Below are 72,089 nucleotides of genomic sequence, written 5' to 3'. Positions count from 1 at the left end.
GGGAAGCAGCTTCCAGATCTGGTCAGTTCTGCAGCATGGTTCTCAGAGTGTTCCTCGATGCTCAGTCCTAAATGTGTTTCTCCAGCCCTCCCAAGTCTGGGAGTTAGCCAATATCTCTCAATATATTCATTTTCTGTTTAAACTAGCCAGAGTAGATGCTGTGGCTTGCAACTGAGAACGATAATATGTTCATGTCCATAGGGTAGATAGGAGCTTGGTGTGGGAGGCGGGGTATCAACTGCATGCAACTATAGGTGGTGCAAACACAACCTGTGGATCATCTCCTAAGGAACCATGAGAGATACACTGCTGCCTTTACCATACAGATGAGAGAAACTCAAGTCGAAAATGTTAGGTAGCCTGCCCCAAATCACCCAGAAATTTGCAGAGCCCAGATTCAAATTCAAGTCTGAATCCAAACCCTACATGCCTTCTTCTGTTCCAGATATTTCACATGTGCATTCAATAATTCACTTCATTAAGAAGCCAATTTTCATTGTGTTTAAAACTGTCTTAAGAATTTAGTCTGAGAGATCCAAGAAATGTCCATGGGATGCCCCACCTCCCCATGGCCTCTCTCAACCCGGTCTCTTGTGTGTCCCAGTGCCCTCAGGACAGTGGGTGGGGAAACTGATCTCTCAGGTCACCTTGACCCTCTGTGGTCTGACCTCTGCTACCTTTTCAGTCTTGTCCTATATCACTCTCCCCCTCATTTATATTGCTTCTTACACTGGACTTCTTTCATTTCCTAGAACATTCCAGGCTCTTTCCTGTCTACTGGCACAGTGTTAAATCTCCACGGCCAGCACTGAAACTGGCACTTAGTAAGTGCTCAATAAATATTTATTGAATGAATAAATAATGGGTGATTCTTCTGAGGGGGTTGCTGTGTTGAATCTTATAATACAGCAGAGGGATTCTGGGAGAACTCAAGTTTTACTTCCCAGAGCTCCATGGCTGAAGTGCTGTGAGGTACAGGACCCAGGCCATTTTTCCTTAATGTGGGGGGAAAAGATGAAGGGATGTAAAAAGAAAAGATCCTTCAGGACTTTTCCAAAGGATCTCAATACTCATGTCTATCGGATTAATTCCTTTCCACTCTCCAGTGACCTTGAGCTGGGAGGATGGTTGGAGAGGTGGGAGTTGATGGGGAAGGGGTCCCAGGACATCCTCACTGGGGAAGTTCATGGGAACACCATTCAATTCTAGCCAACAATTGTTTGTACGTATGTGTACGTATAAATATGCGTAGGTATACACTTTGAGTAGTTGATCCACAAATGTAATGGGTAGATGACAGCCCTTTAGGAAATAAGGAACAGAGATGAACAGGTAGAGAACTTGACAGCTGGAAAGATGAGTGAAAACTGCATAGCATTTCTCAAGGAGACTTCAACGGGATGGTGTCCTAGACCAGCAAAGCATTCGTGTCTGCTTCCAGTGACCTGGTCTGGGTATCCTAAGGGTGGCCTCTCTGGGTCCGTCCTCACTCCTTTTCACTCCCATACTTTCCAGTGTTGTGATGTGAAGTGAGCATCACAAAATTGTATAACCCATCTTGATTCTTTTGTGGTCATTTCATCTAAAATTCACAGATTCTTATGGAGGTGAAAGGATAATTCATCTGCTTTCTTAAGTAACAGAATAAATCAGTCTAAAGCTCACAAAACACCTTAGAGACTGCCTAATGTGACCTGTCCTTATGTTAAAGGATGGGGATACTGTATCCCAGAGAAGAGAAATAGTTTGCCCTGAGTCACATTCTGACAGAAGCAAGCATGGAACCCAGGCTTCCCAACGTCCAGGCTAGGTCTCTTGTCACAGAACCACATGTTCAGCCACCCAGGACCACAGGCTTGATTTACACCACAACCTGTGAGCTTTTACAGTCTCCAACCTGGGCTCCCCACCACAGGGGTCTGGATGTGCCCCTTACCTCACACGTTGACTTCAGCAACACCAGCCCATTTTGCTCTGCCATAGGGCCTAAGTCCCCCATTGTTAATCATCTTTTAAAACAGTTTAACATCTGCTGCAGGGAAATTTACTGGCCTCAAGTTACCGGCTATAATTTTGGTCATTTGGGGGAAATAATGATGCTATAGTCGTCACTTTCCAAATGTTGCAGGAACCTGACCCAAATCAAGAAACCTCTCAATAAATCAGCTCAGAAATGGCATCAGTTTCTAGCCTCACTGTTTAGAATGTTGCAGTTCTGAATCAGTGTCTGGGCTGGAGAAAGAATCCAACTCAAAGTCTCTAGATTTTAATAATAGCTGCCATTGTTCAAAGAGGGATTCATAACTCTCAAGGGACTCTGGCCAAAAATCTTGAGCCAGACTCTGTATTTATGTATGTTTGGATGTACTAAGCACCCTACAGTTTTCTTGAGTGGTTCTTTCAATGTGGAAGCTACCCAGATCTCCAGGCCATGATCCTGCTTGTGGACCTCACCCTGAACCAAGCCCTCCCTGCTGACAAGATTTTATAAGTCTTCTTTGGCCCTTGATTTATGGGCATGTGGCCAGGATTATTGTACTGCATGACATTCGTCATTAACAGTAAAAGCAGTAGGTAACTCTTATGGAGTGTTTGCTCTGGGCCAGGAGCCATTCCATTAACTCATGCAATCCTCACAACAACCATATGAGGCAGTTACTACTATCATCTTCATTTTACACATGAGGAAACTGAGGCACAGAGTGGGCAAGTGACTAGGCAAAGATCACACACATAGCAACAAAAAATGCTGGGGTTTGAACTCAAGCAGTCTGGCTCTAGAGAACCCTCTCTCTTTTTTGTAAACAGATTTATTGATATATAATTCAAATACCATATAATTAACCCCCTTAAAGTGTACAATTCTGTGGTTTTTTAAAGGATATTCACAGAGTTGTGCAATTCTCATCACTATCTAATCCAAGAATGTTTTCATTACTCCTCAAAAGAAACCCTATACACATTTGCAGACATGCCCAACTTCCTTGTTCTCCCAGCCCCTGGCAATCACTAATCTAATTTCTATCTCTATGAATTTGCCCATTCTGTACATTTCATGTAAATGGAAGCATGCAGTATGTGACTTTTTGTGTCTGGCTTTTTTCACTTAGAATGTTTTTCAGGTTCACCTATGTTGTAGCATGTATCAGTATTTCATTTATTTCTATTTATTATTATGGCCAGATAATATTCCATTGTACAGATATACTGTATTTTATTTATCCATTGATCAATTGATGGGCATTTGGGTTATTTCCACTTTGGGGCTGTTACAAATAATGCCACCCTGAACATTTCTGTACAGGTTTTTCTTTCTCTTGGTTATGCACCTTGGAGTGGAATTACTAAATCACACGGTAACTCTATGTTGAACTTTTTGAGGAGCTGTCACACTGTTTTTCAAAGTAGCTGCACCATGTTACATCCCCACCTCAATGCATAAGGGGTCTGATTTCTCCACATCCTTACCAACACTTATTATTTTCCATTGTTTTGATTATGGTGGATGTGAACCGGACGTAATCATAGCAGATGTGAAGTGGTATCTCACTGTGGTTTTCATTTGCATTTTCTTATTAACTAATGATGTTGAGCATCTTTTCATGTGCTTATTGGCCATTTGTATATATATTTCCTTTCTAGAAATGTCTATTCAAATCCTCTGCCCATTAAAAATGGTTATCTTTCTTGTTATTGTTAAGTTGTAAGGGGTTTTAATATTAATATATGTTTCTTATCATACAATTTGCAAATTTTCCCCCCATTCTGTTGATTGTCTTTTCAGTTTCTAGATGATGTCCTTTGAAGCACAAACATTTTACTTTTTGTGTAGTTAAGTTTATTTTTTTTCTCTTGTTGCTGTATGTTTGATGTCATATCTGAGAAGGCTTTGCCTAACTCAAGGCCACGAAGATTTGCTCCTATGTTTTACTCTAAGAATTTTAAGGTTTTAGATTTTATATTTAGGTCTATAATCCACTTTGAGTTAATTTTTTATATAGTGTGAGCTAGTGGTCCAACTTTATTCTTCTGCATGTGAATATCCAGTTGTCACAGCACCATTTGTTGAAAAGACTATTCCTTCCCCACTGAATGGTCTTGGCATCCCAAAGGCCTCTCTTGACTACTATACTCAACTGTCTATCTTGAAGCTTTTGGAGTATGAATACGTGTGTGTGTGTGTGTGTGTGTGTGTGTGTGTGTGTCACAAAAAGTAGCAGAAACTAACCAAAGCTGTGACCTAGAATGCTCATCTCACCTGAAGTTAAATCACCAGATGTCTAAAAGTCTAAAGAGTAAAGATGATGAAATAAGACCAAGTCCAGATTATCCATATGACCACTGAAGCCTGAAACACACCATTAGAAAGAAGATGGGGTCTTTGTAAAGATTTTTAAAAGGAAAGTCTCCCAAGGAAGAAGGAAGACAGCTCCATGAAGAGCACATGCTGTTAAACTAACAGATGTCCTACAGTCACTCACAGATGGGATCTAACATTCTCTGCTCAAGACACATATGAATGAACACATAAAGTCAGATGGAGTCAGCCAACGGTGAGATTGGAGTTTCAGATCTGGGATGATTTCTATCAGTCCTTACTCTGAGACCTTAGGGTTATCATTTTCTTTGTCACAACTGTTAATACAATAACTTTCTGCCCATCAAGCCAGACTCTGCCCCATCGGTGATTCAGGGACTCCTGAGCCACTTCTAGAGTGGATAGGCCATGATTTTACTGCCCTGCTCCTTCCACAATTTCTTCAGCCTCAAAAGCACCCCTGGCATTATTCAGTTAGTGATTTATTTCTTCTTCTCCAAAGTCTGTACCCCACACATGAGGAGTGCTCAGGTAATCAGAAAGCCATGACCTTCAGAAATGATTCATTGAGGTAATTAGAAGTGGTCAAGCCCCAATTACTGTGCCTTGGAGAAGCCTGGTAGAGTTTGCTTTTCTTTGCTCTACTTTCACCATGAGCCACTTTCTCACTCTTCAAAAGGCTTGTATAAGTGAGAATAAGTGACATCAGTTGCTATAACAAGCAATCCTTAAATTACAATGGTTTAACTCAATAAAAAATCATTTCTCTCTCTCACAAAGTCCAGTGCAACAGAGCAGGCTTCCATGTGGTCATTCAGTGACCCAGGGTCCTTCCATCTTGTGTCTCTGCCATACTCTTAGGACTCTAAGTCCTCTGCTAGATCCTTCCATGGAGCTAAAAGATGGGAAAGGAGGGACTGGGAATCCCTTTGTTGGTGTTCATGCACCAGACCTGAGTAATATAATTTAGCCACAATCCATTGGCCAGAACTAAGTCACATGGACACATCTAATTCAAAAGACGCTGGGGGACAAGGCCTCCTATGCCGAGGAGATAAGGGAAATGCATCTTGGTGAACACATATCAAATGCAGAATTCAGCTGCCATAATGACAAAATCTTTATGATACTTCCAAGCTATCCTAGTGTGTTCTTTCCTCTGAGCTCAGAAATGTCTCTCTGGTCACCTGCTTTCACCAAGTGTGACCAGATCCACTATGGAGAAGGCCTCAAGACAGGTCTCTGAGCCAGGCAATGAGATGAGTCTGGAAAGATCTTTCCTTTCCATAATAGTTCATGGCTGCCAAACAAGAATTCTACAAATACCAGCCAGGTGTGACGGCTCACACCTGTAATCCTAGCACTTTGGGAGGCATGGTGACACATGCCTGTAGTCCCAGCTACTTGGGAGGCTAAGGTGAAAGCATCACCCGAGCCCCGGAGGTTGATGCTGCCACCATGCCCGGCTAATTTTTGTACTTTTTGTAGAGATGAGTTTTCGCCATGTTGCCCAGGCTGGCCTTAAACTCCTGACCTCAAGCAATCTGCCCACCTTGGCCTCCTAAAGTGCTAGGATTACAGGTGTGATCATGCCACTACACTCCAGTCAGGGCAACAGAGACCCCGTCTCAAAATAAATTAATTAATTAATAAAAGAATTCTGCAAATACTGAATTACCTAATCTGGGTTAAAAATCAGAACAGGTTCTGAGAGCCTGGCCTGGAGGCAGGAGACTGGGGTTGGATGTGTATACTGAGAGGGTAGGGCCCAGGGATATCAGAAAAACAGAATCTATTTCTTTTCATGGCCAAATAATTTCCCATTATACAGATATATCATGTTTTGAATAATTCTTATTCCAGAGGGCTGAGCACAGAGGCAAAACCAGATGCAAGGCCATGGAGCAGAGCCTGGAGACATCAAAACAAAGCATGAATTAATAACAACAGCTACTGACAACACAAAGAGAAACAATTAGAAAATATGTGGCTCCTGATGGAAGAGCACCACTACCTATCATCTAGGAGAAAAACTCAAACCTGAATGTGATCAAGCCTCTAGGTCCAACTACTAACTTAGCAGAAATACACAGGGTAGAGGAACATGCTAACCAACACTACAAGGATGCAATCAGTGACATTTAGGCTGCGAGAAGCTCTGCAGGCTAAATGACCCTGGTTCTTCAACAAATCCATCATGTGAAATAAAAAGGGAATGGGGGCAACATGTTTAGATTAGAGAGGCTTAAAAATATATATGGAAGAAATGGACAAAACAGAACTGCAGAGCTTAGGGATCCATACTTGTGTGATAAACTATAAAGAAATGTTCACCACCAAAGTCAGCCACCTTGGCATAGGAGGATAGCCCTGGGGTCCCAGAGCTGTTGAGGAAGAGATATAAGCTCCGGAGTGTTGAGCTCAGTTCCTGGTCCTGTTCCTTGTTATCAAGATGAATTCAGGGCTGAGAACTGTACCTCATTTTCTTCAGCAGCAAAAATGAGGTCAATTATACCAATTCTGCTAAGCTCTTAAGATTGTCTTGAGAACCAAATGAGCCTATGCCACCCACCTTTGTCTTATTCCCCTGGTGAGCTGGTCATTCTTCAACTTCTGCATTCAACCTTACCTCCTCCAGGTTGCCTTTTGGGTAAAGGAGACAGTGTGATGGATGAAGAGAAAAAAAGAACTTAATCTGGGTAGCTGCTTTGCCTTGGTAGGGTAAGCAGATGGCAGCACCAGACAGTGTGGCAGGAGGAGGTGCTGAAAGGAGGGAAGTGGGAGTAGGGTCCTAAAGCCAAACCTATATACAATTTTAACTTTGCAAGGGCCTAGGTTCATCCGTGCTGACATAGTGAATGGTGAAAACACCCTACCACATGAAAACAGCTTGGGAAAGAGGCTTGGTGGTCTAGACAACAAGGTTCTGCTCCTGGCTCTTATTAGTGAGCTTGAACTGTCTGATGCTCCCTACCAAGCAGGTGGGCTTCAGTGGAAGGCTGTGCAGCCATGAGTGAAGATCACATGGAGTCGGGGACTAAAGGTGCCAAGTGGGCCAAACCAATCATCAGTATTTCTAGAAGCCTATCCTCAGGACCTGTGCTTCCCAGTGGGCTCTATGGGAAACCCCAATACAAGGGATATTAGAAGGTGATAAAAGAGTTTGAGTGTGGGAAATACTGGATGAAATAGAATGAAACAAATTTCTTCATTGCAGAACTTCTCAGAGCCTTTCATAGGTGCTGTGAATCTCCAAGAAGGCAGGCAGTGTTTCCCAAATTATTTGTATCTAGGAACCCTTTTTCATGAAGCATCTTATAGGCTTCGTGTGTCAGAGTGTGGTTTCAAGAAAGGCTGGCCTAGATAGATGTCAGAGTTGGGGGCTGAAACATTATTTAGCTTTAAATATGGGCTTGGAGGGACAGAGGGCATGCTGTTACATGACTAATAATTCACATGAGCTATCTGCTTTGATTGTGGGGGACCTGTGTCCATTTACTTTTGCCTCCCTGCCCAGTCCCTCGGATGGACTCTTTGGTTGGAGAAACTTCTGGGCTCTCAATTCTGATCTCACCTTCAGGTACCACAGGGCAGCTCTTTGACAAGACAACTTTTAGGACATCAATTATTTTTTCTTCCTAAGTAAGGAACAGGGATGTACCACAACGGCTGAGCCATCCCCAGACAGCCACGTAGTGTAAGAGGCCTGCCCGCTCTAGGGCCAGAGCCCAGGGATGTCTCAGACCAGGGTTGGTGCAAAGGCTCATTGTCCCACAAATGTGGGGGTGCTTCACAGGCCAGAGGTGGCGAGAACTGTCCTGGGGTAATTTATCAATATGGCAGCACCTCTTTCCGGAGGTCTGGGAGGCACATATAACAGAAGGAACATTTTGAATACATCTCCAAGCAGCAATCCCTCTAGCCTGCAATGCAGGCTGTCTATGGTGGGATCTACAAGATGATATCAAAATTTCCTGAGAATTCTGGGTAGCTAAGACTTAAAAATAACACCCCAGCCCTCTTTCTGTGACAAGCCTTGGAAAAACTGAACAGAGGCTGGGCTGGAGGAAGCTCCATGAGCCATGTCCCAAGGCTAGGTCTGTGAGGAAGTTAGAGAGAGAACAGCCAGTACTAGCTCTTCCTCCTCCTGCTGCCGCCGAGGCTCCTGTTTTCTCAGCCACCTCCAGCAGTTCCTCTTTTCAGCTGTGGCTCGGGTGAGAATTATGGAATTGCTAATATTACCCCAGCCCAGCAGCCAGGGCTTGATGGCTGCTGCCCGGCAGCTCCAGCCCCGAGGGAAGCCAACTGCAATGACAATAAAACAAAGTCCTTGGCAACTGATGGCCTCTCGTCTGCATGCTGGGGCTGACAAACGGGATGTGGAGCCAGCCCTGACTCCAGCTCCTTGGGAAGTCTTGGAGCTGGCCCATTGCCTCCCCAGCATCAGATTCCAAAGGCATTTTTCAGCCCAGCTGGGAAGGCTGTGACAATCTCAACAAGGCTCACTCTATTAACCCTGAGAAATAAGTCTCCAAGCCTCAGTCCAGGGCATCTTCTGGAAGAGAAGCAGATGAGCCTGCCCTGATTTGGCTGGCTTTGTCAATCAACCAACCAACCAAACAGCATTTAGAGAACACTGTTGCATGCAAAGGCATTGCTCAAGACTTACACATTCAATGCATCTTTCTGAAAGCCTACTGTGTGTCAGTCACTGTACTGGGTCCTGGGGATATGTCCATGAACAGAGGAGACAGCCCTGCCTTCTTGGGAGCTCATACTCTGTTGTCAGGAGGGAGATGAGAAACAGAATAAATCAGTAAGTGATACAGTGAATTAGAAAGTAATCAGGTACTCTGGAGGACATTTGAGCAGTTAGGGGATGGGGCATGTAGGAGGCAGGAGTGCATTTGAAATGGGTAGTCAGAGAAGAACTCACTGAGGTGACATTGGAATCAAGACTGGAAGCAGGTGAAGGGTCAAAATGTAAACCCCAAAATGACCTACTCTCTAGAGTTTAGCAGCTCTGTTCACAGCAAAAGGCATGCAAAGCATCAGACTGATAGGTGGGGCATCCCAAGAAGGAAATGACCACAACCCTCTGTGACCCGGGAAGGGGAGTAACCGCAGCCTGGGAACTGCTCCCTGAAAGCACTTCATTGTTTGAAACCTGGGTGAGATGCCTAAGACAGGTGGGAGTTAGTTGGGACCAACAATATGAGGAAAAGGTGTGACTGGGACACACGAGAGCAGAGTAGGGGACATCTGTAGGTGACAGCAGGACCAGGGGCCCACTCTAATGGGTGCAGTCCACGGAAGAGAAATACCTGGGGACGTTTAGCAGGCTGAGCCCATGAGAAGTCTCCCTTCTTCCCACTGAGAAACTTTCAGATCAGTTGATTGTTCTCCAAAGACCAAAAAACCCTGCAAACCAGAGGGTCTCAAACATGCCCGCCCATCAATATCACCTGGTTTTTATTCTGGACCCATCAATCAGAATCTGTGTTTCTAAAAGCCGTCCAGATGGCTCCAAACACCAGTTAGATTTGGGGGCCATTGTTCTGGCCCTACACTATCCTGCTTTTATTGCGTAAATCATTTCAGAGACAACTCAAGTGGTCAGAGAAGACCAGGGGCTTTCCCCACTGAGTAGGGTGGATCTGTTCATATGTCAGTCTCCACTAGGAGACTGTGAACCCCTTGAGGGCAGGAACTGTATCTTACTTTTCTGTATGAAAATGTAGGCCCTGAAATGTAAGAGGCATTGATACATATGTTCTGAACTGAACTGAGCTAAGCCTGGTTCTACCAGGTGCTAGCCATCTGCATGTGGTCCTGACACTTAACCTCCCTAGACCTCAGCCTGCATCTATAAAATGGGTACAGGCCAGGTGTGGTGGCAGGCGCCTGTAATCCCAGCTACTCGGGAGGCTGATGCAGGAGAATCCCTTGAACCCGGGAGGCAGAGGTTGCAGTGAGCTGAGATCAGGCCACTGCACTCCAGCCTGGGTGACAGAGTGAAACTCTGTCTCAAAATAAATAAAAATAAAAAATAAAATGGGTACAATGATTCCTGCCCTTCCTACCTCACAAGATTTCTGAGAGGCCCAAAGTGTGGCAACTTGTATACTTGCAGAAGCAGCTAAACAGTTTCTTTAGGAGTTTCCAGTGGAGAGGAAGCTTGGCACAGATGACCTAAAATAAACCATCTTAAGGCCTTGTTTGACTTTAGAATCTGCCCAATGAGTAGGTTTACCTTCCTGAATTTTTTCTTTTGCTCTAATTAAAACTCACTCATTCATACTGAGCAGAGTCAAATAACAATCTACTTTGTGTCAGACACCATATTTGACAATGGGAACCCACAAACAAGTAAGTTATAGTCCGGAAGGTCACTGAGCACAAATTCGAACTGGGAAGAACAAACACATGGACCAAGAGCGCCGACAGAAGCAAGCAGAGTGAGAATTATGGCCAAATGCTTCACTTCCAGGCCTGAGGTAATGAGCAGAAGAAAATCTCCAAGGTGGAAAGTGTACAGAAAACAGATAGCTCTTTCAGGATCGGCAAGTGAATGACCAGCATGAGGAGTTGGAGCAGAAGATACAGGAGAGAGGTGAGAGAGCATCTGCCTTGAAGATGGCACCCAGTGAGCCCTCTCTCCTGGTATTCATGCCTTTGCACAAGTGCCTTCCATGAGAGTAGACTGGACCTAGTACCTCACTTCTAACAAAGAGACTATGGCAAAAGTGATGAGGTTGCAAAAATGCTGTGGCTTCCTTCTTGGGTGTTCTCTCTTGCTCTCTCATTAGCTCACTCTGACGGGAGCCAGTACCAGGCTGCAAGCTGCTCTGTGGAAAGACCTATGTGTCAAGGAGCTGATATCTCTGGCCCACAGCTAGCGAGGACAAGAGGTGCTCAGTCCAACAGCCAGCAAGGAATGGAATCCTTCCAGCGATCCCGTGAGTGAGCTCAGGCTGGGTCCTCCCTGGACTGAGCCTTCAGATGAGCCCCAACCTAGCTGCCCCCTCAATTGCAGCCTTGTGTGACCCTGAGCTAGGGGACCCAGTTAAGATGTCCCCAGATTCATGATCCATAGAAAGTGTGAAATAATAAATGTTTGTGGTTTTTAGCTCTATTTAGCAATAACTAACCAATATAGGTGGCCATCAGAGTTCTCAAGCATGAGAGGGAAATAAAACCTATTCTTTGACAATGGGGTTGATTGGCAATAAATGCAGGAATCCCAGGAGGAGTGATGGGAACTTGAACAAGGCAGTGGTAGAAAGAACAGAGAGGAATGAACAGAGATATTACAAGGTAATTGGCAAGACTTGGGTTCCAGGAGGCCAGATTGTCCATTCATCTGGTTACTTAAGCCAAAAATCTCAGTTATCACTGATTGCTATTATACTCATATCTCCACATTCAACACACTAGCAAATTCCATCTTCAGCTTCTCCTCCCTCTCCCACAGTCCTGTTCTCCAAATGACAGCCAGATCGTGTCACCTTCCCACTCATAACCCACTGATGACTTTTAACTGCTCCTATAATAAAATCCAAAGTCCTTCCTATGTCCCACAGTCCCTATGCGATGTGGCTTCTGGCCACTTTCTAAGCCTGTGTCTTCCCATTCTTCCCACTCTCTCAGTCCCAGCCAAATAGACTCTTGCTAGCCCCTCTGTTTCGAATTCTCTTCCTGCAGATGCTGCGTTTGCACAGCTCACTCCTTCAGTCCTTTCAGAAATTGCTTCCTGACGGGGGGGCATTTAAACTGAGATCCTGAAGAAAAATCATAGAACTTGCCATCTTAGATGGCTTAGGGAAATTGGCTGCATTCATTCAGAGTCACATCTCCCACTGCAGGACTGGTCGTATTAGGCACAGCAAAAGCTTTCTTGGATGATGCCAGAACTTCAGGGCCTGGGGCCTGATGACCAGAGAGTAATGGGGACATTCTCCTCCTTGAAGGTCTTTGCAGATGTAGAGCATCTTAGGAAGTAGCCCATCACACCTGTCACTGACGTGTGTTTTGTTTTGTTTTGTTTTGTTTTGTTTTGTTTTGTTTTGAGATTGAATCTGGCTCTGTTGTCCAGGCTGGAGTGCAGTGGTGCCATCTCAGCTCACTGCAACCTCCACCTCCCGTGTTCAAGCAACTCTCCTGCCTCGCATCCCAAGTAGCTGGGATTACAGGCAACACCATGCCTGGCTAATTTTTGTATTTTTGGTAGAGATGGGGGTTTCACCATGTTGGCCAGGCTGGTCTCAAACTCCTGGCCTCTAGTGATCCACCCGCGTTGGCCTCCCAAAGTGCTGGGATTACAGGTGTGAGCCACCACACCTGGCCGTGTCACTGCCTCTTTAACTGCCCCAGACACTTCACATCCACCAGTGGGCTTGATCCTCCCTGCAAGGTTGCAGAGAAATATATTCAGATGTTATTTTCACCACTGCCTAGACAGTTGAGGCAACAGAGGCACAGGGAGGTGGAGTGCCCTTTCCTGGGGTTTCTTTTTGTTTTTTTTTGAAACAGGGTCTTGCTCTCTCACCCAGGCTGGAGTGCAGTGGCACAATCATAGCTCACTGCAGCCTTGAGCTCCCAGGCTCAAGCAATCCTCCCACCTAAGCCTCCTGAGTAGCTGGGAGTACAATTGTGTGCCACTACACCAAACTAATTATTATTATTATTTTTAGAGATCAGATCTTACTGGTTGGTCTCGAACTCCCAGACTCAAGGAATCATCCCACTTTGGCCTCCCAAAGCGCTGGGATTACAAGACTGAGCCGTCTGTGCCCAGCCCCTAGGGTTTCTTGATTGCCAGTTAAGTGTACCTCATTATCCTTGGGTCTTCAAAACAATGAGAGCTGGACAGGAAAAGATAAATAAATCATAATAAGAAAATAAGAGACATATAAAAGTGCTGTGTCAATTGCTATTCATTTAATAACTATTTTAGCTTAATATGTTGTGGCTTTGAAGCAGTCATTCATTAAGCTGAATTTCTCTGGCCACCTACACACCATGTGGTCAGGCGCTGTGCTAAGCAGCAGCTATTCACCCTGAGTGCCCAGTATAGGCCAGGGTGTGGCCCGTGTGGCTCCGGGTGGGGCCACTCAGTCTGCAGGGTGGAGGGAGTAGACTTGGAGAGAAGAGGGCATTTGGAGTCAGTTGCCTGGAGTTGGCGAGAACCACAGCCCCCATGGGGCTCTCTGTCGTCTGCCCCATGAAGGGTCTTAGTGCTCTGCAGAGTCACTGCCCCTCCTTATGCTCACACAACCAGTATTGCTCTGGGTTCCTGGGAGGCCTCCTGCAGGGCATAGGACAGTGCCCACCAGCAGAGTCCAGTGATCATCTCTTGGTGATGTAAAATGGCTCCAGGGGTGACCCGGTGAGTCAACAGTGTGTCCCTCCCCACCAGTCTTCTAACTCATCATCTCCCCTACAGGCCACCCACAGTGTGCTAGAAATGTCTGCTCTTTTTCACTTTTTCCCTAAAGACAGAAAGAAAAAAAGAAAAGGAGTTGAAAAAGCACAGGAGCCAGGTAATGCAGCAGGGCGGTGCCAACATGAGGAGCCAGCCAGGGTAGAGGCTCGGCTGGGAGCAGAGGGCTTCAGGGACAAGGGACATTCAGACTCAAGGGCAGTGAGCCCCTCTCCTGTGCTAACATGAGTCTCTCAGACCCCCTCAGCTAGAACTGGAAGGTCCTTTAAACAGCATCTCATCAAACCTTGGTTTCAAGTCAACTGATGTTCAAAGAGGCCATGTTGTAATTAAGCCAGATTTGTTCTGGCCTTAAGAGAATGGAAGAGAAAGTTGAAAAAATAGTTACCTTGGACAGAAAGCCTGAGTTTTACGGCGCTCAACCATATAGTGACACCTAATCATTTACCTATGACTGGTCTATGCCTGGTTTCCTCTAGGCCAGTCTAAGTTCCTTCAGGGCCGGGGCCTTTCCCAAGATTCCTCTTGTGTCATGGATACCCAGGAAATGTTGGCCCACATTAGGTAAACTGAAGGAAAAAAAAAGAATAGCAGATGAAATCCAAGCAGTGAACAGAATAAATGATGAGCAAACAGACACCTCCTAAGTCACCTACAGCTCATTCCTGCTAAGAAGTCAAAGCCAAAATTACAAAGCAGTGTGACCTAGTGGAAAATCACAGAATCAGGAATAATTACAGCAATATTAGTAACAACATCAAGACATGCACATTGTGTAGCACACTATTTTGTCACAGAGCCTCTCCATTGTGGCCAAGAACTGCTGGCCAGGGCAGGTCTGGACCATCTTTACTCTGCCCAGGCCCTAAAGTCTTGCAGTGAGAGGAGTCGTCCCCAGGAAAGTGCCATTCGTTCTTTCCTGCCTGAAGCCCAGGCAATGCCCAACAAACTCAATTTTCACACCTTCCTGGAATGAAACTAGCATTTGTCAGTGCCTGCCCTGTGTTTATCAGGCTCTCCAGGAGGAAGTGAGAAGTTTGCAAAAAGCCTGATCTAAAATTACCATTGATTTTTTGAAGTCACTGTTTCATCCATTTTGAAATTTCAAAAAGCATCCAGAGGGCGCAAGATTTTTTAGCACTCCTCGAACAGGGGCCCAAGCTTGAGTCCGCTCTGCTCAGGGCATGCTCCCCACTCCCGTGTGTCCTTGTAAAGAATGCAGGAGGGCGTGAGCTGGGGTTTCCTTCCTTGGCTATTCTCCCGGCATGGGTAACGTGAATCCTCCAGCTGTATTAGGGAATACTTCCATCTTCCTTTTGTTGTCCCCTGCCCTAGAGAGGAAAGAAAGAAGGGGAGGGACTAACACGACTGAGCAAATAGATCTGCCAGTGACGTGTTAGGCCTTGGCTCACACACACGCATGTATTGGGACAGTTTGTAACTATGATCTTCTGTATTTACACAGCACTTAGCTGTGAGTCATTTCACACCCACCCACAGAGCACAGTGGGCCTCGTAATCCCTCGATGCCTCAGTCTCTTCGTCTGTAAAATGGCCACAATGATACGTGCTGCCCAGGGTTGCTGCAAGGACTGCCAAGGTCAGGGTCTTAAATGCCTGCACCAGGTCAGGCCCAGCCACCCCTTATGGGCTGTAAGATCTTCTTGCCCTTATTTCATACCTGAATCACGGAGACGTGATGTGCCACTGCTGGTTGGTACATTTGAGGTCCCTGACTCCCAGTTGAGGGCCCTTTCCCAGCCCTGCTGTGGGTCCGGCCTGCAATGAGCCAGGTTTGCCCATCCTGAGAGCACAGGAGAATTCTAATAAGAACCAGAGCCCCGACATCCCAGTGCCCCCACACAAACCAACCTGGAAGGCAGTCACCATCAAATTAGGTCAGGCATTTTATTTTCAAACCCAGATTTTATTTGTGAGGTTTGCTTTTCCACGAAGAGGTCTGTTGCAGCACTTGCAATTGCTTTTTTAAGGTGTGGGAATTCTGGCTGGGGCACCAGAGTAACTTCATGATCAAGCACTCTGTGCACAGTCGCTTGGGCTCTGACACCCAGCAAGGGTTCTCCTGCCATTTCTGATGTGTGCTACCAAGCATCTTCTGGTTCCTGATGTTCACACTGGGTGTTCTGTTCCAGGCTGTCATGCCATGGCTGCAAGTCCAGGTGGAGAATGGAGGCCTCTGCTCACCAGTGGTTCCACGCTAACTGATGTGTATGGCAATGACCCACAGCCACAAAACCTCACTCAGTATTCAGCATTGTTCAGTATCAAATGTAGTTATCTTGATCATTTTCTGATTCCTTGAAAATTGGTAAAACTCCATCCGATAGACATGGGAAATTTCTGGTTACTAAAATATAAATTTTTAACTTAAAGAAACTCATTCCCAATGCCACTGATACTGAAATGTCCCCCAGCTCTCTGATCTGGAGTTCATTTTGTTTCTTTCCTTAAATCACTGTCTCCATGGTTCCTTGTAGGTCTATTGGGTGGTCCTTACAAACAGGAAGTTTCCAGATGCCAGAAAATGGTTCTCACTTCATGTCTTGGAATATGTGTGAGAGGCATCCACACAGCCAAAGAGGGCAGCTGGATGTTTCAGTGGGGGTGTTGGCTGGGGTCTAGTTCCAGCCTTGCCACTTTTCTGTGTGGCATTGGGCAAGTCACTTCTCCTCTTCGGGCCTTGGTTTCCTTGTGTGTGGAGTAAGCTGCTTGTTAGAGAGGAAGTCTGGGTAGCCTGCCTGTTTCAAGTCCTTGAGACTTGAGGGATCTCTGAGAACCTGACTCAAGAACCAGAGGGATCCTGGGCAAGTCACTTACTGTCTCAGTGCCCGATTAACAGTGAGATGATAACACAACACCTGCTTTAGGTTTTGTGAGGAGTAAATGGATGAATACATGTAAAGTGTCTGGAACAGCGTCTGGCCCATGGTAAGCAGTCAATTAGTGTCAGCTTGCACTCTGGGTGATTTGACAGCACAGAACGGGACCTCCCTGAGGCGAGTGGTGTGTCTTACTCATCTTTGTGTCCTCAGCACCTGGTGTGGGACCTGGAAGGGGCTGGCTGAAATGAGAGTTGAATTAAAATTCGTGAAGAAACATCCAGCTTCGAAGCAGATCTATGAAGAGGAAGGGAGCATTAAGGGGGGCGGGGGGGGGGGCAGCTATTCTGCGGAGTGACAAATGGATTCCCTGTCCCCAGCCCTTTGAAGTTTGTGTGGCTTGGGGATGGGGGTGGGGGGAGATAGAAAAATCTTCAGCCCCTCCCGTCCCCTTCCCCCCGCCCCCACCCGCTCCTGCGGTGGCCCCGCACAACCCAGCCCATGCCAGTTGCCCCTCGGTCTTCTTTCATCCCATAGTCCAGCCTCAAACTTCAGGAAAACAGTAGTCAAAAAAGAAACAGCCCTTGCCGCCCCTCAGCCCCGGGCCAGCAACCTGAGCTGCAGAAGGAAAGCGGCAATTATGGTTTGGGGTTTCCCCCCTTCCTCTCCAGCTTCTCGACTCACTTTTCATCTTCCTCCTGCCTTTTGAGAGCTCCACATTGAGCTCTACGGGGCTGCGCTCCCAGCGTGGCTGGGGTGGGGGCGCCGCAAAGCCCCCCACCGCCTACGAGAGCCCGGGGTGGAGCGGCGGCCCCCAGGGGACAGGCTGGTGCCCCCTCTGCTAATCCGCAGCCCGCAACTCTGGCCCAGCGCCTGGCAGCTCACCCCTCGCCCAAGGAAATTTATTAGCAGAGGCCGCGGGGAGGGCCGGGTTCCTGAGACTTCATTACTCTTACAAAATATACTATGGGACGTTTACTAGTGTCCCATGAAGTGTGGCCATAAATCAGGGGCTCCAATGCGCTTGTCAGAAGAAATGAGGAAAGTGCGTTTGCTTGTGCCCCCGTGGCCTTGCTGGCCCTGGGAGCATCCTCGTCCCTGATCAGGAAACCTCGGCCACCCGCCTGGCCCTGGGGCTGGGCACAGGGCTGTCCCACATTCGCAACGAAAATGTCATCCAACTTCGAATGCACACATGTCACACACTGAATCTCTCCTGGAAATATTTCCTCTGCCAATTTTATTCTCCCGGCCCCAGGGACCTACAAAACTTCTGTGCAGCACGATCCTGTTTCTAATATATACACATGAAGGAAATACCCCCGAAGGTTAGCAGTGATTCTCGCTTGGTAGAACAATCACAGGTGACTTTTATTAACTTCTTTATACTTTCCCAGATTTTCCACACTCTAAAAAAAAAAAAAAAAAAAAAAAAGTGTGACTTTTTAAAAAAAAGTTTAAAAAACATTTAAAAAATATTACTTTTTTAAAATTTAAAAATCAATCGTGGGAAAATATAAATATGTTTTCTGTTATTTGTAAAAATGTAAAACTATAAACAACCTAAATGTGTAACAATCAGTCCATACTTCCGGGACAGAATATCACATACCCACTTAAAATATTGGTCATGAAGAGGTAGGAAATGCTTATGATTTAATGCTTAGCAAAAAAAAAAAAAAGCAGGCCATTTTTGTATACATATGCTGATTAGTAGTATATAAAAAATATACATAAAGAAATATTGTTGTATTAGGGTATGGGTTTCTGGAATCTTTTATTTTTTCTCTTGTTTTCCAATGTTGTGTAGTGTGGTTAGTCTTTTTGTAATTTTTAAGTGTTTGAAAAGAGAAAAGAAAATGCAAACTGGGTCTTGGCCTCCTGTGCCCCCCTCCCCCATCCCAGCTCAGTACCACACACGGGCTGTCGCCCCACATTAAAACGTGAGGCCCGGGGTGCCGTGGTGGGCTCAGTTCCGTTAGGACAATCTGGAACAATCAGCTCCACCAATGAACTTTTTATGGAGTTTTTGACTTTGAAGCTAAGTAATGAGACTTGGCCCCTGACCAGGCCTTGAAATGTTCAAAGTGGCCTCCCCATGTCAATTAGCTAATCTGAGGCATCTGAGGTAGGCCAGCGGGCAGGCGGGCTGTGAGGCCCTGGTTGATGGAGGATGGGAGAAGTAGGTGTCCCTGCCCAAAGCCAGAAGAAGAGTGTGAGGGTCCTGTTCCAGTCTATGGCCAGATCCGGGGATGGGTCTTTCTGAGACCCTCCCCCAACCCCTTCCTTCTGTCTTACATCTGGGCACAAGTTCAGAGAGGGAGGCAGGTGAAAGACATGGAATTTTCAGGTCTCCGAGTCAGTCTCTACCTAATCAAAGGCGTGCTTCTTTCAGAAAAGAGACTTCTCCTGTTTAAGGGAAACAGGCTGGTCTCGAGCACCCTCTAGCCGGCCAAGATGCCCACTACTAGGAAGTGTCACCCCATGCCTAAGCACAAGCAAGAGGTGCTGCCACTGGTCTCTGTTCAAAGAAAGTCCCCAGGAGTCTTCTAGATGCTGGCTACAAAGAAACTATCCCTCTCCCCCACCCCCAAGAATTTTAAAGTAAATTGACCATCCTCAGCAAAGGGATTCCTCAACCCTAGAAGAGGGGCATGTTTTGCTAGGTTTGGCTTTTGGGGGTTTGGTGGGCTTCTCCCCCTTATTTTTTTTTTGATAAAAAGCCACTCTGTCCTGACCTGGTGGGAGTGGGTGCAGGTGAACCTCTGGCCTACCCCAGATAATCCTTCCAGATAATCACTCCACATTTTGAATGGGTCTCACAGCATTTGGAATTTCAGTGGCTTTTGGTTTTGATTTTTTAAAAAGGGAAGGGAAAAAAACCTTTTGCCTTGAAGCAATGTGTTATCTTGGCAGCTATAAGGAGCCTGGCAATGTTGAGACCTTTACTGGCAGGGCTGAGAAGATGAGCTGGTTGGTTGTGGTGTGTTTAGAAGTTTAAAACAGCAAAAAGACATAGTGAGGGTTTGCAGGAGGGGGGCCTGGGCCTGGGATGGGGGTAGCAAGACCTCCAGATCTGCTCTCCTCTCTACTGTAAATTACAAGCCTGCTTTTTTAAATTTCCTTTCCCAGAACAATGTTATTCATTCAATTCCAAAGTAAACATTGGGCTTAGATACTCAACAGTTTCAGAGAACAAACTGTCCTCGTTGTCAGGGTCTTTACCTGTCAGGGGCCTGATTAAACCCATATATCTTCATGGCAGCCATCAGCAGCCACAGTGGGCTGAGGAGGGACCCCGCACCAGCCCCACCTTCTAGCAGCAGGGCAGCCCCTTGGTGCCAGTCCTGGGCATGCAGGGCTTTCTCTTTCACTGGATGGGTGACAGCATGGTGTCTGTTCAGGGCTCCAGCCTGATCTTGGACCTCTGGGGCAAGGAGGCAGATCTGAGGAAATGCTAAGGGGCTGGAGGGCACCAGGGACAGGGGAAGACAAGGGGAAGGTGGTGTTTGAACTGCCTTCAAAGTGATAGATGTTTGCACTAGAGGGGAGTTGATGTGGGGAGAAATGCAAGCCTCAGGTAGTAAATCATGCAATCCAGTGTCGGTGCTAAGAATATGGAAGGCCATTTCCTTTCTCCTAGGGGAAGGCTGCTTAATTAAGAGATCTCCGGGTACTTGACTTTGCTCATAAATTTTAGAGAGCTGTAAAACTCAGTGTGTGTCTGTCTGTGTGTCTGTATGTGCACATGAGACAAGGAGAGCAGAGTACATCCAGAGCTCTGTTCAGAGTGGCTTTCACGTGACCACTCACCTCAGCCCTTTTGTGACTCAGTTTCCCCATGTCGGGAATGGCAGGAGGCTGCCTCTCACATCCCTGCTTGCAGATAAATATCAGGACACTGACTTGAAAAGCACATGCGCCCTGATTGCTGAATGACTAGAAGGGCGCTGGGGCCCCCACAGGGGGAAAAGGGGAAGTATGACTTTGATCATGTTGCCAGTGTTGGGGCAGGGGTAGGGGGACACACAGCCCAGACCCAGGCTCCAAATGACAGTTGCAGATGTCAGGAGTAACAGCTTCCATCCTTCCCAGTCCGTGCCCCAGGGATGCCCCAGTTTCTCTGGTGAACCTTCCTCAGAAACCCGTGGCTGGGATCTAAAGTTTTCTGCTCTCCTCTAAGGAATATTTAATTTCCATAGTACAGGCTGTTTCCCTTCCAGAAGAACTTGTTTCCCCTCCTGGCTTATCTGATTGTGGGCATCTCCGAGAGCAACTTGTCACCTATCATTTTCCACAGAAGTGAACATTAGCAGTTGTGGAGCTGTGAGTGGGGCTCCTAAGGAGCCCGTGATGTTGACACAGGGGGCTGGGGGGAGAAAGGCAAACTCAATGCAGGAGGCCAAGGAAAGGAAAAGCAGTCGATCCTAGAACAGCACCAGCCAAGTCAAGGTTTTCCTAGTGGAAAGAAGGTACTCTTGTGTGGCACTTTCCATCCATAATGCACCTTAACTCTCCGTAAGGCTTGGTTTCTGCAAGGTCCCAGTGAATGGGTAGGCTGTGATTATGACTTCGTGTTGCAAAAAGGACAGCTCAGCCGAGAAAGGGCAAGTGGCCTGTCCTGGTAGGTCACACTGCCAGAGATCAGTAAATCCAATCCTCAAAACCACTTCTTCCAGGTTCTCATCACGTTGGGTCAGCCAGTATAGGCACAGCACACAGAGAGCTACAGCTCAGAGGGGCTAGGGAGACACCTTGCATCTTCATGTCAGGATCACTCACTAATGGCATGGGAAGACGTTATGTGACAGATGTGTGGGAGGTGCTCTGACTTCTGTGCCTCCAATCAATGCCCTTGACTTAGGCACTATCCATGGTGATGGTGTCCAGCGTCTGGTATGGTTTGGGGGCACTCTAGGCCTGCTTTGTTCTTGTAAGCTCTAGATTTCATTTGATAGTGAGCACTGGTGAGGATCAAATTTGATGATGTCTGTGAACATACAGGCATGAAATGAGCTCTCAAGACACATTGGTTCCATTCTTCCAGAAAATTGGAATATGCATTTGAGCACATTCAACTGGCAGGCCGGACGCCTTGGCTCACGCCTGTAATCCCAGCACTTTGGGAGGCCGAGGTGGGTGGATCACCTGAGGTCAGGAGCTCAAAACCAGCCTGGCCAAGATGGCGAAACTCTGTCTCCACTAAAAATACAAAAATTAGCTGGCCGTGGTGGCACGTGACTGTAATCCCAGCTACTTGGGAGGCTGAGGCAGGAGAATCACTCGAACCCAGGATGGGGAGGTTGCAGTGAGGCGAGATTGCACTACTGCACTCCGGCCTGGGCAACAGAGTAAGACTGTCTCAAAAAAAAAAAAAAAAATGCAACTGGCATGCTGCAGTTCTACCTCAAGTTGAACCTGTTGAGAACCTGTTGAATGCTAGAGCCAGGTTTGTTTATGGGGCTCCTTCCCTCCAAGATGACAATGTCAAAGATATGGAGAGTGGAGATAAGGAAGCAGGGGAGAAGTCTGGTGCTGCAGGAAGTGCTCTGAGGGCTCCAAGGTATTCCAGCCCCTAAGCACGCTCCCCCTGGGTCCATGGTTCCATCAGATCATTGCGGAGATTTTAATTTTTTTCTTATCTATTTTTTTCATAATAAATATGCATTGCTTATATAATACCTGAAATAATAAAATGTTAAGAGAAGATTTACGTTATATGCCCTAGCACATAAGACCCCTATTTCTTTTCCTTGCCACAGTTACTGAGGTGCATTATAAGGTAAATCAACTTTATGAAAACTCCTTTTAAGAGACAAGCCCTTCTGAAGGATTGCTGTTACATGGTTCAGTGAACAAACATATACTGACCATCTCACATGTGTCAGGCACTGTGCCAAGTGCTGGTAACACAGGCATGAGGAAGTCACTCTCCCTGACAGCACCACACAGCTGCACATGTTCCTTGCACCTTCTGCCTCTAGGATGTGTGGGAGACTCAAGACCCACACCAAATTCCTGCCTGGCCAACAAAATGTGGTGGAAAGAGCCCTGGACCAAGGAGTCAGAGAAGGGATGTTGTAGACCTCACTCTGTGTGACTTTGGGAAAACCTCTACCCCTCTCTGGATCTCAGTTTCCCCCTCTGCACAACAAGGGTTTGGCCTATAGAATTCCCAATTTCCCTCCAGCTGTGTGGTCTTGTGATCCTTACCCCCTCTTGCCCAGATCTGGTCCTGGAACCCCCTCATCTTCCATGGAGTACTGACCAAGTCTAGGGTTCCCCTGAGCATCCCTCACTCCACTTGTCTGTGCCAATGACTTGGGTAGTGTGTCTGGCTTTCCTGGCATGGGCTGGGTCTGGGTCTAGAACAAATGGCATTTCCAGAAGGCAAGGGGTGGGCTTGTAGTTGCCCCCCTGCCCCCAGGCCCTCCTTTCTCTCTCCACCCCACCATGCAGAATGAAGGAAGAACCCAGGTGAAAAGCAATATAAAGAAGACCCGAAACACTCCCAACTTTAAAGGAAATATGAATCAAAAAGGCAGAGGAGGAGAGGAGTCCAAAGGCAACACACAGGTCTTTGCCGAGTGTGGAAAAATAGGCCACAAAGTTTCAACCAGACATCATGCCCAGTCTTCTGTATCTGGATGAGCGATGCCTGCTCTGAGCTAATATTATACCCCCTAATATTTAGCACAGTGTCCCTTAGGATTTACAGCCAAATTCAATGTATCTAGAGATCAGTGTGCGTGAAAAGGTCTCTGCCCTGGAACTCGTGGTTCGGGTCCGTCTACTACCATGAGGGTGATGTAGAGCACATCCCGCCTCTCTGATTCACCTTTTGCACATGGAGGGAGGCCTCCACATCTGCCCTGCATGGACCTCCCAAGTTCTTCCAGCCCAGACTGCTGGGACATGCAGGACAGGACCCTGCAGGTGAGGCTGGCTCTGGTGGCACAGCTTCCTTAGGGAGTGGGGCAGCCATCCCGGCTGGACTCCAACATGCTGACCAGCCACCACGCGGCACAGGGGGGTGTGGTTCATGGCTCTGCTGGCTTCTACACTGCATATTTTAGAGGCCGCCCTGAAAACTTTTGCAGCAGCCAGCATCCCAACTCCCTCTCTTCCTCTGATCTCAGTGAAAACAAGTTGGCCACATCAAAATGCTTGTGAGGGAGATTTAAGGCTCTGTGTGGGCCTGGCTACTTCCCGGAGGCCCAGCTGCCCGGTTGATTTCCTATGGCTCAATTTGCCACAGACAGCCCAGCTTGCGCCTTCTGTCCCCACAGTTATTAGCACTGCCTCCTTTCACACTCAAGTGTGACTGAATTCGGAAGATAAGTGTATGGTGACCTGCCCATGGGGCAGAGTGGCCTTCCCAGGAACAGGAGTTTGTACCAAGTTCAGGGACACAGACCCACCTCAGGCCAAAATATGAGTAAAAGTTGGGGCCTTTGGGATACAGCCACCTCATTTACAGCCACCCAATCAGAGGCAGTGTTTCACCTCCTTCCTAGTGATGGGTATCTCTCAATTTACTCATCCCCACCTCCTAGACCAGTGGTTCTCAGTGTGGTCCCAGCAGCAGCAACACCTGGAAACCTGTTAGAAATGCACATTCTCAGGCCCCACTGCAGCCCTACTAGACTGGGAACTCAGGGGTGGGGCCCAGCAATGTGGGTTTTCACAAACCTTCTGGGGTGTTCTGATGCTGCTCGATGCTGAGAACCACTGCCCTAGACTGTCCCCAGTGCTAGAGCTGACCCAGAAATTCCCCCAGACCTGTGCCTCCTCCACCTCCTATTAGAGATAGAGAAGCTGAGGGCCATCGGAGGGCACGCTGTGCCCTGAATTCACACAGAGGTGATGCCTGCCCCCAACCTGTACTGCATCCAGCAATCTACTTTCTGGCCCTCAGGAATAAGGTATCAGACTGGTCAGTCTTAGCGAGGCACTTTCTCCTCTGGGCTTCAGTTTCTTCATCTGTACAACTGAGGGATTTGCTTAGATGGCCTTTCAGGTCTGGCATTCTCAAATGCTATGCCAAATGGTATGTCCATAAATCCTCCTCCAGACAACATCCACCTTTCTGTGGGAGCCTTGGTGACAGCAAAGAGAAGGCTCAGGCCATGACCAGAAAAGGGTCTTCTGGTGACCCCTCAACCATCTTAGAATCAGACTCTTAAAATTAAAAGAGATAGCCAGGTGCGTTGGCTCACGCCTATAGATCCAGCTACTCAGGAGGCTGAGGTGGGAAGAGCGCTTGAGCCCAGAAGTCCAAGGAGCCCACGGCTGCAGTGAGCCGTGATTGTGTCACTGCACTCCAGACAGGGTGATAGAGGAAGACCCTGTCTAGAAAAAAAAAAAAAAAGGCTTTAAGGCAGTTTGTCAGCCTCAGGACCACTGACATCTTATGCACTTTGTTGTGGGCTGTCCTGTTCGTTGTAGGATGTTTAGCAGTGTCCCTGGCCTCTACCCACCAGATGCCAGTAGCACTCCCACATGCTTCCCTTGGATTCCCCCTCTTCTCCCAGGGCAGGAATCTCCTGCGCTGCTGGCACCATTTACAGGCATCAGCAGGATCGCTCATTGCCTCAGGAGTTCCACCAGGGCGGCCTTCACCCTGGCCCACCCTGCAAGAACTTTCACCCAATCCAGTTCACAATCAAGGGTGGGGTTAGCCTGCCTTTGCCACTTCCTAAGTATGTGACTTTGTACAAGTTACTCAACCTCTCTGAGCCTCACTTTTCTCATCCATAAAACAGGAACCATGACACCCACCTCACTGGGATGATTGTGTGGCATAGATGGGATGCGCGTGAGGCGCCTGTCCAGTTGGCACTCAACAATGTCAGAATTCAGAGAAAATGGGAATCGTGCTGCTGTTTATTATTTTTTTCTTTTCTTCTGTCTCCAAATTACAATTCCATCTTCAACCCACTGGGGTAGATTTGCCTCAGGAGAGGTTCCATTTGTCTTGTTCAGATTTTCTTTCCCAGTGAGCATAGCTGCCTATTACCATTGGTGCAGGTAATGCTGGAAGGACATTTCCGAGCAGCTTCGGGTGTGGAGGAGAATTGAGTTCTGTGGCTACAACTGGCTCAGCCTAAGGAAACAGGGGAACCCAGACCACAGACTCGGGGCCTCTGGGTCAACCAGGACATGAAGAAAGGCCCTGCCCCTGAGTGGAATGGAGGACCAGGACCTGGACAGACATGAGATGTCATTTTTAGCAGGAGCCACCTCTACTCGGCTCCAGGTGGTTGTGTGGACATAGGGTAAGTGTGGTTCCCAGTCACTCACGAGAAGCTGAAAACCTGGATTTTTAGAAAGTGAAATTCCCAGATTTTTTAAAACAGTGTGTCAATTTGAAGTTTCTGGTAGAGAGAGAGAGAGACCCTAAAATAACTCAGTAACTCAGTATTTACTCAAAACAATTCTATGAAATAGGTACTATGATTATCCCAGTTGAGGAAACAGAGGCACAGAGAGGTTAAATAATATCCCAAAGACAAAAAAGTAGAAGTGGATTGGAGGAAGAGCCCAGCACAGGAGGGGTTAAAGGGGGAACTATAGGCCCTTGTGTTGAATAAGAGGAGACAGAGCCCAATTTTTCTATCATAACAATAAATTGGCCCCAAATTAAGCCAATACCCAGTTCTTATTGCTTCTGCAGAGAATTAATAAACCATGGCATCTTCTGAAAATGGGGAAGCCAGCAGCTCAGAGAGATGTCAGAAAGCTTTTTACGGGGCTGGAGATGTTCTGCCTTAGCAAGTAAAATGGTTGTGATGGTTATGCCACAAACATGCAGAGAGGGGGAAACGGCATGGGCTGCCCTGCCTGTGCCCATTCCTGGCTCAGTTCAGAAGTGTGCCCACCATGAGGAGCAAATATCTGCAGTAGCCGGCTCTCGGGGCGTTAATGGCTGTGGCCTCCCAGAGAACACTCCGGAATATTTTAGGTTTATATTTTGCAGATGGTGTGCCAAGTCATTCCCTCATTCGGCCTATTAGATGGTTAGTTTCCTTTTCCTAGTTAAAGGATTAACTAGAATTATCAGTAATCATGAGCTTCCCCCCGAGGACGGGTCAAAGGAAATTAATGGAAACTGCAGCAATAGAGACATGGGTTAGTTCCACAGAAGGAATTCCTGACTGGGAGAATTAGCCCTGGCACAGGTTCCAAGGGGGTGGAATTAGAACCCATCGTGGAACCTAGGCAGAGCTGGAAACCCCTGCAGGCTCTGGCTCAGAATGGAGGTTACAGGCAAAAAAGCAGAGTTAGGCGGTGAGGTGGGTTAAATACTTCACCATAAAAAGTTCCAGAAACTTGGATCTGAATGGGGGCCTTTGAAATATTTCAGCCTGACCTTTTCATGTACAGATGAGAAAACTGTGATCCAGACCTGGCCAGTGACTTGCTAAGGGTCACACAGCTAAGTAACAGCAAAGGTAGAACGCAGGGCTCCAGTCCCTGCCATGATTCCCCAACTTGGATCTAGTAATGCTCTCTATAGATGAGACGACAGCCTTCTCAGCTTCTCGGTCCATGGGACTATAAAATGGAATGTTGGGCTTGGCACATCACAATGCAATTGTCTATTTACAAGTTTATTCCCAGTCTCCAATGGAGGTGAATGCCCCAAGGATGGGGACCATGACTTCCTCATCTTTGTCACTGGGTACCTTCCACAAGGCCTGACACATAGCAGATCTTCAGTAAGTATAGAGGGATTGGGTGAAGACAACTTTGAAGATCCTGAGACGTAGTTCCTCTGTGTATACAATCCCCGTGATGTGCTTGACAAGATGTCCCTGTACCACAAGATGGTATCATTATTGTAATCAGAGTAGATAAGAAACCTGGGTTCTGGGAGCTGCATCAGATATGGCAAATACTGTTTGCTAAGTCTAGGTGATGGGTATATGGGCATTCGTTAGGCTATTCATTATATTTAAAAGTATTTATTATACTTTTCTGTTAGTTTAAATAGTTTCATAACAAACAGTCAAAAAAATAGCAACCTCAAGTTTAGTCTAAAAATGCTCATGCTCATGATGCTTGATTCTAGAACATAACCACATCATTAGATGTCATTATTTATAACCGTATCATTCAGCAGTTGTCTATTGTTGCTAATAGAATGTTCCAGATTCTTCGGTGGCACAACACTGAAGAAGACTTAGCCAGTGCCCTTAAGAAACTTGAAGAGAAATGAGACTAAAGCTGACATTGCCACAAAACAAGGCAGATGTGGCTGCAGGGGAGATGTGGGGAGAGCTGGGGTGGCTGAGGCTCAGCCGCACTCTGCAGGTTCTTCCACTGACCCTACCCTCTGACCAGCTCAGCCAACATTAACCCACTGCACAAACACGGTCACACCACAGGCACGTTTAGAGGCACCAAAGGCTTGCTAATGACCAGGGTCCCCCAACCTGAGGAGAGCTTGGGGCCCCTTGCCTCTAGCCTTCTTCATTTCCTGCTATGGAATATTTGCACATGTGACCTATAAGGTTTAAGTGAAACAAAAAGGAAAATGAGCCACAAAAGGGCAGCCTGGGGCATGTGTGTATGAAAGGAGACATGCAGGATCATTGCCGTGGGGACTTGTTTTGGGAGAGGGAAGACGGCACATTTATGGACTGCTGATGTGGTTACAAATGCCACTGCCAGCAGCATGGCATCACAAGTCCAGGGCCATGGCTGATGCACATATTTGTAAGCTCCAGGGTACAGCATGAGAGCACAGAAAAGCACCAGATTTGGCATCAGACAGCACCGGATTCAAATCTGAGCTCTACCACTTACTGGCAGTGTTCAGCAAGATGCTTAGCCTCACTTCTCCCATTTGTAAAATGGGGGTTAACAATGAGTATTTCACAAGGCTCATCTATGAATTTAATAAGATTCTATTGCACATAGAGTATGCAGCACAGCCTGGCATGGAGTAGGTGCTCAGTAAATGCTTCCTTACCCACCCATTCTTGCCTCTTTGCAAGGACAACTGGTTGAGGTTATAAATACATGGAAGAGTGTGGGTGCCTGCACAGTTTTTGTTTGTTTTGGCTCAAAATAGACACCCAAACCATCTTCTGTAGGTTTTCACATTGAGTCCTGTGTGCTAACAACCTTCCCTCTGTGGAGGCACAGTCTTGGGCAAATGCTCAAATAGGTCAATTGGTGGTGATACCTCCTGATTTAGTTTGAGTTCCTGCAAAGACTAACCTGGAGCAAGGATTCAAGAATGCATCATTTATTTGGGAGGCAACCCCAGTAAACACTAGCAAGGAAGTGAGACATCGAAGGAAATGAAGCCAATGAAGGAAGTGTCAATATGCAGGTTACCGCTGCGGGCAACTGGTTAACAACTAGGGGCTCAACCTTACAGGGGAATTCTGGGAGACAGTGTAGAACATACCTCAGAATTACCTACCTTATGGGCAAGGAAGCTGGGGTATTTATCCTCCAACTCCCATCTATCAATGGCTGAGGGCTGCTCCTGGTCATGAACTGGGAATTTTCAATCCACTGTGCAGGCATGCTAAGAAAGAACCTTCAGGCCCTCAGTTGTCAGTGCTTTCAGTACAAAGTGGTAAAATGCTCTTAGCACATATTGAAATAAGGACAAGGAGTATTAACAGGTACCAACAGCACCTGCTATATTCCCTTACATGGAATTCCTTCTTAACGCAGTCATTTTAGCTTGGGTTTTGGTGGCTTTGGGTCTCTATTTACATGCATTTCCAGCCTGAGTTTTCTCATAATCTCCTAAAATCTTTCAGCTCCAAATGAGTATGTAGTATGATCTACCAAGACGTGCACAATATGGATTGAGACTGTAAAATCATTTAGAGGAGCATCTTTCTTATATTTCTCTTTTGCTGTGACTTTGGGGTAGTGGCATGCCCTCTCTAGCCTTTTCTTCTTCACCTATAATATCAGGAGGTTTGCTATGATGGCCTCAAGGCTCCCCAGTCTGTGATTTTTATGCTGTCAGCTACCACCCAAAATCCCTGGTGCTGAGTGGAGTGCATGTCAGGTATTCATAAAGGTTCATGAACTAAACAGACACCCACACTGCTCCAAGACAGAGGTTCTTTTACTCCTCCAACTGGTGGAGTAATAGACCCAGGCCTCCTCCAGGAGAGATGGCAGGCACTAGACAACTGGCAGGCAAGATGGTGGCCATCAGAAGCTGAACAGAGGAGCACTGAATTCTGGGAAAGGAAGCTGAGGGCAGAAATACCAAAGTAAATCTGTGTGGAGAGAACCCCCAGACGCCACAAACCCACCCCACTGCCTTTCAATAAGGCCGCACTTAAGTCCTTCAGATGAAAACTCCATAAGCGACTTTTAAAGACCTACAGAGAACTAGGTAACTCTTGACCCTCCCACTGTAAACCACCAAGCAAGCCGTCCTGAAAAGTCAGAGAGAATGGAAACTGTTCTCTAGTTTCAAGCCAAAATATCCCAGTCTCAGCTAAATGGACAGTCCAAGTGACATGGGGCATGGGTTTCACCTAGAACCCTCCAGGAACTGTCTGCTGTCCTCGTTTAGGGCCAGGAGTTGCCCAGAGCCCCAGTCACTTAGTCTCTTTCTTTGGCTCCAGTCTCGCTGGAGATCATGAACAGCTGTTTGCTATTCTGGGAGGAGGAGCCTTTCATATACTTGACGACATTTTAAATCATCTCTTAATGATAGCTGGGAAGACTTCTTGTTACTGCTACCACATGGATAAAAAGCATGGGCCATCCGGTACTAATGTTAAATTCATCTGAGCCCTGGATGTGCAGGCATAGGGTAGAAATTGAACAAGTAGAATGGTCTTGTTTTTAACACTTTGGCTTCAGGCAAGGAGACTGTTAAAAAGCATATATTTCTTTAAAAAACTAAATTACTAGCAGCAGTCTAGTTGTGGGTGATAAAAAGATAGATGACTTTTATTTCTGTGTATTTGGCCATGAATAATTTTTATAACCAGGAAAAAAACCCAGACTAGAGTGCAGCGCCTTGATCATAGCTCAGTGCAGCCTCGAACTCCTGGGCTGACGCAATCCTCCCACCTCAATCTCCTGACTATAGGCATGCACCATCACATCTGGCTTATAGGCATGCACCATCACATCTGGCTAATTTAAAAAAAAATTTTTTTATAGAGGTAGGGTCTCACTATGTTACTTTAGGCTACTATCCAAACTCCTGACCTCAAGTGATCCTCCTGCCTTGGCCTCCCCAAATACTGGGATTACAGGCATGAGCCACTACACCCAGCCTGGGCTGGTTTTTGAGACAGTGGTGAGATACAGTAATAAGAGGGAGGCTGAAGGAGAAAAGTCAAGGAGGAAATGACTGAGATTTCCCTGGCATTGCTTAACAGAGCTGTCCCCAATCTTTTTGGCAGGATGGACTGGTTTCATGGAAGACAATTTTTCCACTGCTGGGGAAGATGAGGGATGGTTTGGGGATGAAGCTCTTCCACCTCAGATCACCAGGCATTAGATTCTCATAAGGAGTGCGCAACCTAGATCCCTCGCACGCGCAGTTCACAATAAGGTTCACGTTCCTATGAGAATCTAATGCCACCGCTGATCTCACAGGACGTGGAGCTCAGGCAGTAATGCACCACCTGCTGTGAGGCCTGGTTCCTGCCATGGTGGGGGTGGGGGTGGGGGGTGGGGTGGTGGGGTTGGGGACCCCTGGCCTAACACATAACAGGCATGCTACCATGATGTGGAGAATGCTGTTACTTGCCCAGTTGGTCTTAAAGAGCTTCACTTTATCTCAAGGAAACAGTAGTTGGCAGATAGACACAACATCTCCTACAAAAACTTCAGAAGGAACAGTGTGTCAGAGCTTTGTTGAATCTTACACCAAGTTAAAAGTATCTTTGGCTTTTGGAGTATGACTGAGGTTGGAAGGGGATGCCTTCACTTACCTGGGATGGAAGGAATTCCCAAACATGAATGCACTCACCAAAAAAGCATAAATGTTGGGGAAGAGTTGATAATAAAATGTTAAGTGAAAAAAGCAAGCCATACAATACTATATATTCTGTGAGCACATGCATGAAAATTCTGTATTTATAGAGATAAGGGCTCAAAAGATCAAAATAGTTGCTGTGTTGAGTTAATGAATTATAGGCAAGTTTTTTCAAAAAGTTCTTAATGTAACTGTGGTCCATTCAGGGTTTTTTAATGCAACATTTTATTATGAAAATTATCAAACCTACAGCAAAATTGAAAGAATTTTACACTGACCACCCATTTACCTGATACATAGACTCTGCCTTTAATGCTGTTCAGTTTTTAAACTATTTTAAAGTGTTTTAAGCTTTTGTTTTCTATATTTGGCATGTACATTAAGTATAAACTATAAAGGCTTAATTACACAATGAACACTTTAAGAATCAGATCATCATCTGTAATACCAGCAATTTGCAAGGCCGAGGCAGGAGAATGATATGCCTCCATGTTTTGTCCACTCTCCTATTGAGGGATATTGGAGGTTCCTGTCTTTTGCTATTTTAAACAATATGCTGTCAGATGTAGGTCTCTTGGTGCAGATGCACAGGAGATTCTCTAGAGCACAGGTTGCTCAGGTTTTTAAAACAAAAATTTTTAATGAGAGGGGAAAGAAAAAGCAACAGCAAAAGGTGGGAGTGTTAACACTTTTCCATTTTGCAAATGGCAGGGTGCAAGAGATTCAGACTCTTTGTGCTCTCCTTCAGCAAGGCACAGGTTGAACTCAGGAAAAGTAAGTCAGAGATTAAATAAATGTCTTCATATAAAGGTGTGAGTTTACAAAGAAGAATCAAATGAGGAACCCAAGCAACTGTTGCTTTCACATAACTTGGAGGTTTCTAAGGCAGTGTTTCTCAATGTCAAGATGTCACGTTTCAAAAGACAACCTGAATTCTCAGATGATTTCAATGCAAGATTAATTTTCACTTGCCTCCATTTTACAAATAAATAAATGCCATACTGTGATCTTGTTCTCTTTTTTACTGGAGGGAGGCATGTCTTGGATTCAAAGAAATAATGACAAGGTATTTCCACTCTTCCTAAGACTGGTAACACCAGTGTACAGCCCTGGAAGGAAAGATATAAAGCAGGAGAAATAAGGCTACTGGGGACAGATTTCGACTTCAGCAAACTAAGGAATAACATTAATTATGTAATTTATCCTACTAGGTTCCTGGTGGGATCCTTCTTGTTAGCTTTGACCACAAGCAAGAAATTGTGGCCTTGATGAAATGTGTTTTATTTTCAATTTATCAGTGGTAATAGAGGGAATCTGGTAACCCATCTCTTGACAGGTTAAGAAAGAAATGGAGAGATAGTCCTGAACAGCTTTGGAGTCGTTGGCTCATGGACAAATTGGATGAAGTGTTGGGAGAAGTCTGGGGGCCAGTCTGCCTTGGTTTTGCGGACAGAAAGAAGAGTGGGATGGATCTTAGTGCTGTCCTTAGAGGGCCAGGACAACAACTGGCCTCTGACCAAGAGCAGAGGAAGAACATCCAGGTGGCTGAGCTCCTCGCCTTGAAAATGTAAAGATGACCAGCTGCTCAGGAGTTAGTGGAAGTCACAATTTGTAATTCAATGATGAAAGAATGAGGCTTTATCAAGTTAAAACAAAAGTGGATGCATTGTTCACTTTTGCTGCTACTAATGGGGCATTTCCAGGTGCCATCCACTGTGCCAGGGCTTGGCATGCTTTGCCTCCTTATTCCTCAGGGCAAGCTGGTAAGGTGGGTGGAGCTACCAGTCAGCTTCTTGGTAGTGACAGAAACCAACTCTGGGTGGTTTCAGCACAAAAGCAATTTACTAAGAGGATATTGGGCATCTCAGAGAATGACAGGGAGTGTTCAGAAAATGAGCAGGAGACAGGGGAAGCCAAGACCTGGTTCTAAATCATAACACCACAACTGCCACTGCCACCACCACTGCCACCACTGCTGCTGCTAAACAAATTCTCCACCATCCTCATGTCTCTGTATCATGTGTCTCAGGTTCAGAGTCCTGGACAGAAGAGTAGGCTTAGTTGAGCCTGGGTTGTGTGCCCATGCCCTGGGCCAGCAAGGCAAATGTCCCCTAACGTAGGGATTATTGTTATGTGAACCCCAAATATCTGAGACAGGTTTCAGTTAATTTAGAAAGTTTATTTTGCCAAGGTTGAGGATGCGCACCCGTGACACAGCCTCAGGCGGTCCTGACAACATGTGTCCAAGGTGGTAGGGGCACAGCTTGGTTTTATACATTTAGGGAGACAGGAGACATCAATCAATATGTGTAAGATGTACATTGGTTCAGTCTGGAAAGGTGGGACAACTCGAGGTGAAGATGGGACTGCTCGAAGCGGGGAGGGGGCTTCCAGGTCAAAGGTAGATAAGAGACAAACAGTTGCATTCTTTTGTCAGCCTCTCCAAATGAGGCAGTCAGTTATGTGTTTATCTCAGTGAGCAGTGAGGTGGCTTTGACTAGAATGGGAGGCAGGTTTGCCCTAAGCAGTTTCCAGCTTGACTTTTCCCTTTAGCTTAGTGATTTGGGGGCCCCAAGGTTGATTATCCTTTCACAGTTATCCCCCTTTACAGATGAGGTCTTCTGACATGTCCTGTCCCTGATGCACCGTGACTGCTGTATCTTCTCACAATTAATATCTGCATTTGGCTAGCTCTAGCAAGGAAAAACTAAAATGCCCCAAAATTAGAATAAAGCAGTGTGTAAACTGTAATAGCTAACATTTTATGGTGCTTCACAGAATGCATTAACCCATTTGTTTCACTTAACCACTACCAAAAATTCTTGCATCAACCCTGGTAGGTGAAGAGGGAGGCATTTTTGTCATCCCAAAACTGAACCCAAGTGAACTCCATGACTTACCTGTAAGTAAAGGCACAATCTAGATATTCTGACCACAGTTTTCATGCTAGACCATGAGATTGTTTAAGTACTTGGCCGATTTTCTCTTGGTATAATGCTTCATTAAATGTTTTTAAAGGTTATGAAAGCGAGACTTCTCAAACTTTAATGTTCACACTAGTCACCTGGGGATCTTTATAAAATGCAAGTTCTAAATCAGTTGATCTGGGGTGGGGCCTGAATCTGCATTTTATTTTATTTTATTTTATTTTATTTGAAACAGAGTCTCACGGGTGCCCAGGCTGGAGTGCAATGGTATGATCATGGTTCACTGCAGCCTTGACCTCCCGGGCTCAAGCAATCCTCCCACCTGAACCTCCTGAGTATCTAGGACTACAGGTGTGCACCACCACGCCTGGCTAATTTTTTTTTCTTTTTGTAGACACAGGGTCTTGCTATGTTGCCCAAGCTGATCTCAAACAACTGGGCTCAAGCAATCCTTCTACCTTGGCCTCCCAAAGTGCTATGATTACAGTTGTGAGCCACCATGCCCAGCCCAAATGTGCATTTCCAACCAGTTCCCAGGAAATGCTGATGCTGCTGTCCAGGAACTACACTTTGAGTAGCAAAAGTTTAGAAGGTTGGTAGTAAGGATTAAGAGCGATCAATGTTTCGTTGTTGTTTTGAGGTGGAATCTCTGTCTCTGTCACCCAGGCTGGAATGCAGTGGCACGATCTCGACTCACTGCAACCTCTGCCTCCCAGGTTCAAGCTATTCTCCTGCCTCAGCCTCCTGAGTAGCTGGGTTTACAGGCATGTGCCACATGCCTGGCTAATCTTTGTATTTTTAGTAGAGACGAAATTTCACCATGTTGGCCAGACTGGTCTTGAATTTCTGACCTCAACTGACCCACCCGCCTCGGCCTCTCAAAATGCTGGGATTAAAGGCGTGAGCCACTGCATCCAGCCAGCAATCAATATTCCTAATCTGTATCACACAACTGCAATATTTTAATAACTTGGTGAAGAATTGTGGAGAATTTTCATTTTTTCCATGCTTCGACCTTTTGCGTTATTTCTTTATCAGGTTTAAAGGACAAGGTTTCAGGGAGAAAGGTGGTGAACAGATGAAGTGGTTTGGGCTCAATTTGGGTTCTGCTCTAGACAGAGGCACACACAGAGGGGGGTACACAGCTTGACGAGCAGACCAGGTTGGAAACAGCACCACTGCTCAGAAATCTGCCAGTCATTCAAACAGGAATTCCACAGATAATACATCTCAGCATGCAGCCCAGGAAATTCAATTCTCTCCTTTCAAAAGTAAGCTCTCCTGAAGTTTATAAACATCCCATATCCCTGCATGGAGAAACACAAAGAAGAAAAGACCTTCACAATGAGAACTTGGAAGCCACACAGCGCTGAGGGCCGCAGCCGAGTTTGCAGCAGCAGCCAAGACGAATCAACAAGGCCACTAGACCCAACTGGCAAGAAACAAGACCCGAGTGCCAGGTCACAGAGAGCCCAGTGGAGTGGAAGGTGAGGGAGCAGATTGGGATAGTTGATGCGAAGATTAAAACAACTGAAAAACCTAAAGAAAACAAAGCAGGGGGTTAATAAAGCAACTGTCTGCCTCCTCATGAAAGTAAACAAAGACAAAGGCGAAAAGAAGCAAAGAGAAACCAGATGCAAGGTTTGCCTTAAACCCCAGCGGTGGTGGCCGAGACGGGCAGAGCAGGGCGTTGGAACAGATGAAAGCTTCGGGAAGAAATTGGGAGTGAGAAGGAGAGTAAATACAGTAACCAGAGGGACATCAAATGGCGGCCGGGGGAGTCGGCGCCTCCGCCTCGAGTTTTGATTAGCAAAGGGGAGTTGGCACTAACCAGCGCTCGACAGACATATTTGGGGACAATTATTAGAAAGCTATTTTTGTGGTTTCTTTTGTCTCTCTGAGCCACAAGCTGAAGCTGCCCATATGTTAATCTGTTTTGGAGTCTGAGAAAACAACACTAATTTCATCAAAACCCTTGAGCTTTTAAAAATGAGAAAACTCCCTTCCAAAGCTTCCACAAGTTGTTTTGGTCCTTTTTGAAAGTATGTATTTCTTTTCAAAAGGGTATTACTCAGCAGTTTGGTTTATTTTTCTCCTCTCTCCAAAGTATGCCTGTGTTTATACATGGAAGTAAGAAAACATGAATGGAAATGTTTAAGCCCCTAAATGGTAGCCTTTAGGGGGCAGGGGTGAGGGGCTTGCCAGTTCTCACCCTTGGGTACAATTTTGTCCATTTCAGAAATGCTACTCCTTCCCCTGCAAAACTTGGCCTCCTCGAAGCTCTCCTTCTCTCCATGTGACCCTCACCCTGCCCTACTTCTTGAAGTGTGAAAGGGTCCTCCCTCTCTCCCTGGGCCTTGGTCTTCCCTCCCACTTACTGCCCCTCTCCCCTGGTTACTGCTAACCAGTGTTTTCATCATACTTCTTGCTGCATATTTAGGAAAGGTAGATTTGTGGGGTCACCCTCCTCATCCAAGCCCTATAAACTACATCAATGTCATTGTTTAATAGCTCCCAGACCCTACGACTGTAGGTCAGTACTGACGGGTATTATTGTCCTAGATACTTCCTCAAATTAAACTTTGGGCTCTTGTCTCAAGATGTCAAGGGAGAACAGGCCACCAGCATTGCCTGTAATGGCGTCATCCATCAGACTTCCCCTCATAAACTTTGATGGGTCCCCATCCAAGCCTCTGCTTATAACATTTGCTATGGCCTGAATGTGTCCCCCAAAATTCATGTGTTGGAAACTTAATCCCTATTGCAACAGTGTTGAGAGATGTTTAGGTCCCAATAGATTAATTCCTTTGTAAAAGAGCTTGACAGAAGGAGCTTGGTCCTCTTTCCTTCTGCCTTCCACCACATAAGGAAACAATGTTCCTCCAAGCTAGAATATGCATTCATAGTGCCATCTTGAAAGGACAGAGCAGCCCTCACCAGATACCAAAACCTTGATCTTGGACTTCCCAGCCTCTAGAACTGTGAGAAATAAACTCTGTTCTTTATAAGTTACCCAGTCTGTGGTATTCTGTTACAGCGGCACAAATGGGGTAAGACAGCATTGCTCTAACCCACCTGTGCTCACCTGCCTCTTATTCAAATCCTATCCATCCTCAAGGTCACCCTTAAGAACCAGCTGTCCCAGCTAGCCATTGTGGCCCAAGCTCCCCAAGACATGGCCCACTGGAGGTAAGTCCCAGGAGACCTTCCGGCTTTTGAAAAATCCAGAGCTCACTTCACGAAAGACCCACAGGTGTACCTGGACACTTTGATCTCAATGCTCCAATATAAAGAGCCTGACGTATATACCCTTGGGCTGCCTGCTACTTGCCTTTGGCCCATCAGGTAGGAGGCAGACTTGGCAGGGAGTCTTTCTGCATGTGACCTACTGATATTTGATCTTTTCATGGCTGATTACTGGGAAATGGGGGAAGAAGTTCTGCAGAATTAGCTTATCTCTGGGAAGACTGTCAGGTATGATTGTGATATGCACTCTTTTTTTTTTTCCTGCAATCACATCAGAGAGTGAAATAGCATGGTCTTTTAAGGCACACATGCAGAAGTGCAGCCGATTCATTTCCATTCTGTCTGTCCAGCACATCCTCCAGGAATTCTCCCATGACTCCAATCCCTATAGATGGCTCCTTTCTATAGATGTCTCCTAGATGTCTGTAGGATAGTCCTATAGATGTCTCCTAGAGCAGGCTTTGGCAAACTATTGTCCACATGCCAAACTTGGCCAAGCATCTGTTTTTCTAAATAAAGTTTTATTGAAACACACCCATGTTTATTGTTGTCTATGACTGCTTTTGTGCTATAACAGGCAAGCTGAGTAGTCACAACAAAGACTATCTGGCCCTTTAATAACAAGAGTTCTCCAACCCTCCCATATTTGTGCTTTGTGTAGTTACCTCACCTCTCCAATAAACATCTGAGAACTCTGAAGAGCCGGGACTGTCTATGTTATGTGTTCTATTGTTCATCTCCCCTTAGCATTTATAATAGTGCTAGTAATGACAAATGCTTATCCATTATTAAATAGCTGTGTCAGGATGCTTCCCCTTTAGGTAACAGAAATCCTTCTCCAGACTTGCTTAAATTATTGTGAAATTTATTGTTTCATAGAACAGGAAGTCCAGAAGTAGGGATCAAAATTGGTAGATTCAGCCACTCAACCCAGGTTCTTTTCATTTCTCTGCTCTGTCAGCTGCAGTGCTGGGTTCATCCTAATGCTGTTTCCCCTCATGGCCCCAACATGGCTGCCAACAGCACCTCGAACCACAGCTTTCGTGTTCACATCCAGCAAGATGGGAGAAGGGCAGGTGGGATGGGCCTCTCTTACTCAGAAGCTCTGAGCAAGCCTCTCTCCTTGATTTTCATTGGCCCAGATTGGCTTATACCTGCCTGGCATTAAGCCAATCTCTGGCAAGAGGGATGGAATTAGCATGACTGCCTTAGGCTGGTTAATCATTTGGGGTGTAATGGTATACCTCCCAGTATACTATGTTTTAAAATATTTCAAAACAAAAGTCAGATTATAATCACTGGAAATGTGGTGTACTTTGTACATCACCTGTTCTTCATGGCATTGAAACTGTTGTGAACATTCCCTTAGTGCTATGGTCCCAAACATACACAGGCTCTGCCCTCCCCAATTATACCTAAAATGACCCAAAACATATTCTCCATATATTATACATTTATATTCCAAACCAAAAATATCTGATTCTAATATATTCCAGAGCTTTTAATTTACTAAACCAGAGCTTTTTCCTAATACTTTCATTTCTAGACTTAACAGGACTCTTCTCCCCCATACCCCCAACTAATTGGAATTCTAAAGGGCCGGACAGTATTGAAGATCATGAAAAAATATCTGATACATCTACAAATGCGATGCCTACTTTAATACACTGCTAACTAGCTCAGACTTTCCTGGGAGAGGAGGGGAGGGGAAGGGAGGGGATCCTCCCAGAAAAGAAAAAGGGTAACCCCAGTATCACTTTGTCCCATTGCATAACAACATGAAGAAACACAGGGAGATGGCTTTAATTAAACTGCTGTCATGAATTCAGATTTGTGCCAAGAAAGTTGTGGCCAATTGTGAAAGCTCTATCCATACAAAGGATGGCAAGGCCTGGACCATGCATTCTGCTAAAGGAACAAGGACCCACAAATAGCAAGCCTGAGATGAGGAAATGGCAGCCCTTGCCAGAATGTGTTACACAAGGTGCTAAAAATCTACCCAGAGGCAGCCATCACCTGTCTCACCATCTTCAGGGGACCAGGGGCCACCCTGGCACAGGCCCAGGCTAAGCCGTGCTGAAGAGAAGGAGCTTGTATTTCCTGCATGTGCAGGAGGAGGGGAGAAAGGCTGTGCTGGTGTACACAGTAACATGTCAGTGGCAGCACCGAGGTGAATTATAGGTTGGAGACCTGACAGTGGTCTTCTCACAGGGAAAGGGCACAAGCCTCCTCTGAGAATCATCCCCCTCTCCCAGAAAAGCAATATGTCTGCCATCCCCATTGAGGCCCACTCCGGGGAGGGTGAAGAGTGCTATTAAATTATGTCACTTTGATATAAGGGCCTCTGTCTAAAAATTCAGTGTTGAATCATGGCATGCTTGACTTGAACAATATTGAGGTGAGCAGCCCACTTCCCCTGGGTAGGTCGGTCCAGGTCTGGACTCCTGTGCAATGATGACATTGTTGCTGACATAAATAATAAGTGTGATTTATTTGTTCAAGCCCCGTTTCCCAGTCAGGAGTGGTTTATGGGGCTGACTACCTGAAATTGCAAAGTGGAAAGTTTATGGGGCTGATTTATGAGGAAAGTGAAGGGCTACCTTTCTACACAGAAGACAACTAAATGCCTCCTAAGGCAAGGTCTCATTCCTCTCAGGCTGGTTTTCACCTCCCAGAGCCTGCCCTGCCTGTGAAGACAGGGAGTCACTGTGGAATCTTATTGGTGCCCCGTGCTCACCATGATTCCCTATTGTGGTTGCCAGTAGCTCAACTTGGGACGTCCCCACCACTGCCACATCACATATCGTACACCTGCCACCATTGTGCTGTCACCCCCGTTACAACCCTTGTCACCATCAGCATTGTCCTAGCCTTCACCATAACCTGCCACCTCCGTTATCATCCTTACTGTCAGCCCCTGTCAGCAATGAGATGGAGTAACAAAAACACAGATTTATTGAAGACAATTCACAGAGTGGGAGCGGGCTCAATAGCCTCTTCAATCAGGGTTTTTATTAAGCTAAAAAGAATCCAGCAACACCCTTTGGCGCTCCTCAAAGCCCTCCAACTGGCCACACCCCATGAAGGATTGTCCTGTGACCAATCAGAGGCTGACGTGACTTGTTATCATGGAAGCAAGGATGTGGCCTATGTGCTGCACCTGCTGCTCTCCTGCCTATACAAACTGGCTGCACCTGCTGTTCCCTTGCTCACGCCTCAACCCCTGATCACCTCAATTCCCTGTTCTCCTACCTCAGTACCATTCCTCCACCATCAAAACCTCCACCAGCTACTTTACTGCAGCCTTCACAACTCTCTGAGTCATTTTGGAGGGTAGTAAATTGTATTAGTCTGTTTTCATACTGCTATCATGAACTGACCAAGACTGGGTAATTTATAAAGGAAAGAGGTTCAATTGACTCACAGTTCAGCACGGCTGGGGAGGCCTCAGGAGACTTACAATCATGGGGGAAGGCGAAGAGGAAGCAAGATACCTTCTTCACGAGGCAGCAGGAAGGAGAAGTGCTGCGCAAAGTGGTAAAGAGCCCTTTATAAAACCATCAGATCTCGTGAGAACTCACTCCCTATCGTGAGAACAGCATGGGGCAAACTGTTTCCATGATTCAATTACCTCCACCTGGTCTCTCCCTTGACACATGGGGATTATGGGGATTATAATTCAAGATGAGATTTGGGTGGGGACACAAAGCCTAACCATATTGTAAATCATCTGGCCTTCTCCAGCATGGCTGAGCTGAGAATGGAGGGGACTCATGTGCTCAGAAGCAGCCACACGTGTTTCAGCCTCATTTCTGAATGAATCCACCAACCTTCACAACACTACCCACCCACTCACCATTCCTGGAATCCCGGGGATGAAAATCTTATGTTTTTTATTGCATTTGTGTCCACAGAGGCTCCAGGACACAAGGGTGCACACTCCTAGTGGGTCTCCCATGTTGCTAAGGTCTTATTAGTCCTGGGCCTACAGACCTCCCTAAGTGGTACATTCCTGACTTTTTAGGCACCATCTCTTTGCTGCCAGCCCAGGTCATTAACTCTCTAAAGCCTAATAATGTCACGGATATACCGAAGGCCTGTCTGCTTTCTAAGAAGAAAGGGAGCTCTTTCTTCTTGGGGATTACTAAAGTTAAAAGAAGCTACCCACCCTCATTACCAATGTTCTCATCACCAGTGTCACCGCCACAATCATGACCTCATCTTACCATCATCACCATCAACTCTGACATCATTCTGCATTCAGCAAGAAAGGTTAAGTATGAAGTTGCACAGGGTACTAGGTACCGCCTAGAAAACTTCAGAACCCTAGTTTCTTTTTTTTTTTTTATTTTAAGATGGAGTCTCGCTCTGTCGCCCAGGCTGGAGTGCAGTGGTATCTCAGCTCACTGCAACTTCCACCTCCCAGGTTTAAGCAATTCTCCTGCCTCAGCCTCCCGAGTAGCTGGGACTACAGGCATGTGCCAAAATGCCAGGCTAATTTTTTTATATTTTTAGTAGAGACGAGGTTTCACCATGTTAGCCAGGATGGTCTCGATCTCCTGACCTCGTGATCCGCCCGCCTCGGCCTCCCAAAGTGCTGGGATTACAGGCGTGAGCCACCGTGCCTGGCCAGAAACCTAGTTTCTAGAAGAATGGTCTCCAAAGATTAATCTCCAGAAAATAATCCCAGGAGATACGCCATATTTAAGAGAAAAAAAATTCCATTGCCAGTTGAATTTTAGAAAGGCTGCATTCTGACAATACCTTTTAGCATATTAAAGGCTCTGAGAAGTCCTGCAGGAGAGAAATCTGTTTATGGCCATTTGACACAATCTTTCTCAGGTATAATTTACCACTAAGTCATGTTTCCACCTAACTTCCATTAACATCACAATGAACACATGTCCCATAGAAGATACGTTGAGAAGGTAGCTCTAAAAGCTGAAAACTGCACAGGCAACAGTACCACGGATCAAGGCGTGCTCATGGGCCACCAGTATGGATGCTCTTCAGGTGTGTATCCTAGCACTCAATCACAAAACCTATCCTTTCATCCTAGTCCAAAGTGGTCATTCTCTCCTAGGCCCTGGAAGATGGGAGTCTTCATCATCTCTGCCTCCCCAGTGCTCACTGAGCGCCCTCTGAGTGTCTTATGGATACAAGCATTATTCATGCTGCCCTCAATATGGCCAATTTCCCCTTCACAAATCTGTGGACATCCCACAGCTCTGGATATGCGTTTTCCGGGGTGAGAAGTAACTAAGAAATGCTTCACTGATACCTGAGCCCTCACACGGCTTTCCACCTACAGATCCCCCTGCCTCGGATGAGAGAGGGGCCCAAGGAATTTCACAGTCCAACCCCCATGGACACGAAGGCCCAGAAAGGGCAAGAACCCACGAGGACCACAGTGGCTGATGCCCTCCCCCATTTCCTTCAGCTACAGCAGTGTGGGAATGGGGGCTGGTCTGAGATGGCATTTTCATTGGTCCAAGTTGAGTGGAGAGAAATAGGTCCCCAGAGTAGATTTTTCATAAAGTGAAATGCTTTCAACTTGAAGGGTGTCCTGAAATTGTCATCGCTACCTTGGGAGTTAGAATATCCTTAAATAAGGGTGAAATTGATGACAAGTGTATTAGCTTCCTGTGGCTGCGATAACGAAGTACCCCAAACTGGCTTAAAACAACCAACATTTATTGTCTCACAGTTTGGGAAACCAGAAGTCCAAGATCAGGGTGTGGGTAGGGCCATCCTCCTGCTAATCCTTCCTGTCTCTTCCTAGTTTCTGATGGGGGCAAGAAATTTTTGGCATTCTTTGGCTTACAGCTGCAGCATGCCAGCCTCTGCCTCCGTCTTCACACGGCCTTCTCCCCGGTGTCTATGTCTTCACCTCATCTTTCCTCTGTGCCCAAATGTTCCCTTTTCACAAGGACACCAGTCATATTGGATCAGGGGGTCCACTCTGCTCCAGCATGGCCTCATCTTAACCAATTACATCCACAACAACCCTATTTCCAAGGAAGGTCACATTCACAGGCACCAGGATTTAAGACTTCAACATATCTTTTTAGGGGGATATAATTCAACCCATAACAGTGGGGGGTTTTTTCCTAATGTTTTTACCAGGCAGCTCTTAGGCCGAATCAAGATGTGCATTTGCTTTTTCTTTATTTTTGTTGTTGTTTTACAGGTGCATGAAATCCCACCACTGGGAAGCTGCCGGAGGGAGCACTGTCCCCTGCACCCACTCTCCCGCCTCCTCACCCCCAAGTAGGCTGGTCCCCCAGGCCTCACCCTGAGGACTCCTAGGATGTTTGAGGACTAATTTCAGCCTCACTCTGTCCTCCCCAGGGACCCAAAGGGTGGCATTAGCAGCTTTACCTTCACCATGGCAGGTAGAGAAGCTAAGTGGCCCTCCTCCTACATCCCTAGCAGGGCCTCTCCCTGACTCATCCCAATCCCAGGAGGTTTAGATTCAGGCAGGGCTGACCTCAGCATTTCTTCTGCAGTGGCCCCTGCAGGCGGGGGCACATCCCTAGGACTGGCTTGGACTTTCTGGCTCCAGTTACAAAGCCTAGAGGACAGAGCGATGATTGAGGTCTTCTCGGCACGGGGATGAAGAGCACTCTCTGGCCCACTGTGTGCATGCTCAGGGCTCCTCTGGACTGACAGCTGCCTGGCACATAGTAGATGCTCCGGAAAAGCTTGTGGAGGTGAGCAGAATGAAACTGGATTTCATAGTCCCAGTACCATTTCATTTATTTGGCTGCACTGCTCCCGTCAAACCAGGTCCCTCTGCCCACTTTCCCTTGTCCAGCCTCTGTCAATTCCAACTTCCATCCCTTTGCTGAGGCTGTACCTGCTATCTAGAGTACTTTTTCCTTTCCTCCATGCAGGCAAATCACAGGCACATTGCAAAGATGAATGTAGTGCCTACCTCCTCCGTGCCTCTGGAGTTACAAAGCTTTTTCCTAGGCACCTGGGGTTAACACATTGTCCTTTACTACCTGTTATCTGCTTATTAGAACCAATTTTCTCCCCCCAGTTGCACAACAAACACTGATGAACAACCCTAGAAACAAATGTTATACATCACTACATGCTCCTTATTCCTCCCCGAGGTCCATGGTTCTGTTTCACAGAAAAAGCATGAGGTTTGACTTCAGGCAGGCCTGGGTTCAAATCCAGACTCTGCTATTTACTAGCTGTGTGGCCACAGGCAGTGCCATACTCTCTATGAGCCTCATCAGTAAAATAAGGATAGGAAGACCACTTCGTATATTGTAGACACAAAGATGCACTTCCTAGATTCCCCTTCCAGGACCCATTACAGCCCCCAGTTCTGGGGCTGCAGTCAGCAGACAGCCCCCAGGTGTTGGCTCCTTCAGGATCTGGCTCAGCAACAGAGCTGTACCACTCCTAAGGCCACTTCCTTCCCAGGACAACCTGCATCCAGCTACAAAGCCAGATGGGGATATATAGGCCCAAGCCATTCCAGCCCAATACCGGACACTGATGGGCAATTCTTGCTCTACACTCCTCTCAGGGATGATCAAAGCTTTGTAGAGCTTGTGTCACAGTTCAATGTCTTCTCTGCATATCCTGCTTCCTCCCCCATCCCCACTCCTGCCCTAGTGTTAACCTCTAATAAACATCTCTGCTCCAAACTCCATCTCAGCATCTGCTTCTGACAAACCAATGTGTTGCAGAAAATGTAAGAATTGTAATTTATGATCTCAAGGCACCCAGCAACATGCTTGGCACATAGTAGGTGCTGAGAGACCTCACTTCCCTCCTTGCCCCAGTGAGGAATAAATGGAAGGCTCTGTGAAGGCAGTTTGAGTCGAATCTCTCCAAAAGGGTAGGAGAGTCCCAAGAATTCCTATGTGCCAAATTCCTGGAGAGGCTGAGCAGGAAGGACTCAAAGACACCCAGGCCCCTGTGATTAAAGACACATAAGTGGATTCAGATGACCAGGGAATATTGAAACTCACCCCCGCAAGTGGTGGTAGTCAGGGGTGAGTGGAAATCTATACATGGAGTGAACGTTTTCCAGCTCCTCCAGGCACTGCTGCCCTGCAGCCTCCTGCTGTCTGCCCAGGAGTGGAAGACTGCTCAGCTTTGAGGAGTTTTTTCTATAAAAATAACCCCCCACTATTATTCTTTGCAGTGTGAAGTGAAAACTTACCTGGATGAGGTTTCACAGGAAGCGTAAGTTGCTAGAGACAGCGAGAGGAGCTCCTGCACTGAGAGCAAGAAATGAAGCAAGTTCTTGGGATGTAGAACTAAAGGGAAGTAAGCAACAATTTTTTAAGTGTGGGTCTGACCTCAGAGTCCTAGTACCAATGTCTCCTCGGCATGAGAAACTGAGGTTTGGCCACAAGTCCCCCCTTTGCCTGCCTCCTAGGAGCCCTCATCTGCCTTCACACCAACTCTCCAACCTAAACAACCTGAAGGGTGGTTTCTATCAAGGCCATAATGGAGTACCAGCGACCCAGGGAGAAAGCACAGCAAATGTCAATACAGTCTTCAGAGCCAGGCAGCTCCCATCCAGCCTCAGCTCTGCCACTTTGTGGCTGTGTGACCTTAGGCAAGTTACTTAACATCTCAGAGCCTCAGCTAGCTATTACTATCTTCATTATCATGTTATTCTTGCCATGAAGAGTTAAGATTCCTGAGCAAAAGGATGAGCATGCCTTGAAACAAAAGCAAATCGTGTGCTCTGCCCTACTGGAGTACTAACTAGCACAGGCGGCTGGAGCAGTCGAGGTGAATTTCACTCAGGAGGTGGCATTCAAGTGACAGCTTGAGGGACAAACTTTGGATGGGTATGGGAAAGAGAGAGAAAGCAGAAGGCGTAAAATCTATGGAAGAAATCACAAAGATAGAAATGGGCATGGGAAGCTTGTGGGACAGAGACTGGGAGAAACAGATGGACATAGCCTCTGCTTTCCAGCCCTGAGGATTCAAAGGTGAGTGATACACAGTCCAGAAGAGAGAGGAGAACAGTCAAGGCAAATCAGGAACCAGCCCGGGAAACAGAGACCCACAGAGGACATTGAGGCAAGTGCATGACTAAGCCTCCCATGACAGCCAGGTGGGCAGGGAAGGAGGAGGAAACGGATGGCTGTGGAGGCCTTGAGACTTGCCCAGGTAGGCCGGGTCCAGAACTCCCACCCCAGGGCTCCTCTGGTGTGCGGGGGGCAGGTCAATCTGGGGGCTCCCCCTGACCCAGGCTGCTCCTGTCGGCACCCTGTACTCTATGGCTGCCCCACAAAGACCCAGGCCTCTCGAGGAGGCAGCCCTGACCAACCCACACTGCCATGGCTCTCACTGTGGTTTTCAGGAGCAAATGCATTCCACATGGCAGCCAGCCCCGGCTTTCCCTGGCAGGGATGAAGACGCTGTGAAAGGACCCTTTGCCTCCCTGCTGAGTCCCCCAAGAACAAGGCTTCTTTGTCTACAGCTGCTTCCCTGCAGAGTGAAACCTCTGATGAAGGCCGAGCCCCAAGCCTCAGGACCACCACTCCAGCCTTCTGTGAGCTGGCACCACTATTGGTGCCCACAAGCAACCCCCTTCTCTCCTTCCCCATATCACTCCCAGAATCCAGGAAGCGGTCCCTGGGATCCAAGCACCAGCCAAAGAGCCCCAGAAAGGAAAATAACCTTGAAATTGCAGAGTTGGGAGCCAAAATAGAGGCAAGCAAAATGTGGGTACCCCAAAGGTGTAGTGGGGAGGGGCCAGCTCTACACTGGGCAGGCCCCTAAAAAGGAGCTGGGGTCCAGGGGTATGTGGGAGCAGCTCAGTGGCTTCACAAGGCAGGTTCATGGCACACATTGCAGAGCTGCAGGGCACCTGAGCAGACCATATGTGGGTCTACAGACCCCCTTCTGAGCCCCATGCTAGAGACAGCCATATGAGCGTGTCATCACAGCCTCTGTCCTAGTGATGATGGCCGGCAGGCCCAATAACCACCACTTTACACCATCAATGCTTTAATACAAGCACGTACAAAGCCCAGGAAAGATGAGCCCAGGATGAGATGAGCCCAGGAGAGAGCAGCTATACTCCTGGGGGTACTGGGACCCCTTCTGTGGCCATGCACCACCCAGATCCCCCTTCAAGGAAAGACTTGCTTCTGCAGCTGCGGGCAGTGTTAGCAGCAGACAATCCCAGCTGTTGGCCCCTCAGCCATTGACTCAGCTGTAGACAGCAATCTCCCTCAAGGCCATGTCCTTTCCCGGCCAGCCCACATCCAGTGATTAAGCAAGACTGGGGGACTTGGAAGAGCCACCTGGGTCAAAAGCAGGTCCACTGTAAATGGGCCATGCTAGCTCCAGAGCTCCCCGTGGGGCCAGGGCTGCCACTGGCCTGCCCTGCAGCTTGGCTTCTCTCTCTGCCCATGCCTGCTCCCTCTCCCCTTCCCCAGGCACCCAGCATCCTTAGCACACAAACTCCCTCTCAGAGTCTGCTTCCCAGGGAAGCCAACCTGCAACAACTTTCCACAAAGAGGTGGCAGTGTTTTCCATTGCGTGTGGGGTCCAAGGTAGAAAGCACATCCTCTGACGCCACTCCTGCATCGGCAGCTGAACAAGAAGTGGCCCCAGGTCCACAGAGCCGAGTCCAGTGGGTGACCAGTGTATAAAGGGCAATAGGACCTTTTTCTACATTGGGCTTTTTCTAAAAGCACTTTTCTATTGTTAATCTGTCTTTTGTTACGGGGTCTCAGCCATGAACCTTGCAATGGGTAAGGAAAATACACTGCTTTTCTCCCCTACAACAGCAGTGGGGTGGGGTTGGGGTTGGGGCCGTATTTCAATATTTCAGAGTTATATTGATTGGCAGATTTTAGAAACAAGAAGCCTGGTTGGGAGCTCTGGCCTTGCCTCTTTGAATCATTCTGCAAACTTTGACATCTCGTAAGCTCTTCAATTCTACATTCTCTCCTTCCTCAGTAAATGCCTTCCTTGCAGCACTGTGGTGAGAAGCACTCAATCATATAGGCAAAAGTCCCTGGAACTCAGGAAATGCTCAATGCCTTTATTTCTTTACTCTCCATATAATGGGTCTTTGTCAATCAAGGCTACCAATGAAGAAACTGAGTCCCCTGTAAAGCAAAGATGAGTTTGTTTGACAATGTACACACTGAGTAGCCAACCTCCTTGCCTGACCGTACCTATCATGCCCCGTTCCACCCATCTGGACCCCAGCCCACTCTCACACCCTGGGGCAGGGGCCAGCATCTGGAGGGCTCCACAATGCATTCCGTTCTGTAGGAGAATAGTCAGCCTCCAGGAGATCCCTTCCTGACTTGGTCTGTAGCCCAAAAGGGTGCAAAGATGGGAAGAGGCATGGGCTTGGGTATTCAGATCTCCGAGAAAGCTGAACCGGAGCCAGGGCAGAGAGGGGCCAAGACAAGCCGGGACTGGGCGGGAGGCGGGTGGGGGTGGGGGGTGGAGGAGGGCAGCTGCCTGCCACCACCTATCACCACATCTGGGAGTCAGGGAACATGAGGCCCCAGAATGGGAGAGAACAAGGGAGGAAATTAGAGACAAAACGTGAACTTCATAAAGATTTTATTCAATCAAACTCCAAAAACAGCTGCAACCCCATAATGGCAGCCAAGGCTGGCTTTCTGATTTTTCACTTTGATTAATTATCTAATGACTTGCAGGGCTCCCTGCTGCTTTATGACTTGCACGTTTTTCTGTTTCTTTTTCCCTCCACCCCCACCCTCCTGCTCTGTTCTGATCCTCATCCTCTAGAGCCTGCCTCCCCACAAAACCAGCTTTACCCCACCTCCTCTTTGTCGAGGGAAGGCTCAGTTACTGATGGGAATCTTCTGGACCCCATCTGCCCTGGTTGAACAGGTGCCTTCAGGGAGTGTAAAGAATTAGGGAACTGCCCTGTCCCTCAGAAGCTCTTGGTCAAGGTGGGACAGACCCTTTTTTCATTCACACACCAGGTACAGAAGATGCATGTCTCCATGGCCAGCCATGTAGCGAGGGCTCTAGCAGAGGCAAGTGTAATGCATCCTAGGGGGATGAAGGGGCATCTCCAGCTCTGAGCAGAGCAGCTGAGGATGGCTTCTCAGAAGAGCTACTGACCATGCTGGGTGTTGTGGGATGTGCTTGCCCAGGGGAGGGGAAGACAGGATGAAGTTGTTCCAGGAAGACAGAGAAGCTCACAGCAGGGAACAAAGAAATAAGATTGCACATTGGGGGGCAAGGCAGATGGTAACAGATGGGCATGCGGCTAGTGGGGACCCAGTACTAATGACCATGCCAGTGGTCAGAGAAAAAATGAGAGCAAATGATTCTTAGCTGGTTTTCCCTTGCAAGAAAACCCGAAGCAGGCCCTGAACTGATAATGGAGTCTGGGTCTAATTTGAGATGTGGCAGGCAAAAGATTTGGGTCTTGATCCTATGGATAATGGGATTAAGATATTGACTTGGGCTGAATTCTCCTCGGGACAGACCCTGAGACAAGGATTTTGAGATGGGTGACCACCGCAGTGTGTGTTTGTGAACAGGTTACCACTGAGGGCACCTGGGACCTCTGAGAGCCTGCGGAGGGCATGCCTCACAGTTGCCCCACACCGGTGAGAAAGCCGGGGTATGTATGCGCCATGGCATCCCTGAAGGAATGCTCCCCAGAGTGGACCCCCTGGGGCTTCCAGCCAAGTCCTCGGGCAGCCAGTCACAGTTGCTGCAGCAGGACCCCACCAGTGTGCACGGGAATGGAGGCAGCCAGGGCCTATGGCCAGGCACCAGCAGTGTCCCCTACAGATATGGCCAAGTGGAAATTTAGCTCTCATTTCCCACCATAATGAGATATCCAGGCGGTCTGGTGAGCTATATAGTGAGAGGATAAAAATGCCGCCCAGGGCTAAGGGCTGGGGGAAGGGCAGTCTGAGCTGACTTGACAAAAGCATAGACTTCACAGGTGTAGGAAGGAAGTGAGAAGATGCCAGACAAGAAGGAAAGTCATTTTTAAAGGGCTTGGATCAATGGTGGGGTGTGCAAAATTGTCACGAAAGAGCCCATTCATGCTGCGTTCCAGGAGTCTGACAGGAAGCGACGGGAAGTGGGGCTGGGTGAGTGGGTCCCTGCTAGGTACACTCGAGAGCTACCCAGAGTCCTCAGGGCTCAAGCTGTTTGCTCCTGAGGCTGAGAGAGCCCCAGAGACCTCCAGTTCCGTGGAAGGCCCAGCCCTGCCCTCCCTGGGCTGCCTTCATGGTGATCAGGCTGTGGGCAAGCAAACTAGGAGGGGGCATTCCCTCTCCCGCCCTGCCACAGCCTCTGCCTGTCCTCACTGTGACACCCCTGGACCCTCTCCCACCCTGCCACGGCCTCTGCCTCTACTCACTGTGACACCCCTGGACCCTCTCCCACCCTGCCACGGCCTCTGCCTCTCCTCACTGTGACACCCCCGGACCCTCTCCCACCCTGCCATGGCCTCTGCCTGTTCGCACTGTGACACCTCTGGATGCATCAGGATAAGCCTTTGCTTCAAGGAACAAAACAGCCTGACTGTAGTTGCTTAAATAATAGGATTTATCATTTCTCATAACGAGAAGTCTAGAGGTCAGGGGCCCCTGGGTGGGTTAATTCAGCCCCGTGGTGATGCCAAGGCTTATTGCGGTTTTTCTTTGTGGTCACAAGATGGCTGTCACAAACCAAATGTTACATCTTCACAGAACCATGTGTGGAGGCAGGCTGGAGTGAAGAAGGAAGTTCCTCCTCTCCTTACAAGAGAGGGGTGAGATTAAACGCCCTTATATCCCATTGGCCAGAAATGGCTTACACATTCATCACCGAAACAATCACTGGCAAAGGGAAATGGCATGGAACCGTGCTCTTCCCCTGTAGCCAGAGTCAGGGGGTGTCCCACTCATGAGTGAAATTGTGTTCCTGTAGCAGGATCGGGCCATTGGGTGTGACCAGCATGGTCTGCCACTCTGACTTCAGAATTCTCTCAAACCAATATTTAAGTGTGCAGGCCTTGTGGAGGCCAAGTAGGGGTGAAATGAAACTTATCTCCAAATATTTGCCTTACTGGGCATCTCAGGGTCCCCTCTTAGTTCTCTCCCTTGATGGTTTAATAAACCCCAATGACCTCATTCTCTTAAACCCTAATAACCCCATTCATTAAGGTGTAACTAACAAACAATGTTCAATCATTATTCCAACCCGGGGATTTGCATTTTAACAGAAAATGAGAAAGATTAATCCTGAGATTTCCAGTTAACCTTTCAGGAGGTCACTGATATAGTCCTTCATTTCATTATTTCTAATACTATGAAGACATCATATGTTTGCCTGTTATAAGGTCCTATAGGTAAACTCAAAATAGGGTTCCTCTGCTCTGGATGAGTGCGTTGCAGTATCTCTGCTTGTCTCTTCTGGTCTGAAGTTCTCAGTGGTGGCTACATGGATCTCTGAATGATAAAGATAGGAAAATAGATTAGTAAATAAATGGAATTTGTTTGGCAGACAAAATATTCCCAAACCTATGTCTATGAGGGAAAAAAATTTTAATGATAAAAGTTTATTTGATGGTATTGAGTGTTGCTTTAATGCCAACAATACATGTCATGGGCTCACAGGCAACCAAATTCTGGGGGGCTCACAAAGACCCCCACCCAGCCTCCCCTGAAACCTCATTCTGCACTCAGCCTCTTCCTCCTTTCACTCCAAGGCCAGATCTGTTGTCCAAGGGAAGCCGCCATTCATCACCTTCCACTTCAACTCACACAATAAACTCAGGGTGCCTCCTTCCCGTCCCAGCACTGTGAGGGATATGAAAATGCAATCCCTGACCTCGGGAATACAGACAGGCAGGGAGGAAGGGAGGGAAGATGAACCTACCACCAAACCAGAGAAGGCTGGGCTGGGGTGGGACAGGGCGTCCGACCGCGGAGCTTCATGGAGAGTGGCTGGGGAGGGACTAGGAAGGGTGGTCCAGCATCCAGCACACACAGATTGGCAGGGTGGGGGTGGCCATTCAGACGGAGGACTTCAGAATCATGGTATGGAGGAGGCGGTTCAGGGCATATTCAGGAATCAGCAAGTGGCCTCCCAGCAAAGTGATGGGAGCAAAGGCCATGCATCAACAGAGTAGTAGGAGGAGGCTGGCAAGGTAGATTGGTACCAGACCACACAGGGTCTCAAATTCCACACTGAGTTGTGTGTATTTAATTCCTTAGAAAATGAGGAGGTGTTGAAGGGCTGGATATTATTATTATTATTATTTACTGCACAACAGAAAAGAAACAGGCTCAGAGCCGTGGATATGGGGGTTGCTACAACAAACACTTTGGGGTTTCTAGATATTAAATGGCTTCATCTCCAACTCATTTAGTGAATGTGAGTAAGTCAGGGTGGGACTCTGTCTAAGACCCTGTGATTTTATTTCCAGTGGAAGCCAGGCCAGGGCAGGCCAAGGGTGAGCTGCGGGGTCAGGACAGAGCCAGGAAGCAAGCAGAGCCAGAAAGGGCCACCATCTAGGGCCACACGCAAGGAAGGGTTGGCCAGCTGGGGCAGGTCTTTGCCTCCCCAGGAAGTCCAGGGACCATTGGCAGGAGGACAGACCTTGAGTGGCAGAGAATCCCAGAGGAGGTGGAGTGGCATCGCGGGGAGACTTCACAATGCCTCCTGAGTAAGGAAGTCAAAGTGTGCGAGACCAGGGAGGAGACTGCAGGAGCACAGCCACCTGGACTGGTCAGGAAGGATGGGTTGAGCCACGCACAGTCTGGGAGAGATGAGTGGGTGGCACCATCCGCTGTCTGGAGGGAGCTCTTTCTCCGTATCTGGCTGTGAGCTCAAGTAACAGCTCCTTCTACTCTTGCCACATTGTGCACCTCTGGGCAGGGCCTGCCCTGGAGGCTCTGGCCAGGCCAACAGCCAGGCTTAAACCACATCAAAAACCCCCGAAAGATGATTAGAATCTTGATTTCAAATGTCATTGCTCCCTTTTTACTCCTTCAGGTGGGACTAAAGCAGCACTAGTAACCCAAAACCTTCTGATGTCCAAATTATTATGCTGAAAGTGAAACCAAGTCCTGCTAGCAGCAGGCAGATGCTTCCCAGTGAGCACAGGGCCCTCTGAGCGAGTGAGGTAATGATTGCCAGGTGCAGGTACAAACTCTTTCCCTGTCTGGGTCAGCAGCATCCCTAGGCCCTGTCTGTGCTGATATCCACCTGCACACACACAGGGATTCTTAACTCACACTAGAAAAGTTGGGACATGAGGAGCGCCCCAGTTTAGCACATGGTGAAGTCATGTCTAGCTCTTGCCATAATCCTTTAAGGCCTGCTGTGGTCGGGAAACCCACAAATGTAAGTGCTGGAAGAACCTTTAGGTATATAGTCTCATCCACTGGTTTAAAATGCCTTTCACAATCCCTATCAAAATTCCAATGGCATTCTTCACAGAAATAGTAAAAACAATTCTGAAATGCATATGGAAACATAAAAGATTCCAAAGAGCCAAAACAATGTTGAGAAAGAAAAATAAAGTTGGAGGCATCACATTTTCTGATTTAAAACAATATTACAAAGCTATAGTAATCAAAACATTATGGTATTGGCATGAAAGCAGACACACAGAACAGTAGAACAAAATAGAGAGCCCAGAAAGAGGTCTAAACATATTTAGATAACTAAATTTTGACAAGGGCACCAAGAGGGGACAATGAGGAAAGGAAAGTCTCTTCAATAAATGGTCCTGAGAAAACTGAATTTCCACATGCAAAAAAATAAGATTAGACCCTTATTTAACATCATACTCAAAAATAAATTCAAAACGGACAAAAGACCTAAATGAAAGATCAGAAACTATAAAACTTCACCTCCTAGCCATTAGCTTTCACAATGATTCTCAGGATATCGCACCAAAAGCTCAGGCCACAAAAGCAAAAATAAATAAATGGGACTACATAAAACTAAAAAGCTCCTGCACAACAAAGAAAACAAACAACAAAATGAAATTGCAGCCCACACTTTGGGAGAAAATATTTGCAAAACATATATCTGATAAGGGGTTAGTATCAAAAATTTATAAAGAACTGATACAAATCAATAGTAGAAAAACAAACAAAAAAATTTTTAATGGGCAAAAGACCTGAATAGATACTTCTCCAAAGAAGACACAAAAATTGCCAACAAGTGATTATGCAAAGATGCTCAACATCCCTGGTCACTGGGGAAATGCAAATCAAAACCACTATGAGATATCACATTATGCCTGTTACAATGGCTAATATCAAAAAGTCAAAAGATACCACATGCTGGCAAGGGTGTGGAGAAGAGGGAGTTCTTGTACACTGTTGGTGGGACTGTAGGTTGGTGCAGCCACTATGTAAAACAGTATGGAGATTTCTAAAGAAATTAAAACTAGTACTACCAAATGACCCAGCAATCCCTCTCCTGGAAATATACCCAAAGGAAATGAAATTGCCACCTCCTAAAAATATCTGCCCCCCCATGTTCATTGCAACATTATTCACAATAGCTAAGACATGGAAGCAACCTAAATGTCCATCTTCAGACAAATGGATAAAGAAACTGTGATATAGGTGAAAGGGACAAGATGGCTGACTAGAGACATTAGACATCTGCCCTCTTCAGAAAGAGAAAAAAAGTTATGAATAGAAAAACTGACCTTGAATAGCACATCTAGGAGAACAATTGTGATCAGCCAGGAGCCTGAAGGGGCTCAGTATTGCTGGGAAGGGGTGAGAGAACTTCAGTGGTCCACACCCTCCCCACCCACAGACTGTTGTAATTTAAACCACAAGAGAGCTCCTCTACCACACAAACCCTGACACTAGCTAGGCAGTGATTTGGAGACCCCACAAGGGCATTGCACCAGACAGGGAACTTGCGCTGAGTCACTTACCACACCCCCAACCACTAGACCTAAGCAGCTAGGGCACCATTGTGAGAGCACGGTCATCATAAGACTGCATCATGACCTGGGACCCACAGCCTCCATAGCTCCATCCAGGATCCCCCACTGACATCCCCCAGTGTCCAGTGGGAGGGCTACAGAGGCATGGCACTGGCTGGACCCCACAGTGCTCCGGGGTCTCCAGTACGCTAGGGAATAAGACAATCCAAGGAAAGGGTGGCGCAGCACACCGAAAAGGCATCTCCTAAGGCAAAGAAAACCAAAGTGTAGGCTTTCCAGAGCTCGAGAACTCCCTGTCTGGGGCTGTGAGGAGTGACCCTGCCCACAGCAGCAGCACAAACTCTGTGCTCAGCTTCACAAGAGGCAAGTGAGATCCCTTCCCACCAGTAGAGTGGCCTCTGCGTGCAGGCTCAGGTATAGAGAAAACAGGAACGCTTTTCCCAATTCACACACCACTGAAGGCACAGCCACTGGTGCTACCACCAGAGGCTGAGGCAGGCGAGCTGGAAAGTTGCCTGTATGAGGCTATGAGTGGCAACTGCACCCCTAATGGTGATGTGGCCTCCATGCCCATGCTCATGCATGAAAGGCAGGTCCTTCCCCAGCTGCTTGGCACTGCAGTGTCGCTGCTGCTAAGAGTAAGTGAGCCTAAGAGCTGGGTATCTTCAGCTGTGGGTGGCAACCCACACCACACCACCAGTGTGCACCTCTTGGCATCCAGAGAGTTGCCTCATTGCCCAGAGAGTTGCCCCAGTACTGCCATTGCCCACACCACACCAACTGCTTAGCGACCCAAGAACCTGCTCACCCACCCAGCCAATTGCCACTATTGGCATCTGAGCAAGCCACCAGGAGGCCCCAGAATAGGCCTGCCTGGTTCTTCTAACATCAGTGCCAGCATACACTACCTTGCGCCCCAAGAACAGGCACATTCAGCCCACTGCTGCTACCACTCCGGCCCACTTGTTATCCCTGTCCACCTGGCATCCTTGCTCCCAGCAAAATTTCACCGTAACCTCCACTAATAACCACATGTTAAACCACCAAGGAGATCACAGATACAACTGATGCTGTCTACTGCCAAAGAAATCACACAGAGACTATGCTACTGCATGCACCCAGAATCAAAACCAAAGGACCCTATCCAACCAACACAAGTGATACATCTTCAGGAAAAAAAAAAAAAACTCCCCTATGAAAGCAAATTCAAAAACTGGAGGAAGAGACTATAACATCAGATGCACTCACACCAACATAAGGACATAGGAAGCATAAAAAAGCAAGGAAATATGACATCTCCAAAGGAACACAATAATTTCCCAGCAACAGATCTCAATCAAAAAGAAACTCACAAAATCCCAGAAATTCAAAATTGTGATATTCAAGAAGCTCAATGAGATACAGGAGAATTCTGAAAGACAGTACAAAGAACTCAGAAAAACAATACAGGATATGAATGAGAAGTTTACCAAAGAGATAAATAAAAAAGAATCTAACAAATTATCGAACTGTAGAACTCCCTGAATGAAATACAAAATACACATGAAAGCTTCAACATTAGACTAGATCAAGCAGGAGAGAAAATCTCAGCACTTGAAGACAGGTCTTTTGAAATAACCAAGTCAGTCAAAAATAAAGAAAAAAGAATGAACAGAGTCTTCATGACATATGAGACACCACAAAACTACCAAATCTATGAATTATCGGTATTCTCAAAGATGAAGGGAGAACAAGGGTTCAAAAATCTATTTGACAAAGTAATAGATAAAAATGTCTCAAGTCTAGCAAGAGATTTAGATATTCAGCAATTCCCAATCAAGTACAATGCAAAAAAGGTCTCCACCACACGTTATAGGAAAACTGTCTAAAGTCAATGACAGAGAAAATTCTAAAAACTGCAAGAGAAAAGCATCTAGTAACTTAAAAAAGAGTCTGCATCACACTAACAGTGGTCTTCTCAGCTGCATCACACTAACAGTGGTCTTCTCAGCAAAATCCTTATAGGCTAGGAGAGAATAGGATGATGTATTTAAAGTACTAAAGAAAAAAAAAACTGACACGCAGAGATACTACATCCAGCAAAATTATCCTTCATAAATGAAGGAGAAATAAAGTCCTTCCCAGACAAGTGCTGAGGCAATTCATCACCACTAGACTGGCCTTACAAAAAATACTCAAGGGAGTCCTAAACCTGGAAGCTAGTGGTTGACAGCTGTCATCGTGAAAACACACACAAATATAAAATTCACTAATAAAGCAAACACAAAAATGAGAAAGATTTGAAAAACTCAAATGGTACCACCACAGAAAATCAGCAAACCACAAGGACAATCAATAAGTGAAAAAGAAAGAAACAAAGAATATACAAAACAACCAAAAAACAATGAACAATATGACAGGAAAAAAACCTCATATATCAGTAATAACCCTGAATGTAAACAGATTAAATTCTAGATCTTAAAAGTTGTAGACTGGCTGAATGAATTTAAAAAAAAACATAATCTAACTATATGCTGCCTACATGAAATTCACTTTACCTGGAAATACATATATAGACTGAAAGTAAAGGGATGGAAAAAGATATTCCATGCAAACAGAAACCAAAAGCAAATAGAAGTAGCCATACTTATATCAGATAAACAGACTTTAAGTCAAAAACAGTTTAAAAAAAGACAAAGAAGGTCATTATGTATTGATAAAGGGATCAACCCAGCAAGAGATATAACAATTCTAAATATATGTGCACCCAACACTAGAGCACCCAGATTCATAAAGCAAATACTACTACATCTAAAGAAAGAAAGAAACTCCAGTACAATAATAGCAGAAGATTTTAACACTGCACATTCAACATTAGACAGATCATCTAGATAGAAAATCTACAAAGAAACATTGGACTTCAATGGGACTGTTGATCAAATGGACCTAACAGACATCTACAGAACATTTTATCAAACAACTGCTGAGTATATATTCTTCTCATCAGCACATGTAACATTCTCCAGGTCTGACCACATGTTAGGCCACAAAACAAGTCTGAAAACATTTCAAAAAATAAAAATTACACCAAGTATTTTCTCAGATCATAAAGAAATTAAACTAGAAATCAATACCAAAAGGAACCTTGGAAACTATATAAATACATGGAAATTAAACATCATGCTTCTGAACAACCATTTGGTCGATGAAAAAATTAAGATGGAAATCAAAAAATTTTTTGAATCATGGAAAATCGAAACACAACATACCAAAACCAGTGGGACACAGCAAAAGCAGTGCTAAGAGAGAAGTTTACAGCAATAAATAGCTTTATTTAAAAAAAAAAAGAAAGAAAAAGAAAGATTTCAAATAAACAACCTAAAGATGCACCTCAAGGAACTAGAAAAGCAAGAAAAAACAAAACCCCAAATTAGCAGAAGGAAAGAAACAATAAATATCAGAGCACAACTAAATGAAATAAAGACTAAAAAAAAACCACAATAGAACAATAAAAAAAATTGGTTCTTCAAAAAGATAAACAAAATTTTTAAACCATTAACTACACTATGCAAGAAGATAGAAGATCCAAAGAAACAAAATCAGAAATGAAAAAGGAGACGTTACAACTGATACGACAAAATACAGAAGTCATCAGAGACTCTTATAACAACTATATGCTAACAAACTGGAAGACCTAGAGGAAACTGACAAATTCTTGGAAACATACAACCTACCAAGATTGAATCAGGAAGAAATAGAAGACCTGAATAGACCAATAATGAGTAAGAAAATTGAATCGGTAATTTAAAAAAAAAAAAAAAGTCTTTCAACAAAGAAAATCCCAGAACCAGGTGGATCCACGGTGGAATTCTACCAAATGTATAAAGAAGTACTAATACTAATCATCCTCAAACTGTTGCAAAAAAATTAAAGAGGAAGGAATCTTCCTTCATTCTATGAGGCCAGCATTACCCTAATACCAAAACCAGACAAGGCACAACAAAAAAAGAAAACTATAGCCAATATCCCTGAGGAACATAGATGCAAAAATCCTCAACAAAATACTAGTAATCCAAATCCAACAGCATATCAAAAAGATAATACAACAAGATAAAATGAGATTTATCCCAGGGATGCAAGGATGGTGCAACATATGCAAATCAATAAACATGATACATCACATGAACAGAATGGAGGACAAAACCATAGGGATCATTTCACTAGAAACAGAAAAGGTATTTGACAAAATTCAACACCCTTCATGATAAAAACTCTCAACAAACTAGACATAGAAGAACTATACCTCAAAATAATAAAGGCTGTATATGACAAACTCACAGCTAACATCATACTGAATAGGAAAAAGTCAAAAGCCTTTCCTCTAAGAAATGGAACAAAACAAGGATGCCCACTTTCACCACTCCTATTTAACATAGTACTGGAAGTCCTAACCAAAGCAATCAGGCAAGAAAAATCAACAGCATCAAAATTGGAAAAGAGCAAGTCAACTTTTCTCTCTTTGTGGGTGGCAAGATCTTATATCTAGAAAAAACAGATGACTCCACCAGAAAACTCTTAGAACTCATAAACAAATTCAGTAAAATTGCAGGATACAAAATCAACATACAAAAATCAGTAGTTTCTATACACCAACAATTAAATAGCCAAAATAGAAATCAAGAGGGCAATCCCATTTACAAGAGCTACAAAAAAAAAAAAATATATATATATATATATGAATAAATTTAAGCAAGGAGGTGAAAGATCTCTATAAGGAAAACCAGAAAACACTGATGAAAGAAATTGAAGAGGGCACAAACAAATGGAAAGATATCCCATGCTCATGGATCAAAAGAATTAATTTTGTTAAAATGACCATACTGCGCAAATCAATCTAAAGCTTCAATGTAATCTCTATCAAAATGCCAATGTCATTTTGACAGAACTGGAAAAAACGATCCTAAAATTTGTGTGAAACCAAAAAAGCCCAAATTGCCAAAGCAATCCTGAGCAGAAAGAACAAAACTGGAGACAACACAGTACCCAACTTCAAAACTTATTACAAGCCTATAATAACCAAAACAGCATGGTATTTATATAAAAACAGACACATAGACCAAAGGAACAGAATAGAGAACACAGAAATAAAGGCACATATTTACAGGCAACTGATCTTCAACAGAGCTGCCAAGAACATCTACTGGGAAAAGGACACACTCTTCAATAAATGGTGCTGGGAAAACTGGACAACCTTATGCAGAAGAATGAAACTGAACCCCAGTCTCTCACCGTATACAAAAGTCAATTCAAGATGGATTAAAGGCCTAAATATAAGATCCAAAACTATGAAACTGCTAGAATAAAACATAGGAAAAACTCTTCAGGACATTGGTCTAGGCAAAGGTTTTATGGCTAAGACCTCAAAAGCACAAGCAACAAAACAAAAAATATATAAATGGAACTATATTAAACTTGAAAGCTTCTGCACAGCAAAAGAAACAAAAAGTGAAAAGACAACCTATTGAATGAGAGAAAATATTTGCAAACAACTCTTCTGACAGGGGACTAATATCCAGAATATGTAAGGAACTCAAATATCTCAACAGTGAAAAACCAAATAATCCCATTAAAATGTGGGCAAAGGAAATGAATAGACAATTTTCAAAAGAAGACATACAAATAGCCAATAGATATATTTTTAAAATGCTCAACATCACTAATCATCAGGAAAATGCAAATCCAAACTACAATGAGGTATCATTTCACCCCAGTCGAATAGCTATTACTAAAAAGACAAAAAAAGAATAGATGCTGGAGAGGATGCAGAGAAAAGGGAATTCATACACTGTTGAATGGATGGGAATGTAAATCAATACAACCACTATGGAAAACAGTATGAAGATTTCTCAAAAATCTAAAAGTAGAACCACCATACAATCCAGCAATCCCACTACTGGGTATCTATCCAAAAGAAAATAAATAAGTATGTTAAAGGGTTACCTGCATTCACATGTTTATCACAGCACTATTCACAATAGCAAAGACATGGATTCAACCTAAGTGCCCACCAATGGATGAATGGATAAAGAAAATGTGGCACATAGACACAGTGGAATACTATTCAATAATAATAATAAAAAGAATGAAATCATGACATCTGCAGCAACATGGATGGAACTGGAAGTCACTGTGTTAAGTGAAATAAGCCAGGCACAGAAAGACAAACACTGCATATTCTCACTCATGTGTGGGAGCTAAAAAACTTGATCTCATGGACACAGAAAATAGAACAATAGATACCAGAGACTGGAAAGAGTGGCAGGGGGTGGGAGAGGGGATGAAGAGAGGTACAAACATACAGTTAATAGAAGAAATAAGTTTTAATTATTGATAGCAGACGAGGCCAACTATCTTTAGCAATGATATTATGTAGATTTCAAAGTAACTAGAAGAGAGGATTTGAAATGATACCAACATATAAAAATGATAAACACTAAAGATGATGGATACCCCAGATACACTGACTTGATCATTACTCATTCTATGCGTGTAACAAACTCTCATATGTACCCTACAAATATGTAAAGTATAATCAGTAAAAGGGAACAAAAGAAAATATGATAGATAGATGATAGATACATAGATAGATGATAGATAGATAGATAGATGATAGTTAGATAGATAAGTGGGATATTATTCATCCCTAAAAAAGAATGAGACCTTGCCGTTTGCCATGATGTGGCTGAGCCTGGAGGACATTATGCTAAGTGAAATAAACCAGACACAGAAAGAAAATATTGCATGATCTCACTTATATGTGGAATCTTTTTCTTTTCTTTCTTTTTTTTTTTTTTTTGAGACAGAGTTTCACTCTTGTTGCCCAGGCTGGAATGCAATGGTGTGATCTCGGCTCACTGCTACCTCTGCCTCCCAGGTTAAAGCGATTCTCCTGCCTCAGCCTCCCAAGTAGCTGGGACTACAGGTGTGTGCCACTGTGCCCGGCTAGTTTTTGTATTTTTAGTAGAAATGGGGTTTCACCATGTTGGCCAGGCTGGTCTCGAACTCCTGACCTCAGGTGATCTGCCTGCCTCAGCCTCCCAAAGTGCTGGGATTACAGGTGTAAGCCACCATGCCCAACCTGGGATCTTTTTTAAAAATCAAATATAGGGAGATAGAGAACAAAACAGTGGTTACCAGGGGTTGGGGTGGGAGGTGAGGAGGAAATGGGAAGATGTAGGTCAGAAGACACAAAGTAGCAGATATGTAGGATAAACAAGTCTAGGACTCTAAGGTACAGCATGAGATTTATAGGTAATAAAATTGTATTTGGAATTCCTGCTAAATAAGTACATTTTAGCTGCTCTTGTCACATAAACAAAAAACATGGGTAACTATATAAGGTGATGAATACATTAATTTGTTTTCCTATAGTAACCTTTTTACTATAGATATGTCTCCCATAACATTGTGTTGTATACCTTAAATATACACAATAAAATTTATTTTTTTCAAATTAAAAACAAAAAATAAGACGTTTTTAAAAAATTGAAATGTTTTTTCCAGACTTCAGAGTCTAAAACAGATAGAAGGTGGGGGCTCTTGAAGTGGGGTAAAGATGGGGTTCCACTCCCCTTAAGCAGGGCCAGAGGTAGCCACTGCCAAAATTATTTGAAACAATTCCTTGCACAGCTAAGAGAAAAGCAGCAAGTTGCTTGTATCACACAGCCTGTTAAGAGAGGAACTACAATACAAACTCAGGACTTAGTGCTCCTAGTGCCAAACCTTGCTGGTTCTACCACCCAATCTCCAAACCAAGCCGCTGAAAAGTCAAAATCATTACACTTTGTTCCTGGAGACCACCAGAACTACAGAGATTCCAGACAGAAGCAGCTGTAAATGCAAATGCTGTGACAATGACAGATCTATTGGAATGTATGCATACTGGGCCTCCAAAATCAGAAATGACAATTATTTCTAAACCATAACAATAATTAAACATTATAGTCTGATTTTTAGTTTTTCTTTTTCTTTCCTTCCTTCCTTCCCTCATCCCTTCCCTTCTTCCCTTCTTTCCTTCCTTCCTTCCTTTCTTCCCTCATCCCTCCCTTCTTTCCTTCCCTCATCCCTCCCTTCTTTCTTTCCTTCCTTCCTTCCTTCTTTCCTTCCTCTTTTTTCTGGGGCAAAATTTATTCATTATCTTCAGTCTGTCCAAGAAACAATCTTAAGAAATTCTCTCATCCCATCCCCCACCACCACCCTGGTTGCTGCTCCAGTTCAGCCCCTCACCTTCCCTGGCTCCCGCCCCACCTCTGTCCTGTGTCCAAGCTTCGTGTCCCTTGAGGCACAGGGTAGCATCTTAGCACCAACAGGATTTGAACGAACTTCCCTCCTGTCTTAGTCCATTTGTGCTGCAATAACTAAATACATTAGACTGGAAAATTTATAAACAATAGTAATTTATTTATCACAGCTCTGGAGGCTGGGAAATCAAAGATCAAGATGCCAGCAAATTCAGTATCTGGTGAGGGCTTGCTCTCTGCTTTCAAGATGGCACCTCTTGCTGCATCCTCACGTGGTGGAAGGGACAAATGCTGTGTCCTTACGTGGTGGAAGGGGCAAAAGAGTAGAAGGGCATCTTGGCACTCCCTTCAACCTCATTTATAAGAGCATTAATCCATTCAAGAGAGCAGAGCACTCATGACCTAATCTCTTCCCAAAAGGCCTCACCTCTTAATACTATCACACTGGGTATTAGGTACCAACATATGAGTTTTGGAGGGACACAGACACCCAAGCCATAGCATCTCCCTCCCCTCCACTCTGGGCAGTCCTAAGACCTCTTGTGACAGGGCCTGTCATGCTCATCAGCTGAGGGCGGGAGTGTCTCCTCCATGAGGTTAAGTTCAAAAGATGTGGGCTCTAAATGCCTCAGCCTCCCTTAATAACCCCATACAGCCCATCATAGTTACCTCAGCCAAACCATCTCGGAACTGTTTCTGTTTTCAACCTAAATCTCTTTTCAAGGTAGTAAGTTCTCAACATTTACTCTCACATCTGTATTTTAATTGTCTGAACTCACCTCCTCTGAGGCTCAAGCAGTGCTGGCTTTGGGATGGGGCTGGAGGCCTTAACTCCAGCGAACAGTTCACAGTCCCCTTATCCACTCCCTCATGATGGTTTCCGCATCTGTAAAATGAAGATCATAGTAGCTACTGCATAGGATTATACTGGGGGCTAAATGCAATTATGCATTGTAAACGCCAAGTACAATGCCGGGCTCTCAATAAGTGCTCAATAAATGTTAGCTTTTAAAAATAGCACCCTGGATGACTTTAAGGCCAAAGAGGAAAGAAAATAATATTTCTTAAGCTCCCCTACTGGCAAGGCACAGTGCCAGGTTTTCTCATATGTTATGTCACTTAATCTTCTCAGCTACCCCTACGGCTATACTATACATTTTGATCCCAATTTTTACCATTTTATAAATCAGGAAATGGAGGAACTGCGAGGGCGATTTGCCCAGGATTTCTAAATGAGTCAGACCTCTTTTGGTTGCAAATGTTCAAAGCCAACTTGGACAACCTTACACAAAAAGGGACACTTGATGGTTCCGGAAATACAACAAACTGTTTAAGAACCAAACCATGCATGGGAAAGGCAAGGGGCAGCCAAGCCTCAGAACAACTAGAAGCAGTGTCTCAGACGCCACCAGGCCTGTTTCTCCACCTCTCATCTTTGCTCTCACTGCAGACTGGCTTTCTGCACATGGCAGGGAGTGTGTCTGCCTATATTCTCACATGCCTGTCATCTTCAGCCTTTGCCCACAGAGGACTGATGCCACTCCTCAGTTCCAATCACAGAAATCACAGGGAAAGGCTCTGATTGGCTCAGCCTGGGCCAGATACCTGCCCCTTAACCAATTAACTGTGTCCAGTGGGCGTGGTCATGTGAGAATGTGTCACTTCCCACAGGAACCGCATGGATAGAGTAGGGTATGGGCAAGCTCCAGAAAGTCAGTGTGCAGCTCCCAAAAGAGAGGGATATGGGGCAGGCCACAAAATAGTAACACTCTAGTCCCATGGCCTGCAAGTGGAAGAGTCTGGATTTATTCCCAGGTCTGTTGGACTCCAGAGCCCACATTCATTCTCTGACACATGCTGCCTCCCTGAGACTCTAAGTGTCTGCTTGTGCATTAGGAAATCAGGGTTGGTCAGTCAGCCTCTCCAGAAAGTTAAAACTAATTTACTCTCTAAGCAATAATATCCATGGATAGTTCTGGCGTCCAAAGCAGACAAAGCGCAGCACTAGGCTGGGAGCCATGGTTTCCATCTACTATTTGATAGTCATTCTTATCACTACTATCTTCTTCTTTGTTGTCTTTTTAGTAAACTCTGTCCTAGAAAGTAGGGTTTTCTGGCTAATAGGGAATTTCTAAAGGTATTATATTTATATTGCCAATTTTCTAAGCATGAAAATCTTATATCAACAGAGCTAAAAAGAGATTTCAAAACTATTAACTATCTCCATCCTTTTCATTTTACAGATGAGGAAATGATGACCACGAGGGGAAAGTCAGCTGTTAATGGAGAGCTGGACCACCACGCAAGTCTCCTCATTCCTTACCCAGTGCCCAGGCCCTTCTTCATTCTGTCTTTTCTGGAATGCACTACAATACAGTGTTGAATACTGTATTGAACATGGTGTTGAATACTGTATTGAATACAGTGTTGAGTGTTGAATACAGTATTATGTTGTACTAAACAGAATTTTGGTACAAATTTTTATTTGTAATGATCCAAGCACTTCTCTTTTTAGTGAGTAGGAACAAATTTTCTAAATTCTTAACTTTCTCATAGAATATATCCTACCTCCTGGCTCTACCTAAAATCCTGCTGGCCTCTGAGGATACCACTTCCTTTAAACTCTGGCAAATAAAAACCATTTATCCTCAAAACCAGTAGACCTGGGCTGAAAAGTGTTGAGAATTCTCTGTAGGTCTCTCACATTTTACCACTTCTTGCCAGCAGAGGTATTGGTTACCTTCACTTTAGACTTTCTTTTCAAGGTGGTTGTATGATGATTAGGCTTCGAAGATGGAGACAGTGTCTCTTCAGGAGCAAATGGCAGATACGCTTACTGACCAGTGTAATAAAGATAATGTCTCCCTCCAGAGCAAACAGCAGGCTGATTTACTGCTTATTATAAAAGATTCAGAGTCCATAAATTCAGGATTCCTGTCCTTAAAAATTAACCCACTTCACATGTGGGTATAACTTGACTTTCTTTACATCCTCCTGTAGGGATTGCAACTCAAAGAATCAATACAAATGCAGATACTCTGGCTGCTACCATTGCCATGAGTAATATACTGAACTTCATCTCTGACCTGAGCCTCAAGTCTTCTGCCAGCATCCATAAAGCTGCGGCAGGCTCAGCTCTTAGCTTGTAAGTAGCGTAAAATCCCAGACCATTTACAGTTCTTGGCAGAGAGATGGGATCCATCCTTCTCACTCCTCAGTCCCATTTCCAGATTACTTCTTCACTCCTGCTGGAATTCCTTACTCCATTATGTTTTAATCTCATTTGTCAAGACTACTCTCTCTCTTCATCTCTGTCTGCTAAACTTCCCCTCATCCAGTGATATCTCGGGCACCTGTCTCCCCGCCCCAAGTCCTACCATAATTTTGGATGACTTCACAGGCCACGTGAAAAATCCCCCCAACCCTTTAGCCTCCCAGTTTCTGCATCACTTCAACTCCCTTGAATGACTCCTCCACTCCACTTCAGCTGCAAACTCCCACTGGCCACACTTTGGATATCAACACTAGCAACTGCTCTATCTCAGAAACCTCAAAAACCAACATCATTCTTTACTTTGATTATTGTATTTTTCAGTTCTAAGAATTCCATTTGATTTTCAAATCTGCTATGTCATTTTTTATGGTTTCCTGTTCCCTGCAGGACTGATCTTTTATTTCTTTAATCATAGCAAGCATAGTTTTTCGTAGTCTGTATCTAATAATACCAATATCTGAAATCTATGGGTCTGTTACATCTGTGGGTTCCTCATTGTATCTGATTTCTAAGTATATTTAGTTATTTTTGACTGTGTGCTGGCTATTATGATTGAAAAATTGTTTATAGAGGATATGTGTCTGGAAATCTCACCTTAATCCAAAATCAAGATTTGAATTTCCCTGGCCAACTTAGGTGGTACAAATCTGAGCTGCAAAACTATGTAAGAATTGGTTTAATTCAGTTCACCTCCTACTTTAGAGGAAATAGTCTTAGGAGGCCCAGCTTATAGTGCCAGAGGCCTCCTATTAGACTCCTACACTTTGTACTGGCCTTTGATTTTGATTTTGGTAGACAAAACAAAACTTCAGATTTGCTAAGATGTCAGAATTCGTCAGGGCAAAAGCAGATTCTGTGCTCATTGGCTTCTTTTTTTCCCTTCAACAATGGCCTGGTAATTCCTTAGGATTTTGTCAGCTCTTGTTACCTTTAAGATGTTTTTATGTTTTATGCAGCATTCTTGATTGTTTTCAGCAGGCAGTTGATCCAAATAACCTAGCTCACCATTACCTGGAACTGAAGTTTTCACAGTCCAGTAAGGATCACTGTGCTTCTAGCATTTTCCTCCACTAATCTCACAGCATCTGTTTTTAACCTTATTAAGACCTGCAGACCCTTAGCTACTTCATTTTCTCCACTCTATCAGCCCCTTCTATCTCCACTCCCTTCATTATATGCCATCACTTCAGCCTGTCTTACAAGAACTCTTAATTCCTTGGCCTGATGTTTTTGCCCTCATATTTACCTGGAAAAACTGATCGTAAATGGAGCCAGCCTTCTTTGCTCCTATACTCGTGCTGCTGGGGACTTCTGGAGAAACCCACCCAACCATTCATTGTGAGGCTACTTTTCTTTCATGGTCCCTGGTGACAGCTGGGCCCCCACCACCTCCCAGTAGACATCCTCTATGACACAGTAAATCCCATGTCAGTTCTTCCTGGCACTTTGTTAAACTTTCCCCTTTCATGAAGCCCTCTTCCTCTTCACTGCCCCCTACACTCTTAGATGATGTCACACCTCCTAGTTCACCCAAAGCAGCTGCCCCTTCCCATTTCCTCACCTCCAGTTCCTTGCCCACCAGTCCATGCACATCTGTGTCCACCCTTGTCTCTTTCTCATCTGTTTCACAGGCAGGTTCTCCTTCCTCCTGAGGCTCATCCCCCAACCCAGTTCCATTCTCTTATACCTTCTTTTTTTTTTTTTTTTTTTTTTTTTTTTGAGACGGAGTTTCCCTCTTGTTGCACAGTCTGGAGTGCAATGGCGCGATAGCTCACTGCAACCTCCACCTCTTGGGTTCAAGCGATTCTCCTGCTTCAGTCTCCCAAGCAGCTGGGATTACAGGCATGAGCCACCACGCCCAGCTAATTTTTTTGTATTTCTAGTAGAGACGGTGTTTCTCCATGTTGGTCAAGCTGGTCTCTAACTCCCGACCCCAGGTGATCCGCCTGCCTCGGCCTCCCAAAGTGCTGGGATTACAGGCGTGAGCCACCATGCCTGGCCCTCTTATACCTTCTTAGGAAACTCAGGCCAATAACTGACCTCAATTCTTTCTCTTTCTGTTGGCTTTTCCCATCATCTGTAAATAACACTCAAGTTTCTCCTGTTTTAAAGATGAGCTCTTTCCTTCAACTCTGCAGTCCTTCCAAGGAAATATTCCTGACCCTGCTCCCCAGTATGGGACATTCACTCACCATACATCCCATTGCACCCCCAGATGACAAGTCTGTTTCCTTGTAGTCCAATTTCTCCCCAAAATACAATGAGCTCCTGAAAGGCAGGAACTTTGTCTTAATCACTATTGAATCCCCAATACCTAGCATTTAATTTGTGGAAGGAATGAAAGAGTAAGGCCTGGGGTCATTGTTAGGCCCAGCAGCCCCATTAATCTCTATGTGCTGGTTACCAGGGCATTCTGCTGTCCTGGGAGCCCAACTGGTGGCATGCTAACTTCACAGTATTACTAATGCTATGCAATTCTTTTCCGTTTATGGAATTTCTGGCTCTATTTAGTTAGTATCTAATTTGTGGGTTAATAAGTCTTTGTCTGAAGGTCTTGGTGTGCAGCACAGGGCTAGGATCACCTTTCTCAGACTCCTCTGAGGCTTGATGTAGGGGGATGAGTGTGCTTTGAGGCACTGACTCTTTGGATAGCTTACAGGATCTCAATCTGGGCATATTACTCATTAGGGTTTATTTACCTTTTGTGGTGGCCTAGAAAAAGCCAAGCTTAATGAAGTGGTTACCAAAAGCCTTTAACATCATATTTTCCACAGAGTTCATAAAAATATTGACAGTGGACTTAACTGCCACATTGCATCTTTCCAAGAGATGAACAAAAATTATATAAAGCATATTGATTTGTTGGGTTTTTTTTTTTTAAAAATAAAGGCTTCATAGCAAGAATCCTGGCATGCTCTCATTCACAGCAGCAGCAAGCAGGCCGTTCCAAGGGATGACGAGTAAGTTGGTCCTGTGGGCTTGGGCATGCCACTGTCCCTCTCTGGGCCTCAGTTTCCTCACTACAAGTAAGAAGCTTGGGGCTGAGCCCAGTGGCTCACACCTATAATCCCAACATTTTGAGAGGCTGAGGTGGGAGGATCACTTGAGCCCGGGAGTTCAAGATGAGCCTGGGCAACAAAGTGAGACCCCTGTCTCTACAAAAACTGAAATAATTAGGAGGGCATGATGGTGCATGCCTGTAGTCCCAGGTAGTTGGGAGGTGGGGGACAGAGAGTGGAAGAGAATCGCTTAAGTCCAGGAGTTTGAGGCAACAGTGAGCTATGATAGTGCCAGGTAACAGAGCAAGACCCTGGAAAAAAAAAAAAAAAGAAGCTTGGGTAAAATGAACTCTAAGGTGGTGACTGTTTCAAAATAAAATGATGCTATTCTTTGTAAATTCACTCCCAGGACAACACACTGCCTTTGCTTTAAAGGGAGGAACAGTATTATGAAATAACATCCAAGGAATATTATTTTTATTTCTAAGATGCCCCACAATCAGCAGATGGCCAGAAAGTTGAGGAAAATGGTGGCAGTGCCCAGGCCCAATTCACATGTTCTTTCATAGTTCATAGCCTGCCTTGCCCAGGGCTCACTTGACTCTGGCTTTTCCAGCTCCCTCTCCTCCTTGAGATGTCTTGCCAGACTTCCTTCCCTGCAGCCTCCTTGGTAGGGAGAATAGAGGATGATCAGAGATGCCTGAAATACCAGGACCGGGCAACCTTAGTGATCATCTGGATAGTGTGGTTTTCAAAATCACCTGAATAAATTATGTTGATACCCAGGCTCCACCCCACACCAACTGATTCTGAATCTCTAAGGTTGAGACTCAGGCCTTGGTATTTTTAAAAAGCTCCTTAGGTGATTCTGATATACGGAGAAGATTGAGACAACTCTTTTGAGCTCCCGGTCCAGACTCTTTCACAATGGTGGCACCCATATGGAGTTAAGTGCTATTGAGTCAGGCAGTCTTGGGCATGAGTCCTGATTGCACCCTCACCACCTGCATGATGCCAGTGATGCTCTTACCCTCTTGGCACTTCAGTTTCCTCAGTCGATAAATGTGAGATGCTTAGCACAATGCCTGGGACATGGTGAATGTTCAATAATTATTAGCTTTCATCATGTCTTTGTCTTTCTTACTATCATCATCATCAGCTTTATCAACATCATCAACACTTTCATTTTATCATCATCGTCAACAACATCATTACAGCCACTGACATCATCTTCCCCCTTTTCTCCTGCTCCTTTTTCCCCTCCCCTCTTCCTCTTTCATCATCATCATCAACATTGTCATCACCACCAACATCTTTATCATCACCAACATCATCTTCTTTGTCTCCTCCTCCTCCTTCTCCTCCTCCTTCTTCTTCTCCTACTCCTCTTTCTTCTCCTTCTCTTCCTTCTCCTTTTCTTTCTTCTCCTTCCCCTCCTCTTCCTCCATCATCATCCTCATCATCCTCATAGCTATCAGGAGGGCCTGATTCAGCCCATCTTAGAATATGATCAGGCATTTGTGTCTCACTTACCAAGCCTCAGTTTCCTCATCTGGAAAATAACAGCAGTAACAATATTAGCATTTATTCACTGGCTACTGTGTGTCAGGCATTATTCTAAGTGCTTTATATGAGGAAGGCAAATTATTGTCATCCCCATTTTCCTCAGAGAAGGAAAAGGAGACACAGAAAGGTTAAGTAACGTTTCTGCCCAAAGTGGTGCCTCTAGGAAGCAATTTTAAAATGGGGGTGAAAATAATTGTACTGATCTCATGGGGCAGTTGTGAAAATTAACTGAGGTGTAGACATAAGTACCTGCTACCCAGCATAGCACTGGCAAGTGATCAATGTGCATTCTCAGATCCCT

The 72,089-nt window shown here is 45.5% G+C and overlaps 2 long non-coding RNA genes across 2 annotated transcripts, besides 1 other annotated feature; one reads left to right on the top strand and one right to left on the bottom strand.

Annotated features, from left to right (window-relative positions):
* The first annotated feature begins 26,869 nt into the window (after positions 1-26,869).
* LOC105375075 (uncharacterized) lies at positions 26,870-32,590 on the top strand. The gene is made up of 2 exons (NR_134609.1): positions 26,870-27,321; positions 32,295-32,590. It is a non-coding gene; the product is annotated as an uncharacterized LOC105375075 (long non-coding RNA).
* Positions 35,469-36,099: an enhancer, noted in NCBI's record as "OCT4-NANOG-H3K27ac-H3K4me1 hESC enhancer chr6:44510389-44511019 (GRCh37/hg19 assembly coordinates)". NCBI's record gives its function as "activates a minimal SCP1, AML or CMV promoter by ChIP-STARR-seq in primed H9 embryonic stem cells {active_cell/tissue: H9 hESC(primed)}" and the evidence as "EXISTENCE:reporter gene assay evidence [ECO:0000049][PMID:30033119]".
* LOC105375074 (uncharacterized) lies at positions 51,219-68,528 on the bottom strand. The gene is made up of 3 exons (XR_926838.2): positions 68,470-68,528; positions 64,729-64,835; positions 51,219-52,197 (listed from the first exon to the last, which is right to left on the bottom strand). It is a non-coding gene; the product is annotated as an uncharacterized LOC105375074 (long non-coding RNA).
* Positions 68,529-72,089: the final 3,561 nt, after the last annotated feature.

The sequence above is a fragment of the Homo sapiens genome, chromosome 6, assembly GCF_000001405.40.
Source record: "Homo sapiens chromosome 6, GRCh38.p14 Primary Assembly".
In the NCBI taxonomy this organism is placed as follows: Eukaryota; Metazoa; Chordata; class Mammalia; order Primates; family Hominidae; genus Homo; species Homo sapiens.
Note: the sequence above shows the minus strand (reverse complement) of the source record. Positions and strands in the feature narration are given on the sequence as shown.